The following is a 72,089-nucleotide window of genomic DNA, read 5'->3' on the forward strand; positions in this document are numbered from 1 at the left end:
AAAAAGCATTCTTTTTAAATCAAAATTGTGGAAATTAAAACAAAATTGCAAAAACGTGAGGTGGTGAAATCAATAATGCAAATTTGCTTTTAGTGACACATTTATAACATTTTTTAAATTATTATTTAAAAATTTTCTTGTAGTGTTCCATGCATCTACTTTTTAAAATTGCTTCTTTTGGTTTAATTTTTTGTTATACTGGTTTCATAGCTTCACAATTTTTCGATTTTGCTTTAATCTCCCAATTTCTTTATTATTAAATGTGATTATTAGAAAATTTTTTATTGTCTTAAGTTTGTAATTTTTATCAACAACTCAGAATTATAAATACTACGAATCAAGAAGCCAATTTTTCTTGAATTCCATATGGAATCCAAATCTAATTAAGATTCATTAATTAATTGCTATTTAAGTTTTGAAAACATTAAAATGTTGCATCATCTCCAGAAACACAAAATTTCATAACTTTAATACATTAAGAAAGCAATAAAAATCGATAACAAAATTCTATCATTTTAAATATAAAGCAAAACACATAGAATTAAAGTACGTAATAATAAATTTCATAAAAATTCTTTTATTGGTATACTAATAGCTGGATAGTTTAAAAATTATTTTGATCTTATTTTTTAATTGTAATACATAATTTTAAATATGGTATTCTGAAATCAATTTTTTTCTCAAATTTACAAAAAGATGGCGATCTTATCTTTATAAAAATCAAAATTTAATAAATTAATTTATTAAAGTATAATTAGTTCTGTAGTTTAAAAAGTTTTAGAATAGAATTATTGTCACCAAAATGCAAAAGTTTACAAAATTTTAAACCTCGAGTTCGTAGATAAATGAATGAAATTTTTGATTATGAAATTCCATCTTCACAAAACAAGTTCAAATTTAATAAAAATGTTTAAAAACGACACAGTTCCTTTGATTTCAAATGTACTATCACGCACTCACTCGATAGCTATAAATAGCACGAAATGAGTATTTAGAAATACAAATCAAATACATTTCAATTGGAATTTCCCACCCTTTTCTCACCAACCTTCTAGAACAAAATCCCCACATTAGAATAAGACTTAAAATTAGAATGCATAATTACAGTAGTTGGGACCAATTAACTTCTATCTTTTGCTTGGGATCTACCAAAAATCTATACTAGAATAATTTGACGTTCTTTTTTGGCGAAGTGTTACGCCCATGAAGTAAAACTTTTTCCCACATCTATTAAGAATCTCGCACACCTGATGTGCGAGAAAAAAAAAAAAAAATCATGCGACAGCTTTTTTAGAGTTCTCTAAGAGGAAATTGAGTCCTACTGGACTGGCAGACCGTTTTTTGTCTACTTCGGAATTGCCGCGTGTTGCCACCGAACTTTCCCTGTTGGTTTTTGACCAAGGTCACGACAGTCATATGTCGTAGCACGCATATTCGGAAACCAGAAATTGGAAGGGGGGACATGGAGAGAGGAGGAGGGCTAATTCATTCTTTTCCGATGGCTGAACTCTTCGGCGTCCTTTCAGATGTCAAAACAGCATGGTCAGTGCTGGTAAGTGGCTCTTTGATTTCTTGTTAATTTAAAATTTTATCTTTGGCTGTTGTTTTAAATTTTTTTCATAAAGAATTATTTTTCATCGTTTTTTAATGAAATTATTTCTTATAAAGATGATTAAATTACAGAAATTTTTTTGTATAATGTAAACCTCTTTAAATAATTGTCTATGAAATTTTATTAATTTTGAATATTAATTCATTGCTTTTAGATATTTCAATGGCATTTTAATATTTTAATATGATTTCAGAAATGTATATATTTATTCAGTTTTTTTCCTCATTAAAGTACAAAATTTACTGTTTTATTTGAGATTAAAACAAATCTAATAAACCCCTGAAAATAAGACATTTTATTCAGTTACTGATTTAATCATTTTAATGTACAAGTAATTGGTCAATTTAGTTTCAGATTTTAACTCATTCTTAACTTAATCAGCATGCTCATGGTTTATTTCAGTTCAATATTATATATAAGCAACTTTGCGAAAATATTAGCTTTTTGTAATTTTTCAGAAATGTATTTCATAGAAAACAGGGCTGAAGCAATTAAATTCTAATAAAATTATTCATAATTATCAGTTAGTGATTTCTTTAAAATATAAAAACATCTAATTATTATGATATATTTTAAAGAAATAATGACCCTAAAATAAATGTAACATTAAAAATTACTATTTTACAGGTCTTTTCAAGAGGAATACAATACAACTAGTTAAAGGATTTATTAATATTTCAATATTTTCTAAAATATTATAAATAAGTAATTGATTATTCTCTAATTTATAAAATGATTCAGCTTAAAATCTTAATGTCATTTTAATATTTTATGAAGGAATTATAGAATTTATATTTTTATAAGTTTATCTGCCCACTAGGCTAATAACATTATTTAATCGACCTGTCTCTGGTGTGCCTCTTTTAATTTAGCTAGGTAATAGATTAGTTTACAAATTCAGAAATTCATTAGTGAATTTACCATGCCTTCTATTTTCCTGTCATATTTCATACATATCACAGAAAGTTGCACAATATTCTGCAATATTGGGTGAAGTCATATAAAATTAATCAATATATAACAATATTATACAATATTTCGAATATTGTTGAATATAATATAATATTGTGTAATATATGTGTGCTACTGGGTTTGTAGCGTTAGTTGTATTGTTGAAACTTGCTCATTTGTTTGTTACAATCCTTCAAGAGCTTCTGTTTTAGAGAGTAACTAATTGCCAGTGATCACATAAATTTTCTCTATTTCAATTCAAAACACCACAGAATCGACAAAAGCATTTCGGGACGTTGTCTAGGGACAGGAATTTTTGAATAAAAACCTATAAATAAATTAGATTCGAATGAAATAACGAATTGTTAATATTTTAAAAGAAGCAAGAAATAGAAAAGAAGAACAAATATATTTTTTCTAAAATATATTTTTCTTTTTACTTCAGTATATCCCCGAAATCGGAATCTTTAGAGTTCCTTGTAAGTTGAATGGATATCCGCAAAAATATTTATTGTCAAAAGAAAATACACGATAAGGTTGCATTGCAATACATAATACATCACAGAACAGCTATACAATACAGAGTGTGTTTGGTATGGAACAATGACTTCATTGAATTTGATACAAACTTGAAGCCGCTTAAAAAAAGGCTTGATTGGAAATATCAATGAAGCTTTGCTGTAGTCGAAGAAAAAAAAGTATTCTGAGCTTTGATCTGAAGAAGAAAAAACTTTGCTATGTTGGAGAAATGATATAAGATTTTTTTTCGTTTGATTTGGAACATTTTGTTTTTCCCCAAGCTGTTCTTTCAGATTGGTCCAAGATTAAAATGCAAAATTAGTTGAGTTTTAAGAATGAAATAAAATATAATAATTTTCCTTTCAGCTTTTTCATCTCTATTGTTCAAGTACGGATGAATATTCTATGCAAAATAAAAGAATAATAAGGGACAGGCAGTAGAATTACACAGAAAAGATTACTTGTATAAAATGAAATGTAATTATTTTTTAAAATATGAAATATGCAGTGTCTTTATTCTAATCATAATCCAGTTTCTAAATCATTAGTGATAAGGATATTATTCCAGTTAAGAATAGTTTATATGATGAATGGAATTATGTTTTTAAGTTTTTCAAGTCAATACACGTACCGTTAAAAAAATTCTGAAATATAAATTTTTATACTCTCCTCTAGATCCTCTTAGTTATATTGAATGAAATACTCCAAGCACACAGAAGAGTGGAACTTTAATATTTAAAAAGCTATCGTGCCAAGAATGTTTTTCTCAAAATAATAATAATAATAATAATAATAAGACCGGGAGGAGCTGTATACAAATTTGTAATTTGAATTTTTCAGCAGTACGTTTATCGATTTGAAGAATCTAAAATGCATGATTCCTTATATCACATATCATGTACACTATATATTTGCTGTTTTACTATTAGTGAAAACCGGGTCACTATTTCATATCGGTTCTATCCTCACTTGAGACTTATAACGAAATGCGTTTGATAAATCCAAAAGAACACACTTCACTTCATTTCTGTATCCAGATAATAAAAGTTTTGTTCCATATATTTTAAATTAAGAAATGAGAATTCCCCATTGCTTTACTTTTTGAATAATATGTCGATTGAATTTCCAAAAATTGAATCCAGTTAATCCTTTTTTGAAATGAAGATATTTTTTTAAAAGTAAGATTTGAGATATTCTGAGATAAATGGTCAAAAGTTGGAATTGTCCCGTTTAAACTGGTTATCTAGTCTTATAAATATACATAACTGTAGTTCCAGATGATGAACAAGAAATACGTGTAACGAATATAAAACGTAATACACGTAAGACGTTGTTACACAATACAAGGGAATAACGCTGTAGTGGCAAATTAAATTATACAGAATTCATTGACCTTGTTACAGGATATTTATACACAAGAAAAGTAACTGCAATTGTGTTGCAAGCAACGGAAACTGTTGATTTATCCTTTTTTCACGAACTTAATGTTGTATATTAATTTCTAATGTTTTAACTAATGTGTTATTCATCATTATCTCATGTTAAATTTGTTTTGCAGCTGTTGCCAATCAGCAAGATGTGTTTGTGATAATGTTTGCAAAGGAACTTACTGATGCCATATCATGTACCTGATCTTCTTAATTCTTGCTTTCGGTAGCCTTTCTCGTTCAGGTAAGAACTAAAACTGCAATTATCAAAATGATTTTACGTTCGTGAACTTCAAGTTCTGTGACAGCTTTCGTTCATTATATTTTAAAGAATTTTCGAGCTAAGTGCAGAATTCGTTCTCTAACAATGACCGCCATTTTTTCTCTTTTTTCCATCCAATTGCAAAATGTGGAAGACCGCAGATTTCAAGGTTAAGTATTTATGGCACGCAAAATTCTGTGGTTTGTAAACATCCATACGTAATAAAGATTGGAGGAAATTTATCAGTTGGAAATTTGGCACGTAAATATCGTAGTCGGGGACTAACAAAAGAATAATGGTATAATAACGAGGTTTATTACAAAATGTTTTTGATAATATCAACTACATATATAAAACGCTAATGTATGTGGCACAGAAATCGCGCTTATTGTTTATTGTACAATGGCAACATTCAAATATCAACAGTCATACGAATTTCAGACTGCTTCATTCATTGAATATTTTTACAGATGCCTTAAATACAACGCTTTGCTCAGCTAATTAATGGAGCTGAACAATATTATTAGAAATATTTTGGAGATGTTTCGTCATCTCACCAAAAAGTGCATTCAATCAGAGGAAAGAAGATATAAATGAAATAAAGAAATATTGAAACGAAAAGTTTAATAGAACGCAAAAATAGGCTTAACTATCTCAGACTAATTAACGATTTTCTCGACAAGCACATCAAAATCATGCCAATCGTCCCAAAACTCGCCTAAAAAGTGCTATTCTCGATGGAATCTAGAAATAGTAACAAATGGCTTTTACAGACTGCAAAAAAATTGGTGACAAATTGCATCAATATATTTCAATTTTGGCGCCTTATTCATTAATTTTTAAATCTAGCCGTTTCTTTATGACTTCCCTATGGAAATTGATATTTGTATTTTATAAAACAATTATCTTATAAAAAATGATCTTTGCATTATCTTAAGTCTCAAAAAATTATCTTTTTATTGATACCAATTTATATATTAATGATATATGGCTTGCCAGTCTCAAATTCAAACTTAAATTTTTAAAAATGTTCTCAGAAACAAATAAGGCAATAAAAAAAAGAAAAAGAAAAACGTAAATCTATATTTCTAAGCAATATATTTCTCTAAAATAAGAAAAAGGTTTTTGAAATTAAGTGTGTGCAAATTTACGGTTCTTTAAATGTCTACTTCCGATTTCAAAAGTTGCACTTCCAGTTTATTGTTTATACTGCAATTTTGTTTGTGGCAATCGTAAAACAAAAATAAGGCATTTTTAGATATCTAAATATATGCCCTGCAATGGGAACAATTAAGACAAATTTCGAGAGGTTATAGAAAAATGAGGATTTTAAAAATTTATCATACACGATGTTTAGCATTAAAACTTCGATTCTGTTTTTAATTTTTCATAATCCCATTCCAAAAAAAGCGAAATGAACATCCTCTTTCTTCTCTCAGCGAGTTCCAGTTCTCATCTGACTCGTTGCAAGACATCCACAGGACGATCAGGGTTGTGTGTTGCCAACCGATTCTGTCGCTATCGGTCCGTGAAACTCATCCCCTGTGCTTCGAATGGTCCAGCTCTGGTCTGCTGTCCATTTCCGTCAAATGGCACCTTTGACTGGAGCACTGAAGACAAGGAAGCAGGACCCATCGTTTTTCCTGGGGAAACGGCAGTTCCACCTAAAGTAAGGAATGATCATTTTATTCAAATCAACTTTCTTGATGATGGTTTGGACAGATAAATGACATTGTTATACAGGATGATTCAGAAATTAGTGCATAAACTTTTAGTGGGGTTCGATTACACAAAAGCAAGCTAAAGTCACAAAGGAATGCATGATCGGAAAAGCCAATTGGATATGTTATTAAAGATAAATTATTATCTTTGCCTGTGGTGGGGGAAAACCCTTTATGTGGGTATACCGAATTTATTGTAGATAGAATGGATGCTAATGTATATTATGTAATATGTACTATAGATACAATATCGAAAATGTGGCTTGTTCTCGGGGAAGGACATTGTCCATAAAATTCAATACTTCTTCTTATCTCCAAATGTACAGCACCTTGAGCTGCGCCAGGATATTGTTCCAAAAAGTCCAGTGCTTCTGCTTATCTACAAGGTTACGGAATGTTGTGCTTGTGCCAGAGTATTGTTCCGCAGAGTTCAGTACTTCTTCTTACCTCCAAAGATAAGGCTTCTTGAATTGTTCCAAGGGAATTATTCCCCAGAGTTCAATGCTTCTTCTTACTTTCAAATGTACGATATCTGTGTTTATGGCAGGGCATTGATTCACAGCTTTCAATGCTTCTTCGTACCTACCAGAGGAAGGCATCTTGTCTTATCCAGGAATTATAGATAGGTCTATTCATAGAGTTGAATGCCTCATCTTCCAAAGCGGACATGCTAATTCCTCATGGTCGTTCAGAATCACGCTTTGTAGTCAATTCTATGCTCACAAAATATTCCAAATGCCATTACAAATATGCAAATATTTTGTGACATATCTTTCCTGGTTCTAAATATCGCAAAAAAAAAAAAAATACTTATTTGCTAACTCAGTATTTGAAATCTTTTGCATGTTCTCCGAATGCAGCCGAAACTTTAAATGGTTACCATTAAAATCTAATTGTTACAACATTCTCTAGTTTATCTGGTAATATTAACATACGGGATTTTGGCTTGTTTTTATGTTTCTTATCTTCCTTTTTTTTTTTGAATCGCTCTTTATAAGGTTTATTCTAAAATAAATTAAAAAATTGACGATGTGCAATTGTTTAAAATTATAATAATCATCATTAAAACAATAAATTCACTATTTTGACATCATATTTCGAGGTGGCTTTGCTATTAAGTAAAATAAACTATAAAAAGAAAGCCAACAATAAAAAATATTATCATGCATGAGTTATAAGGGTTTTTTTGTTTTTTTTTTACATAGGAAGGAAAAAATTATTCCGAAATAAAAAGAATTATATACCTTCAGAGAAAATAAAACTTAAAAGAAATCCCCCCCCCCTTCAATTTGGCAACAAATTAACTTTATATCATTAATGCACTTATTAAGTACCTTTTGTAAAAATAGTTTTTTGTATGACTACGCATTCTTTTCGATAACATTTTGAATTTAATTTTGCCGATAGTATCCTTTAAAGAGTTTTTTTTTCAAATATAATAAAACACTAGTGGTATAACAGTGAGAGGAAGAAAGTGATATTACATATACCAGAGTTAATGACACTAAGAAGAAAAAATATTGCTAACAATTTTGTAACCCTTTTTAAAAATAAATATAAAGGTGAAGTGAAAAATTAACATCATTAATTGTAAGCTATTTGTCTTTGCCTCATCAGTAATGCGATAAGAGCGAATAAAATCCCATTATGGCCCGGACGCCATTTCCCTTCCTACGCCATCTTCCATACTTTTGAAAAACAGTGTAATTACAGAATTTGTTCACATTTGCTTTCTTATTACAGACTTACAACACCAGGACCGAAGATGATGTCGACTCCATTGGTGTGGACATTGTATTCCCTGCTGACGGATCCGTCCGAAAAGAATACACTTTCAAACCGATTGGAATAAGCACAAAAGGGCCGCCAACTTCTGGACCTTCCCCAGTGACTCCAACCATGCCCAGGACGGTCTTCCAGAGGCCATGCAAGCCCGCAGAAAACAAACCAAAGAGATTCAACCCAGCTCTAGAGAGAAATCCAGAGGAAAAAGAATTCGAAATCATACCAATACCAAAGATTACGACGACCAAAGTTCCTATTTTCAAAAGCAGTGAGACTCCGATGAATTTTAATACCCCTGAAATACGAACTTCTGTTACAATTCATAGTACAACAACAAAGATAAAAGTGGAACAGCCTGAACTTACAACCGTGCATTCCATAGGCAGAACAACTGATAGTCTATTCGAAATTGCTGTTGCCACTGAGTCTGCTGAAATAAGTAGTAAGATGAATTTGAAATAAGTCTTTTGATATACTTCGTATGTGCAAAAGAAAGTACTTTTTTTAAAGAATGAGATATTAAAATTTAAACAATGGTGTTTTAAGTTTTGCAGTCACAATATTAAACCCATTTATCTTATTTACCAAATTTTTTTTTTTTTTTTTTTTTTTTTTAAATAAGGTAGTTAAATTTAAATGTATTTAGTATATATCAATCTATTATATTGAAAATACACGTGTGCTGTTCAAAAATATTTTCAAAAGAATGAGATGTCAACATTTTAATAACTGCGTTTAGTGTCTAACCAATCAGTCTCCCACATGCTTATTAAACATATTTTCTAAAGAGATTTCAAAATATAAACAATGTATTTAGTTCCCACTCTTAACATACCAAAAATGAAGTGAAACGATCGTTTGTTCCATTTAGGGAGAACATTTTTCATTATGTAAAATTTATAACCACTTTTGACGACTGACTGGTCATCCCATCATGAAAAATATTAATTTATTTAGGATTTTAAATTTTATAAAAATTGTGCTTTATTTAGTTCCCAGAAAGCTCTTGAAAGTATTAATTGCTTTAAAAAGAGCAAGGAAAACGAAAAGTTTTTCTGGAATTATATTAGCATTTGTATTAAATTTTGTTTCATAAACAGAATGAAATTGTATTGAATAGCTTAAATCTAATGAAGTTAAAGATTTTAAAATTTATACCGAACTGTTAGAAACAGTGTATTTAACTTAATTTATTATTAACTTTAACAGTGTACTTAACAGTAACTTTAAAGAATAGCATAGGAAAGTTCTATAAAAACTGGGAGGTTTGCATAGGAAAGTTCTATAAAAACTAGGAGGTTTAATTACAAAAAAATTAACACCACTTTTTGATAGCTTCAGTGCAATATATTGTAAAAAATATATATTTCTTTTATTGAATATCATCTTTAGATGAGACATAATTATTTGAATATTTTTGACAGCAGCTCCAAATTTATTAAGCACTTATAATTAGGTTTAGGTGAAAGACTGAAAAGGAATTAAATGAAAGCATAGAGCCTTTTCCTTTTATTTTTTTTGTATATCCCTCATAGCTGGGGTGGGATAATATAAAGAGAAAGATTGACGCCCTCAAAGGACGTGGCAAGTCTGCAAGTGCATCTTGCAAAACCGAGTCTACACTTTGGCCCCTTTTTTTCTACAATATTAACCATAAGGTCAGGTATATTTTCTAATTTTTATTATCTAAGTCATTGCACTTTTAGACTGTCGCTTGAGAAATATATGAATATAGTGATCAACAAATCTGACAAGCGACCAATGTGGATTCCTCTGACAAATCTAGTTCATAGTTTACTACAAATATAAAATTCTGATGATAAATTTCAGCACCAAATTTCAGCCATATAGATCTTTTCGTATTTGAATTATTATGTTCACAAGCACACGGAAAACAGAAAGACAGGATATCTTTTGTCTTTACTTTGGCATATAAATTTTGATTTTGTCCAAATTTTGATAGAAATGTAAGGTTATATGCCAAATTTCATTACTCTAGTTCGATCCATTTCTGAATTTTGTGTTCACGGGCAGATGGATTTAACTCCAAGAATGTATTTTCGAACTCGAGGGGAGTCTGAAATGTGGATATTTTCAGTCATCTCTATTTATTTGCTTACATATTTTTTTGATTATTTTCAAATCTCAATTTAAAAATTAATATTATAACCATTATTCTACAGTTAATTAACTTGGTAACTTGATATTTTAGTGTTAGTGAAAGAAAAGTTTGAATATTCTTAACTTGATTTGCGAAGTTATATCATAGCAATTTATTAGAAAAAATATCAGAATCTTCTGAGAAAAGCAATATTTATAAGTGCTTATTATTACTGTTATTATTTTGAAGCTTGTGGCAACACCGCTACTTCACCTAACATTGCTGGCGGAACCGAATCGAAGCCTCATCAGTGGCCCTGGATGGTAAGAATCCATTGGTTTATCAATTGTTTTAAAATTTAATACTCATATTTTATATTGATGCATTTTATTTATAATTATTAATATTCCTGAGATTTCTATGAGTTTCTATCTAAATTTATCTCTTGCTAAGCTATTCAATAACTAAAAAGGATAGATTTTTACAATTTGAAGTTTAGAACTTTAAGGGGAGAGTGGATTTTGAAATAAGCAATTATTCTTTTTATTATTTTATCACTAAAACAATGTTTGTATTCAACTAAAATAGCATTGTAAAATGCATGGTACAGTAAAATAAATACTTGGCTCAGAGAAAAAATTACATTTTAATGACTTTTTCAAAATGATTTTCTACTTAGATTTAATTATCTTTGAAATGTTCCTGGTATCTTAGCTTTTGAGCAAATTAAATAAAATGATAATGAACATTTCGACAAAACACTGAGAGAAAATTGTGTATGCATTTTATGTTTCAACTTTCTTTTCGGTAGTTAGAAGTCAATTTTAGTTCAGAAAAGCATAAAATTCTTATGCAAATTCAATGCCCGTACATAAATATCTTTCTATTCATTGGAATTACAAAATTATGCAACGTTTCACTTCAAACGGAATTATACAGCATAATTAGGGGAAAATAATAGAAAAAAATATAAATAATCCTTTGGAATAATAAATACACCTTAAGCATCATAAAATGTTGTAAGTCATTAATAAAAACGACTTAAGTATCATCATTAAGTCGTAAATTTTTTAAACTAATCATTTTATTTTAAGGAGTTTTAAAAGATATTTGACGTATTAATATCTTACTGCATATGCATACAAATTTCATAACTCTAAATGAATAATTTCCAAAAGCGCCCAATGAAGTCTATCGTTCTTTTAAATCAAAGAATATTCATTCCATTATTTGATAATAATTTTGATACAACTATCTTGCAGCTAAATTCAGCGACATTTTTGATAATAGAACGGTAAATAAAAAACACAAATCTTCGTTTTATATTAATTTCTCATGTGTCAAACCACGCTCAACAAACATATATAAAATTTAGATAAATAACCTGAAGCCACCAACGGCATGCAGCAATTTTTAACAACTCATACCATCTTGAAAATGAATGTAACGAACCAATGTAAGTTGTATCAACATATCATTTATTCATTGCATGTAATACATATTTAGCGTCAATAAATTATTTGATAGATTTGACACAAAACATTTTGATACAGCAGTGACTTGCTTCAAATTACAGAAAAGAATGTCTCTTCTTTTTGAATGAAGGTTGACACATTGAACAAATGTAAGCTATTACTTATATCATGTAATGCATCAATCTGCCACTACAAAAGAATCATTGTATTGAAGAATGTTGTCACTAATAAACTTTAATTTCTTACAAAAAATAATACGTTTCATTTTCGTCCAGTCATATCCTTCTTGTTTAATTTCAACTTGTCTTACAGTGCAGAGAGCAATTAAATCAACTTATTTGCATAAACTGCAACTTAATTATTTATATTTTATTTATTTATTTTGTTCTGGCTTTGATTTACAGTATAATGATTGCTACAGTTCTGAATCAAGTTTTATAGTGATGAATGCTGAGATGAAGTTTACCTTAGTTTATTGAAATTAATGAGCCAATACCTTTTGCAACGCTATTTCAGCTACACAACTTTTTTCATGTTTTTGAAATCCCACTGGGAGGCACCTCAGAAGTGAGGATGAGAAGCATCCGGCATGGTAGTTGGTTCTCGCCACCAGAGTGGCGAGAAATCAAATGGCGAGGGGTCGGCTATCGCCTATCAATGACGGGATGTGCTTCCCACGGGAAGGGTTGTACCGTGATCGGTGATGGCTCTTAGGACTCAATCTTAGTTCTCGCCAATGCTATCACGGCGTTCCGGTCATTCAGACTTTTCATGTACCTCAGGGAGGGTAGGAGTTGTCAATTTGTGATTATGTCCTTGAAAATAAAGGTCAAAGATATCTCCGGAAAAATTTTGCCATTAACAAACATTTTGATGAGTGCTAAATATGACAACCAAACTAAAATTCGCTTTGCATCTTAGTTTATTCTCTTGTAGTATCTTTTCTTACTTTCATTCATACTAACAATAATTATTACGGTTTTAACTATAGTTTTGTATCGAAGCAATCTGAGGATAAAGTTTCCCAAATTTTACCGAAATAAATATGCAAACCAATTTTGTATCGGAATTTTAGATACCCTTTTTTGTGCCCTTGAAAATAAAGGTCGGAGATCCTTTCGAAAAAAAAAATTTTTTTTTTCGTTTGTAACCCCTTCATTAGATGTTAATAAGATGACAACAGTTTGTACTGCACACTACACCCATTATTGTGATCAAAACAATGACACTTAAGGGGCCACACCCAAATATTACATTACGGTTGAACATTTTATTTATTGTAAGAGGATTATTTGGCTGATTTTTTTTTTTTTTTACTTGGCAGATAGTTACGATGGCGAATTAAAAATAGCAAAAGTATAATTATGTTACGTCTAATGATGTTACCATTGTTTAGTTAGTAAAAGTCTATTTGCGTTTTGTTTGAAACTAAATGAGGAAATTATTTTAAGTGTTCGTCATTCAAGAGATACTGGTGTTAATAAAAGATTTGCTTTTATGTCCTTGTTACTAGTTTTTAAAATTGAAAACAGGTTTTGTCGATGCTTATATTTCGTACCTTTTTTCCATCTCATTGTTTCAAAGCTACAGATAAAGAAAATTGTAAATTGGTTATAAAATAAATAAAAATAATATCATTTGAAAACGATGTAATTAAATGAAAGGAAAAGGTTAAAATGAAAGTTTTATTCATTAGTATTTTGGTGTTCATAGTAAATCATTCAAATAATTAATACATAAAGATAATTAATATTTAATGATATTTACTTTAAAGTTATTTAAAAATCAGAATTAATAATAATGAGTATTCCGAAATTGTTAACATGTTAAAATGGCCATTAAAATGTTTTTCTCACGTAAATTGTTTTCCTCATAATCAAAAAAAAAAAAAAAATGATGCCTTAGTTTATGAGCTTTTAACAGAGAATGAAGATGGCATCACAATCGACACTCCAAATTTCCGTGTCCCTTTCTGTACAGAGAACATGAGTAACCTTCAAATATTCGGTGGATTTTCGTTCAAATTTCGGTGGATTCAGTTTCAAACTTGCAGTCTTCCAATTCTGAATTCGAAATTCCATTACGTTACTTTACAGAAATTCGTTGATGTGTTCTTCCCTCAATTTTCTAAAAGTTTCCCATATTATTCCGTGTTTAATTTCGTAAAAAAAAAAAAAAAAAAAAATAGAATATTGCAACGGAAAAATTTGTCAAGTGAGTATCTAGAGTGAAAGTCCAACAGGCTCAGTAACGGAAAGAAATACTTTCTATATCAGAAAATGCAGAAAGTATACACACAGCTGAAGCGTACACAAAACAGCATTTTCAGTAAATAGCAACATATAAGCAACAAATAGCTATCAAACAACTATAGCACCACTAAACGCTTGAGAGTGCTACCTAGAAACGAACTTTCAAAAGATTGTCTTCGCTGAACTATTCATTTGAGCTCACCTCAACTGCTTTACTGAATTCTTCTCTCTGATTTTTATAATCTCCTGTGACAGAGCATCGAAACTTCTCGAGCAAAAGCGGAATTCGATTCCAAACGGAGCTATTCCCAAGATTCTCGAGTATTCGGGGTTTGCCATTTAGTTACCGAAATCGCCAAATGATCAAAAAGTTTATCGCCAAAGTGAGAGATCATTTAGAATCCATTAAAGCTATCTGTAAACCCATCTCCTTTATCAGGAGATTTACTGCCCAGGAAAGCAATATTACAAATTCGTAAATTACATATGAAACCTCTTCCCATTGACTGAGTGACTTTGATTATAATACAGATCTATAGGTTGGTGAATTTCTTTCATCTAGTTCATGGATTTTTGAGTTAACATGTTAAATATACAGACCAGGCGACAATAAATCCTGACACGTAGCTTTTATGCATACAATATCTACATCTACGGGAAAAAGTGCAATTATAAACATCCGCTGCCTACATCCTATTTTCTACAGTTGTATCAGGTACCTACAATTTTTGTTCGAAAATCACGTTATAAATTTCAATTGCTTAGATCTTTTAGCTTAGAAGTTGTCATGTTGAAACATAAAAAAATATAATTCCAAAAACTTTTTTTTTCATTTCTAGTCTCAAAATGACCTAAAGGTTCATTAAAATTTCGATATCATATCCTGTGATGATTACAATTTTTTCTATGTATATTTCGTATACGAAAATGTTTTGAAAAAGCCACAATAAAAAATATGACAAGAAAATCAGGAACAAAATGATTGCAATTTCGCATTTATTGAAAGCACGGAACTGTGTGATACGTCATATGTCAGACGATTCTGCCTGATTCCCTCTAGTAATTCTCGTTTGGGAATTTTTAATATTTATCGATCAATAATTGATATGAAAAATTCACCATCTTCTCTTGTTTCAGGCGGCTGTCTTTCAGAGGTTCACGACGGCTCGTCCCAACAAATTTCTGTGCGGGGGCTCTCTTATCAACACCCGATACGTACTGACAGCAGCTCACTGTTGTGTCAGTGGACCATCCACTGTTGCTCTGTAAGTCTTTCTTTATTCAATATTGCTCAGTTTCTTACTTCTTTTAATACTTCTCGATTCTTGTTTCTCATCTCTTTTAATTCTTCTTAATTTTTCCCTCACTTTTTTTAACATTTCAAAATTCTTTTAATACTGGTCTATTTTTTTTTCCTCCATACTTTTTAACAATCCTCAATTTTTCTTTCTGCATTTAACACTGCCCAGTTTTTTTCAGATTCCTTTTAACTCTGATCAATTCTTTTTTAATTTTTTTTTAATTCTTCGCGATTTTTTTCACATTGCTTTTAATTGTGCTAAATTCTTTTTTCTTCAGATTCTTAACTTAGTTAATTCTTTTCTACAATTTTAATAATGCTAAATTATTTTTTTCTCTACGCTTTTAACACAGTTTCTCAATTCTTTTTTCCCCTATTCTGTTAACCCTCCACAATTCTTTGTTAACTCACTTCTTTTAACACTAACTTTCCTTTTGTTAACATTGCTGAATTTTTTTATCTCTACGTTTTTAACAGTACTTAATTTTTTAAAAAAAATACCGCTAAATTCCCCCCCCCGTGCTTTTAACACTGCCCAAATATTTTCACTTATTTTAATATTGTTAATAACTTTTAACAATTCTTATTTTTTTCCCGAATTCATTTAGCACTACTCATTGCTTTTTCACACAGTTGAATTATTTTTTGAAAATATTTTAATACTGCTAAATTCGTTTCTCTTAATACTTTTTTTTAGCTTCTAAAACATTGCCCAATTGTTTTTGCAATACTATTTTTAAAAGCAGAGGTAATGGAGATAAAAACACAGCTCAGTAAATTGAAATTTACTGCTATCTTCTGCAGAACATCAATTTTTTTTCCTTTGGCTTTATGGGTTTGCCATATGTTTTTTTTTTTTTGAAAAGAAAAAAGAAAATATCCTTATTATTTTGCTTTATCAATTAACAATATGAAGCTTTCTTAAGTTTCATATATCAATAATGTCCATATATAATTTGATTCCAATAAAAGTATTCCTAGTGTTTATTTTCGTCGTATCTTTAATAAATGTAAGATGTTTTGTTCACATGTTGAGTATATTTTTCAAAATTAACTTTCAAAGTAATATATGACAATGCTTTTAATACTGTATTGAAATTCATACTAATTTCATCATTTCATAATATATGTCATTTGCGCATTTTCCCACTACTTAAGTCAACGTTAAGAATTTTTAATTTTGTGGGAACTATAGTTCAGAAATAAACAACGAGGAAAATGCCTTAAAACTCATTAAGTTTTAATTTCTATTTTCTATAATATTACCGCATTTAAAAGAAGCAGTCGACTCTTCATAGCCGAATGGTCATCGCACTGGTCTCGTAATGAAGAGATCGTGAGTTCGAATCCCGCTAACGACAAAAAGATATAAAATTTGTGTATATATTTATTTAATAATTCCTTGATATATATTCTCTTTTATTTCGTGTTCCAGAAGATTCTGGCCCTTTCTTTAGTTTGCCATATAAGTGCTCTGGACTTTTCTTACTGTCTCCAGAAAAGCATTCTGGAACTTTCTCTGCTGGTATAAAAGCCGAAGATCTCTCAGTCAGGGTGTTTTGAATTCAGAGTTGTGCAGAGCTTGTATTTGTACTTCGCTCCTTGAGTTGAGTTAATAAATTGGTTTAGCTTTGCTTCCTGTGTGTTATTGAGTTTCACCGAGGCCGTGCGCGAAAAAGATAAACAGAAGTAGCTATGCAGGAGGCCGAAAGGTTGAATTCGTGACGTCACAGTCGAAAGCCTCTGCTTAGCTCTGTTGCTGATGTAGGAAACGCTATTCCTATGCAGAAACTAACTATTTCGTCTTTCTTTTTTTACGGATCCAAACTAACCTCGGAATGAATAGCCGATAAAAACTAAGAATTCATAAAACTTCTTTAATTAAACATTTATTTTCTTGCAGATTAAGAAGACCTTTGAAATGAATAGGGGATTTATATCTTTAAATCCATAAGTTCCCTTTCAAATCAAATCGCATTTACAGAAACACAACAGAAGTACAAAGTTTTTGGCAGTTACTTATTACTGAATAAATTTTTAACATCGACGATCAATTAAAATAAATATTTGAAAAAATAGTACAAGTAAAATAAAAAACTTTTAAAAAGGCTTTGACACAAATTTCAATTGCAAGAAATGAATTTTGATAGTAGATTACCCATTGTTTAGAGAAAAAGTACCAGAAACCAAATAACATTTTTCTTTCATATTCATAAAATAGCATATGCAAAAAACTGATATTTCATTAAAAAATCAGTTTTAAAAAGATTAGTTCAAAGCAGGAAATTCTGAGGATGGATAATCCAGTGTTTTGAGAAAAAATATACAAAAACGATAAATTATTTAATTTTATTTACATAAATTTCTAATTAAATTGTTAGAAACAGCTTTCCACATCACCCTGGAGGTACTGTTTCTAGATGCACTACCCCTTTCCAGAAATATTAAGCGAAGGCGGGTTCCCCGGTAGGTCTATTTTTTTCATTTGCTAAAGGATTAATATCCTAAAGTTTATCCTACTACGAAAAAGTTGACAGTTTTCTTTTCAAATTTTTAGCTCTAAGCTGGTCATTCTTAAGTTTAGTGTAGTTGTTTAAAAATATATTAGCTGAGATAGAAATATAATGTTTTACAATTAGAACAAAATTACTGTTACATTTACATGAAATTTCAGGAATGGAACTTAACAATTCCATTTTTTCAAAAATCAAATGTTCCAATAGCTGCTTATGATTACTGACTTTTAAAAATTTCTCTTCAAATTCTTTACGAATTAATTTATTGAAAATTTGGAAACTTTCCACAAAAATTTCTAAAGCATATTCAGTAGGCCATTTTAAGCCTCCTCGATCTAGAAGTGAAACATATTTTAAAGCAGAGGGGATTTCATATTCCAAATCTTTTTTTGTAATGAATTTTGATATGCAAAGTTCACAATTCAATTTCTGACTAACATGTTTGGCAACATACCCTGAAACATAAATGAATGCAGGCATTTCCTCTGGTGAAATTTCTACATCAGTGGTTGTGTCGAAAACTTCATAGAATTCAACATCAATTTCAAAATTTACTGAAGTTTCTGGAGTGGTCTCAAAAATTTCCAAAGATTTTATATGAAATTCCCCTTTTTTTTCTGAATGAAAATTTATCCAATCTACAATTTTTAGTTTCTTTTCTGATTCAAATATTTGAAGACATGAAACATTATAATTTCCCCCAGACATTTGTCTATACTGCCCAAATCTTGCCTCCAGACTATCTGTTTGGAATTTACCTAATAGTATATATTCTGGGGTATGCTCTTTGAAAATATGATTAACAATATCTATCAAAGATTTTGTGGTAAACTGAAGAGCAAATTGTGTCTCCTTAGACAATTTACCACCTTTACCTGGTAGCCCTACTTCTTTTCTTTCTTTTAATGGTAATGCACATTTTTTGTTCCAGGAAACAAGCCAATCATGAAATTTGTTTAGGAATACCATACTCATTTGATCTGTTTTCTTAATTGGGTCACAAAATGGATTTTTCAACCTCTTACCTTTTTCAGAATTTTTAACATTAACTATATTCCACCATTTTAAAAACTGATCAATGAATTCCTTAGTTCCCATGGTATCTTCATCTATGTGTGCTAATGCAGCACTATTGCTTTCATGAAATATATTTAAGGCCAGTAACACATTTTGTTTTTCAAATGAAGTGGGATACAAGACTTTTTGGGATAGCTTCGGTGCATTCTTAATCAAATTCGATTTTTCTCTTTCATAAATATTTTTCAGATCTTGAAGCTTAGCTAAAGAGATTTTAGATGGATTTTCAGGTGAAGGAAAACATAAAACTTGCCCAAGGGCTTTTTCATTAAACCAATTATTTCTAACAGATTTAATAAGATGAACTGTGTCAAATAAAAAGAACAACTTATTATCAGACTGTACAGGATTTGATATGCAGTTTACAAGGTTTCCTTGGCACATCTGAGTGAACATATTTCTATTAACTCTATTATTGTCAGAAATTAAACATAAAACATTGTATTTACAGTCATTTAAGAGTTTTAGAACATTTAGGGTTTGGCAATAAAGATCATCAGCTGTTTGATTTTTCATGGGAACTAAGGCAACTATTTCTTTATAATTTGAAAATAAAGAAGTTATCATAAATGCTTGGACAGTGTTAGCTTGTTCATTGGCATTTTCTGCTTTCCCTAGAAGTTTTCCTCCTTTATAATGTAAACCGGCATTTACATAAATTTCATCTAAAAGAAGACAGACAAGTTTTTCATGGGGAGATAGCATCTCATTCTTTTTTTGAAGGTATACTATGTGACTATTGTTAGAAACACTACTTGGGCCCTTCAATGCATTGGATAATTTTTTTAAGTAGACAGGATGAGGTAAAATTAAAATTTTTGAACTACGTATGAAACTATAAGCTGCAGGATAGCAAAAATAAAATTTTGCTACAAGAAGAAGAAACTGTGTGGAATAAATGTGCTTAGATGATAATGTTAATTTCAATTGCTCTATTATTACACTGAAAAATAAAATCTTATCACTATCCTCTTGCTGAGAACATGCATCTTTTATTAAATGCATAGCATTTTCTATTTTCCCATTTAGTTTGACATCGTTTAGTTTAAATGCAGCTAACCAACTCAACAAGCTATCAAATTTTGTCCATCGATCACATTTATTATGTTCTCCCAAAATAAAAAGGGAAGATTTTTTCTTCAATAACACAGAATCATGCCAAATTTCTACAGTTAAATCCGTATATATTTTCAAGGAAATAACAATACGAGGACACTGGTTAGTGTCTAATCTGTAACACAAGACGAAATTATCTGTTTTTATGTTTAGCCAGCCATCACTAAGTTTTTTAGCATACATTTCCTGAAAATTTTCAAAAGAATTAATAGTGTCATTTGCACACCATTCAGCAAACTTTTGTTCATCTCTTAATTTCAAGGCATTTATACGTTCAGATGGAGATTTTCTACTAGTAGACGGCTCGTGAGAAAGGTAAGAAGGTTGGTTAGGAAATATTGATGGATATGCATCATGGGATAATTTTGGAATCTGTCTTTGTACAACCAGTTCACTACCATCATCTCTAATTACACGATCTTCTTTAATAATGAATTTTGAGCTAAAATGCTTTATGCAAACTACAGCAGTTGAACTAGGAATAAAATCTGCCCTATTAATGCTTTTAACCCACTGACTTTTCCTCACCTCATCCTTAGGAAAAGTAAATGATGAGACATAATTGTCTGTATTGTTGTAATTAGAATTACAGCCCGGGACGCAACATTTTCTACCTTTACCCATAATTAAACCAGAGTTTCTTAATAATGGGGCACAGGTCCTACAAAAAATGTACAAAAATTTTGTTTAGTTCACAATTGAATTTAAAAAAAATTATGTATATTTTACATAAAGAGAAAAAGTCCGTTAATTTTCAGCCGAACAATTTCGTTTTGCTCGGCCCGCACAAGCGAGTTGATTTTTTCCGTACTTTAGGCTTAGCCGATCTCCGAGAATAACACTAATTTCTAACCATTATGAAATGCTTACATTTAAAAGAAGCTATTGAAATTTTTAAGCTTTAGAAGAAGCTAAGGAATGCTTAAATTACACAATGAAATAAACGATAATGTAGAGATAATATAATGAACAATTAAAGCATCAAATTAGACTTGTCACCACGTTAGTAAATACAAAAACAACTTTATATCTAAAAATATTGCAATCAAAGTTAACTCTAAAATATAACTATATTATATTTTTGTATGGAACTAACATAAATTTAAAAAAACTTACTTTAGAATGAGTTAATCCAAGAATACACCGGAATTTCGATATGTATTTTCTTAAATCACGCGCGCATTCCAATCGCAAGCACTCAAATGAAGGCTTTACGCTGTGACGTCACAGCAGCTAAATTTCTCATGTTTATGGCCTTCTCTAGGTAGCGCACTTGTCTTTTTCGCGCACGGCCTCGGTTTCACACTAAAGTAGCCACGTGACAATATAATCAGCTGCATTCATTGAAATTTTGTAAAGTGTGTACTGTAAAAATTGTTGCACACGGAATACAATATCTGATGTGATTATAGACAGGCTAATCCAGTTAAAAATATTAAGGTGTACGTACACACTTGAAACTTCGAAAATCGTTCAAAATATCGAATATTTTTTATTATGTCAAAATGTTCTGTGATCCTTTAGCTTTAAAACGATACCAAGATGTTGACAATATTCGAAATATTTCTCGAGTTGTAATTATTTTTATTGAGGTACTTTCACTAAAAACTCTAGGTTCGGTTTTGTTAAAACTCATTTTATGAAGAATGATATTTTTCCACTCTGTTGCTTCATTCAAACAATCATAACTCAACAAGAAATGAATCAAATACAATTATTTATATATAAAAATAATCTGTATGAAACAGTGGATATTTTGTGCCTCAACCAAAGTTGTATCTATAGAAATAAATTTTTAATAACTATTTAAATGTGAAAATTACAGAAAAAATCTCACTTTTTCTATTCATCATTGATGAAAAAATTGTTAAAAAAAAACTATATATTTTTATAACTTGGTTGAGGCAGACAACATGAAGACTCATATTAGGCATCATTTCCAACTAGAATTGTGTGTCTGTACTAATTAGAATTTATGATATCATGTTTCAAAAAATAGGCTAATTAAGCGCATTAAATATTAATTAATTAATTAATAATGAGTGTAATATGACTTTTTTTTCACTGAAATGAGTTTAAACATATATTAATGAGCTACTGTGAAAAAATGGTTTTTTTAAAGTTAAAATTTAAAAAAAAATCTTCTAGTGTGTACGTACACCTTAATGTTTGAAATATAAGGTGATATGTTTCATTTCACTTCTGAGTATCTAATCTCTTTCTGTACACTTTTCGAATTATTAATTCATATTGTTGATGGAAAGTATGTAAGAGCACGCTTGGAGTGAGGAATTTTTTATTTTTTTGCTGAACTCACTGTAAATGGTTGTGTTTATATGTAAAGTCCAAACAGAACGCTCACATTTCAGTCATCCAAGTTCACCTGAATTAACTTTCATTTTACCTGTATCACTGTAAAAGATATATGTAGAGTTCCTTTCCTCATTTTCTGATTTCTTAAAAATTAGTTTCTTAGTGATGGGTGGTTTTAATCGAAATTAAAAAAAATAATTGAAAGTTGAAAACAATGGAAATCTAATCTTTCACATTATTAAAAATTTATTGTTATTATTATTTTATCTGAATGGCATTTCAATATGTTTTAAAGTCGTTTTTTTCCCTTTGTTGTTTGCTTTTTTCTGCAAATTATACAAGTATACATGTCATTGCAAATGACTGTATTTTTGAACTAGCTTTTAAAACGAGATTTTTGCATGTATCATAATTTTGGTAAAACATAATTAAAAACAGCTTTCTCTACAGTAAATGAAATGAAATTTATTTCTTATGTACTTTTAATATAAATAATTCTAAATTTGGTTTGTAAATATTCTTTTGAAATTATATTCTGTATAAAAGGAACAGATTTAGTGAGTTCTTTTCCATTAGCACGGCACCAACTCTAATGTGCCAAGTTCTGATGCCAATATTTAGTTACTATTTATACTAAGTTGCTGCGTTGGCACCTACTTCTGGCGACAACGGAGAGCTTGGCTAGAATTGGCTCTAAGATTTTAGCTTGGGGATGACAGTTCCCATTCTTTCAGTGTTAATGCGCCAAGTCTTGAGCCAATGTTTGACGACTATTATACTATTTTGTCTCTAATATTTAACGACAACCTAGGACTATTATACTATTTTGTCTCTAATATTTAACGACAACTTAGTGCTTGGCTATGACTGGTACCATACTAATGAAAGAGTATCTATTAATTTTAATATTTACGACGATGATGAATTGATTTCCACTTTATATATGAGCAAATAAATATATAAAGCAGATAATATATGTGCCTTGGGTTGTTTGCAATTGTGTTTTAATTGATGCTTTATTTATGTAATTACTCTGGCATAGCTTCTAGTTGTCGTTGTTTTATGCAGAATTATAGTTACTAAAATTTGTTGTACATTTCTGATCATGTTCTTGATTTACCTTCTAGTGGTGCTTTTTTTATGTCTTTGGCATTCTTGATTTGCTTTGTATTTTCACCTTGTATTTGTGTCATTCATTTATTATTCACTTTGTATAATGGATTCATTTGGTGTTTTAGATATTGCTACGTTGTTTGTTATTGCTGTACAGTATACTATATCCTCCATCCTTTGGACATTGTGATATTATTTTTGTGCTTACGTGTGTTACTGCTTTCTCGATGTACTTTTCAATTTAGTGTTTTGAATCCAGAATTGGTTTGTTTACTGTTTAATTTAAATATTTTATTTGTGTCAAATGAACAATAATGTATACCCTTAGATACCGCCCTTATTAATGCTATGATTGTAAAGCCTATCAATAAATGAATAAGGGTTCTCTCCCTGGTAATTACAAAGTCTTACACCCTTTCTATAGGGGGGGGGGGGGTCGTCATGGAACAGATCAAGATCAAGCAATAAAATGTAGATATATCACATTTTAGATTTTCACCTCTTAATGGGTTATTTTGTCGTATTACATGAAATCACACAATCACCATGCTATCTACAGCAAATGTTTACAATTTTTTAGACCGGCATCATCTTTCCTGGTGCGCATGGGGTCCACTGCAAAAGATGGCGGTGACGTCTTTTCCATATCGAAGGTGAAAGTCCACTCCAACTTCTCGTTCACCGGTCAGTTCAACGACATAGCTCTCATGAGACTGACCACGGATTTGCCTTCCTACACCAACCGCATAGCTCCTGTGTGTCTTCCCTATCCCACTTTGCTGGAAGACGATCTGGTGGATCGCATGGCCACTGTTGTCGGCTGGGGATCCATGTATTTGGGTTCGTATACAAGTAATTGGTAGTTGGTTTCTGAAATTATTTGAAAACTTGTCGTATTTTATTTATGAAATAAACTTTATTTAGAGGACTTATTTCCTAGATTAGATTAAATGATGTATTATGATACTTTTCATCATATATTATTCTCGTTACTTCTCTGTTTCTTAATATTATCCTGGAATTGATAAAATTGCGATAACCCTTTAATGAATATTTAGCCATAACAGAATGTGTCGAACTCAGTGAAATTAGAGGAAGGCTCATTATGGATAGTAATTTTAACACAATATCACAATTCCCTGGCAATTTAAAAATATTGAAAGAAATGACAGGAAAGATTTCTAGCCTTTTACCAAGAATGTGGAGATTCTTTGAACTTTTGTTGGTCATTGTTCTCTTATGCGAAAACTGAATAGTTAATGAGCAGAACAGCTAGCCACAGAAATCCCTGTTTATACGGCTTAGTTCTATGGTAACGAAGTGACTGACTATAACTAAAAAAAAGAAGAAGAAGAAGAAGAACACGTTGTGTCAACTGATTCCTGCTGTAAGATTAAACCATTTTTAAAAAGTTGGCTTTTTTTCATGAATGTAGAAATAGCAATAAGACGATTTTTATTCATTAAAAATATTTTTATATAAATTCTTAATTTTGCTTTTGGGCCACCTGTTAAGAGCAACTTTACTGTTTAAGTTTCTTTAAATGTTATCATAAAAATTGTATTTCTTGGTGAAATAATTCATTCTTTAGAATTCACTACATTCACACTTTTGGATATGTATATTAATGGTTTATTCATTTGATACAAAAACATGAATGATGATTAATATTTAATAATTGCTTCATAGGTAATAAAAGTAATTAAATGCTCAATGAAATAAATGGGGTGGGGAATATTTCATTAAATATCGAATAAGTTGTATGCACAAATCTGTTTTGTTAACTCGACTTTCGAAATTGCTTGGCGGTTGCAATTCTATATCTTAATGGCGAAATCCTTGATAGAATTGGTTAAACTTTGTGCTTGTCCTCAAAGATTCCGAGTAATCTATTCTTAATTAGTATAACGCAAATTCAGTTGCCCCCCCCCCCGCCCCCAAATTTTTTCATACAATTTTCACAAAATCGGTTTCATTTTGTTGTAGTTAAATGTAAACTGTTCAGAAATTCAAATTTTAAAAACATTTTTCTTGTTCAGAAATTTAAAGTTTTAAATTAAATTTTTTAAGTTACCAGTTTTTTAAAATGCTTTTTCTTATTTCATTTTAAATATTTGCCAACCAAAATTTTTTTTGAAGAATCCTTTTAATAAACTTAATAATTTATTCTATTTAGTATAACTAAATTAGTTTCGGTGCAAAAAATGCTTATTCAAAAAAATTTCTGAGTTTTTTGAAAAATACAAAATTATTTAAACATTTTTAAAAACATTTTTATTAATATTTTCAAAACTGATGCCTAATTATATTAAGTTGATATTTCTGAGACTACAGAAAAAAATTCAAGTAGTTTGAATAAAATGTGTTTTGCTCTTAGCATTTTAAAGTAGACATGATTTCAGAAAAATAAAACTAAGGAAAACGGGCTTTAAGATTCAATACAGTAATATTATTACTAAACCAATTTAATTAAAACCAGATATTTTTCTCAATATTAACCAAACACTTTTAAGCAAGAAAGTGATAATTTTATAAAAAAAATTATTGTTTCCATAGATAATAATTGCTCTAGTTTAATTTAGATATAATTAGAAAAATAATTGAAAAATTCAAAAATTAGGATTATTTATTTTAATATTTTATAATTGCTATATTTAATAAATCATTTCTAACTTTTTCCATTCAAATGTTTATTAATGCTTAGTGATCATTGTAAACTCTTCAAATGAAATATAAATTGAAAAAGTATTTGAAACAAGCATTTTTTTTTTTTTTTTGTCATGGGACTATTTTAAGCCACGTTTTCGCACAGCAGCTTCTGAGTGTAAAGACCCCTGAACATCCGAGGGCAGAAGTCTGATTTCTAGCTCATGAAGAAGAAACACACACACTCTTGCACAACCCCTTTTCACATGGGGGCTCATTCACGCACCTCGCATATAGAACACAGGGTAGAGAACAACCATGCCCAAACCTGGATTCGAACCCGCGACGCCCAAATCACGGAGAAGACGCGATATCCCTAGGCCAGGACGCCGGCAGCAAAGCTTCTTGAGAAGCGAATTAAACAAGACTGGGTTTGAAAGCCTGTATACAAACCTTTATAATTATTATTTATCACGTAAAACAAAATTATAGTCAAAGAAACAGTCATAAATTTGGGCTTGTTGAAATTAAAATGTTTCCGTAACGCACACGCAGTCATTCATTTCGGTGTCACGAATGAATTGAATACTACATGACAAAATCATTTTTGGAACTGTTTAAAAAACGATGCTATTTAAAGCAGAAATGTTTTTCAAATTTTGGATCTTCTGCTCAGTTTGTACTTTGAAAGCATGATAACTCAAAAATGCAATTAATATGAATAATTGAAAATACAGTTGTAGCATCTGTTGTCCGTATTTTTCTATGAAAATTTAAATCAAACACGTCTATGGATTGACCGTTTGTTGGTCTATTCATATCTATGCATATCAACACGATAACACAAAAATCGGAAGAATTTAGATGGATGAAATTTGTCTTAAGATAAGATATTAATAAAGAATCTTGCGTCCGTAACAGTAACGTTTATAAGGCTGATTTATAATTAGCCTCTTGAAATTTAAATGTTAAGAAAGAGTTCTTAATTAGAAAAATAAAAATCTATTATTGTGGTAAAGCATATGCGTAGGTTACAACCATGGCGAACATCGACAACCAAACATCTGTTGCCAACATTCGTTTTCACAAGTTAACATAAGCTAAACGATTACAATTCTTTCATCGATACACAAAGTGAACCTTACATTCGGCCCCGCTCAATATAAAATTTAGACAGACAGAAGAAATTTTAAATTGAAGCGTAAAAATAAAAGAAACAAAGTTTTTGATGAAATCATAGTTCAAGTCTCTGGGGAACACAGACCAGTTAATATCTTTTTGATGATGGCTCAGTGGCTCTCATTCTCTTCGTCTGTGCTGTTTTCCTCGATGGTTGGTGAATTTCGTTTAAAGTAAGGGCGAAGATGTTGTACGTGGACAACCTTGATAAATTTGTTCTGCTGTGTTGTAGACTTGATCTCGTAGCACACGGCCCCGGCTGGACGTATAATCACAAATGGTCCTTTGAAAATAGGAGAAAGTTTGTGATCTCCTTTTTTCGGCCAGTCGTACAATACGAGATCTCCTGCCTTGAAGGAATGGGATCTGCGATGGAGATCAAATCGTTTCTTGTTCTCCAAATGTGTTTCATACACATTATTTGCTGCTTCGGCCCTGGCCAAAGTTAAAAGGTCTAGTTGGTCTTCACGTGGCGTGTCATCTATGAAGCTACCAATGTGAAGTTCCCGTGGAAGGCGTGGCTCATATCCATGAAGTAAATAAAATGGCGATTTCTTAGTAGAATTTTGTTTTGTGGTGTTAATTGCGAGTAAGGCATTTGGAAGTAATTCGTCCCATTTATTCGGGTTTTTGTCAATCATTTTTTTCAAAGAGGACACAATGATGCCGTTGGCTCGTTCAACGATACTATTAGCTTGTGGTGAATAAGGTGGTGTCGTTGATTGTGTGATTCCATATTTTTGAAGAAACCGCTGAGTGTGACGTGCGGTAAATGCTGTTCCTCCATCTGATAAATACATATTTGGCGGTCCATATCTAAGTATTATATTATGATACAAAGCATCAGTCACTGTATGAGCGGCGAGAGATGCAGAAGGTGTTGCAATTACATAGCGTGTGGCGTGGTCAATTTGGACAAGCATATTTGTATTTCCATTTCTTGTTTCTGGCAAACAGATTATATGGTCAGCAGATACAATTTCCCAAGGTATAGATGGAATCGGCAATTGCTGCAAAAGACCATAGGCATTAGCAGTACGTCGGTTGACAATTTGGCATTTATGACAGCTTCGAACATATGCTTTACAGTCCTTGCGCATATTTGGCCACCAATAACGTAATTGCAAATTGTGAAGAGTTTTTTTTGCGTCCATATGTCCAACATCATCGTGACAAGCGATCAGAGTTTTCTCTCTCATTGACTTTGGAATCACTACTACAGATTTCGAATTATTATCTTTAACTCGCACAAGAGTGTTGTTATCGATATTGTAATTGCATATGACTGACATTGTCCTTTTGTTTGGATATTTTTCTCTGAGTAAGCGAAAAATATACTGACAAAAGTCATCTCTTTTCTGTTTCACACAAATGTCTGATTCATAACTTGCAGTAACTGTTAAACAAACAGGTGGTGTTGGGAAACGTGAAAGGTGATCAGCGATGACATTTTGCTTTCCGGGTCTGTGCTCAGTTGTGAAATCAAATTGAGCCAAATCCACTAAATATCGTGCAAATTTTCGATTAATAGCAGATTTTGCAACTACATAAGCGGTTGTATAGTTGTCTGTGATGAGTTGAAACTTGTGACCTAGGAGATAGAGTCGAAATTTTTCAGTTAGGGCCCAATGTACAGCAGTACATTCCAGTTCGTTACTGTGGTAGCGTGTTTCAGCATCTTTTAAGGTACGTGAAGCATATTCAATGACACGACGCTTTCCATTCTGTTCTTGAGATAAAACTGCTCCTAGTCCAGAATAAGATGCATCAGTTTCTACAAAGGTTGGTAATCCTTGTTTGAAATACGCAAGAATTGGAGCAGTAGTAATTGCAGTTTTTAAAGATTCAAATGTACGCTGTTGGTCATCTGTTAAAACTATGGGTGCATTGTTGGTCTTCTTTTCTAAACCTTTTAAAACGCTTGTTAAAGGTTTAGCAATAACAGCATAGTTACGAATATACTTACGAAACTGATTAGCAAATCCAAGGAAACTACGGACTTCATGAATTGATTTGAGAGTTAGATAACGTTCAATTGCTGCTATGCGTTCCGGATCAGGACGAACACCATCTTGAGAAATAATTAGACCAAAAAGAGTTATTTCTGATACTGCAAATTGCGTTTTTTCTCGTGTCAGCTTGAAGCCAGCTTTTTGAGTTGCTTCAAAGATTTTATATATCACTTTGAGATGATAATTGAAGTCATCATGAGAAGTTGATATATCATCAATGTATGTGTTGACATTGTGGTGTGCCAGATGATTGTAGGCTAATTTAATCGCTCTTGTCATTGTAGATGGGCCATTTGTGACACCAAAAGGCATTCGAAGAAATTCATAATGTCCGTCAGGAGTGACAAATCCAGTTTTGTAGGTGTCAATGTCTCTTATGGGAATGCAGTGAAATGCAGATTTTACATCCATTTTAGAATTGTAGCTCTTGCCTGCCATGCGTTGAATAACGTCTTCCATTTGGTCGATTGGATGCGGATCAATATTTGTGATAGGATTAATAGTGCGAGAGAAATCTACCACAACTCGCCTAGGAGTACTTTCATGAAAGGGCTGCTCCACAATGAAAGCTGGTGCTGCGTACGGTGAGTTGGAATGACGGCAAATTCCTTGTTTTAACCATTTTTCAATTTGCGTTTTTAGAAACTGGCGATCAGGCTCTGAAAGTCTATAAGGTCTACATCTAATAGGCTTTTCATGTCGCAATTCGATTTTGAATTCCACATATGGACATAGTCCAATGTTATCATCATTCGAATAAAAAACATCAGTAAATTTTCCAATTACTGCATCAAGTTGAGCTTGTTGAGTTGCAGAGAGTCCTGCGGATTTAGGGATAAGGTTTGTTTCGGATGAAATTATATTGGGTGTTGCTTCTGGCAAAGTAACATCATCTAATGATGGTAGTGAGGGTGGATGAAGAGAGACACAGTTGATGCTGGGTTTCGATGCATGAATACATTCGTACAAATGAAATGAAGTTGGAGTAGAAATACATAATGAGCCATTAGGGTCGTAAGTGCATCTAGCTTGAACTTGTTGTTGCCAATCGAATCCTAAAATAAGCTTAAATGGAAGTTGGGTGCACACTCCAATTTTAGGCATCATATATTCCAAATTACCAACAATTATGTTTAAAGAAATCCAACCTATTGGCTTTATTTCATGGTCAACAACTTGGAACTGTCCATCAGTCCACGGGTTAATAACAATATCATTTGGAACACAAGATTGTTGAATGATTGTGATATCTGCACATGGATCACAGAGGGCTTGAATTTCTGTATCATTGTTGATAATAACAGGTATTAAGGCAAGTCTGTTAGTTTCAGTTCTAATACAATTTATGGAATTATTATTTGCACTATTTGCGGTTGTAGATCTCCCAGATGTCGAGTTGCGATTGTTGTTGTTGTGCCGGGAATTTGAAGAGTTCAAACTTATAGTTTTGACTGCTGTGTTATTATCAGAACTAGTTGAACTGCTAGAAGATGGTATTTGGACATTAGTTTGACTGTTGGTATATTGATTTTGTCGTGACGTGTTTCTTGGTTGAGCTATGGTTGAACCACGTGGAGGAGGTGGTAAACTGCACATAAAAGATGCATGGCCTTTGTTTCCACATCTCCAACAAGTAATATCACGAACATCGTCAGTTACTGGATTGTATTTACGACGTTGTTCATCATGTGTATAAGAAGATCGAATTTGAGATTTCGGAGAATGTTTCTTATGCTCTTGTTTTGCACTGCGAATAGCATCAAGTGCAGTTGCCCTGTCAATTAATTCTTCAACAGTATTCGTATTTTGAGTAGCTAATGCAATTTGCCATTTTTCCTCGGTAATATCACCTATGATCATAGAAATACGGTCAGGTTGGGGAATGGTGAAGGGAGCTTTTTCCAAAAGAGCGTCTTTTGAATAAATATAATCTACTAAACTTTCATTATGCCTCAACTTTCGTTCACTTTGGTGAGCCAAAAATTCTTGCATTGTAATACGCCTTTTAAATCTTGAGGCGAGAGCATTTTTCCAAGTAATCCAATCATTAAAATTTTTTCCTGTTGTTAATTGCCAATTTTTTGCAGATCCTGAGAGACGAGAAATAGCATTAGTTAATTTTAATTCGTCGGACCAGTTAGCTAAAGTTGAAATTCTTTCAACTTCCTTTAACCATTCAAGTGCATTTTCAATTATATCACCTTTAAATATTTGAATTGAATTTGCAGTGTCATTTGTAGATGTGATTTGAATCACATTTGGATTTACTTGTCTTTCTAAAAATTGTTTTTGCGTTTCCATTAATGTAGAAAGAATAGCTGCGATATTCGGATCTATTTGAGAAGGCGGAGGCATAGGAAGTGGTGATTGTGTAGAAGAATTACTTAAAAGTTCTACTTGTTTTCGCAGAGATTCAATCTCTGTCAATAAATGTGCATTATCAGAAATTGCCTCCTCAACGTTATTAAGATTCTGCGCTCGAAGAACATTTAATTCTTCCAAAGTTCCTTCACTATTTCTTTTAGTATTATCCTCTACAATACGCAAAATTAGTTCATTCTTATTTCCAGTTAGCGAAAGATTTCTGAAACATAATTCTTTTTTCAGTTGAACTATCGTTAAAGTTTGTAGCGGTTGCGAGTCTAAAGAATTAAAAATGATGTCATCTTTTGTTGACATTTTTTTTTTTATTTCTGTTCACTGTTCTTGACGAACGAAATAAATTAGCGAAGATTGCTTGGCGACGTTCTTGTTTAAAAAGCGAAGATTGCTTGGCGATGTTCTTGTTAATAAAGCGAAGATTGCTTGGCGATGTTCTTGTTTAAAAAGCAAGCAATAAATTTTGCAAACAGAATAATTTTTTTGAAGGTAATGCGAAATCAATATTCAACATTCGTTAGAATACTCGCACTGATTTGTACAAAGTTTTATCACAAGTAAAACGTAAGTATATAAAGTATCTCATAAACTTCACTTACTATGCGTGGGCGATTTTTGGAATACGTTCAGGCAGAAACAATCTTGGCGAGATTATCATTCCTTGGCGAGGATTCTGAAAGTTCCAAAGAAGGCTTAACGAGTGCGATGGTTTTTTTTATAAAATATTATTTGAAATTCCTTTTGCAAGTCCATTAGATTCCGGCTGCGCCATATAAGGCTGATTTATAATTAGCCTCTTGAAATTTAAATGTTAAGAAAGAGTTCTTAATTAGAAAAATAAAAATCTATTATTGTGGTAAAGCATATGCGTAGGTTACAACCATGGCGAACATCGACAACCAAACATCTGTTGCCAACATTCGTTTTCACAAGTTAACATAAGCTAAACGATTACAATTCTTTCATCGATACACAAAGTGAACCTTACACGTTGTATTAAACTTTGGCTTCAAATGGTCTGAAATTTCGGTTTCCTTTACTATACTACATAGCACAAAGTGCTCATATGCGGGACTACGAAAATAAAAATCTGAGCATTCTTGGCATTCACAGCTTTTTCCAAAGTTTTGTGAGGGAGGAGGGGAAAATAATACCTTTTATTTGGAGCATACGAAGAAGTCTCGGGGAAACTTTTTATGGATTTTTTTTCCTCCTTCGAACAGAGTAATCTCTTCATAAAAGCTTTATAAATTTATAAGCAGAATATAAGTTTTTATTGACTTATCTGTCATCAAATATTTAAGCCAGGTTCAATATTTAAAATTTATTCTTTCAAATTTGATGCTGTCTTTTCTAAATGGCTTTTATATATTTTTTTCAGAGTGCAATAGAACAAAAAAGATATATTTTTTTTTCAAATAATTAAACATTTTGAAAAATAGATCAAACATTTTTTTGTAGACATAAGTAATCTTCTCATATGTAAAATCAAACATTATAAAAATAAATGCAAAATGAAATAAAAAATGACTAAAAGCAATGAAAAGTGCTTAATACATTTTTGCAACAGAAAACATTTAAAATTTAGTATACATTCGCAAGATAATTTTTTTTCTTATTTATTACAATCAATGATAGCAGAAATTCTTAATAAATACAATAAATGCACAAGAAAAAGGATCGGAAAACAGTGGTTAATGAAATGTATGCAGTTGCTAGAGTATCTGCGTGTATCTGGAAACTGAAAATCAAAATAAATTATGACTGATTATTTGGAAATCTTAAAAAGAACAACAGGAAGGAAAAAGAATTTTAAACAGGCAATCAATAGCAAAAAAAAAGTGCGATTTAACATACGTACAGTGTTTTAGAAGGCAAAAGAAATGTTTAAATATTTGTTACGTAAAAAATAGTGTCTTTCCGTGTTCATGTGTATTGAAATAGCATTTTATTCAATTGCATTCCCTCCCCCCCCCCCCTCCATAGCACACCACAATTATCCATTTATATTTGTTCGATGAAGCATTGACTGTTCTGCCTCTTGGAGCCGTGAAACACCGTCATTTAACTTTTCCCATTGTTTTCGGTTGTTTGAAAGGGAACTAGTGAATTTAAAACCTAAGTTTTTAATAAAAATTTTTTTAACGAATTTCGGCTAAAAAATTAACTGCAACGAAGAGTAAAAGTTTTAACTGTATATGCAAATTACCACTTTTTTGTATATTGGTATAAAGTAATTCTTTCTCGATTGTTATGTCAGCAAAAAATAATAGAGTGAATATAATTTCACAGACCTTTCAGAGAATTTTAAGGAATCTCTTCCTTATTAAAGTGTAAATTATTATGTAACATAATTTTTTGAACTCTCAATCGAAATTGTAATTTTCCCAAAGTGTTTTACTTTTAAAATCTGATGGAGAGGTTCCTTAAAAATTTCCTTCCATATTCTCTAATAAAGAGATTATTCCCTGCTCTCCCCTTATCTAAGATCTTGGACTGGATCATTGACGAGAAAGTGCTCAGATTTTTATTTTCAGAGTCCCACATGAGAGAATTTTGTACTTCGTAGTAAAGAATTTAATTTATGTGTTTCTTTCAATCGATTAAAATCAAAATTTGACACAATATTGTAATTTTGGTAACAGGACTTGCCAAATTTTGTTTATCTAAATCATTTTATTTCTTAATTTTGGGGTTTACGTGCATGTGGGAATACAAACCGATAGACGGTCAACTTTTCCAATAATTTAATTTAAAACTTCAAACGAATCTATACTTTAGATAGTAACACTGTGCGCTAAATCTTATCTATTTAACTCTTTAAGTTTTGGATTCATGTTAACTTGTATTCGGACAACAAGACAGACAGACTTACTGTGAACATGCTTCGTTCAAAATTTTAAAGGAATCTACGAATTTTATATTAAGTCCTTATACCAAAGAGGTTTTACCGTCTAGCTGAAATGGGTTTTGAGTTATTGTTTTTCCGCAGATATCACTTTATGCACTTGTTATTACAATCTTTCGATTATTTAAACAATACGAAAGCAATACTCCAACCTAACCAGAGGGTATGCGGTAAACTTGAGGGGGCTTTCGAAGAACAATCCTAAATAGCACGAAGGAACAAACGACACTTGATGACATTGGACACTTGCAAACAAAGGACCCTCTACAGAAAACACAGAATGTCCAGTAAATAACATTACATTTTACATTACATATTAAACAGTGAAACATTAAAAATACATACAATTCATTAAATGTACGTTAACTTTTTACGTTAGGAGAGAACTAAAGACAAGAGCTTTGACAAAATGTCCTTAATAGAAGATTTAATGACTGGAATTTTTTAGGATTCTTCGACGCACAGAGACATCCAATTTCTTGCCCATCTGAGTTATTTTTTTAAACAGTATAGTGGGCATAAAGTAAAAGATCATTAGCAGACATAGTTCCAACCATCTACGAGCTACTAAATTTATAATTCATCTCACTGTTCTTTCAATTATCTATGAGCTAATAAAGATAGAATTTTTTAAATTTTGCTTTTAACCTACAACAAGCTACTAAATTTAGTATTTAATTTGTTGCTTTTTCAACCATCTTTAAGTTACTATTAGAATTTATTTCGATTCGTGTACATTGAACACTTACATAGAAAAAAATTTTCATCTATGAGATAATAAAGAGGGAATTTATTTTGTCTGATTTGATTCTAACTTAATTCTAATCGCCAGTAAAATATCACGCCATTTACCTGTTTCTTTGTTTTGTTTTTTGATAGGTGGGGAGCACCAAGACCAACTCCACGAAGTGTCGATTCCTATTGTTTCGACCGACGATTGTGCCCTGGCTTATTCTCGGATCAAAAGCGCCGCCTTTCTTGCAAGAGGCTCCACTCATGTCCTCTGCGCTGGTTTGAAAGAAGGCGGGAAAGATTCCTGCAAAGTAAGGATCCAAGCTTTTTAATACGTTTTACTCAGTTTAATACCTTTTTCATCGATGATAAAGCTAGTTTTTTTCCTAAAAAAAGCTTACAGTCTTCAACAATTATCAAAGGCATTTCTATTTTCGTTTTCCTAAACGAATTGAAATGGCCGCGATAGCCCGACGGCAATGTCTCCAGGTATAAACCTGAGTTTTCATATTCGAATCCTGATTCTACTAAAGATAAATCGTAAGTAGAAGACTGGGGCAAATGAAATCTATTGAAGATCAAATTCCACTTGCTATTCTGGTGTAAAAATATGGAGAGCAGGTGCAGCTTAGTTTCTTTCGCATCATATGATAGAAGCTCATTATTTTGCAAGTTTCATTATTTTTTTATATTAATATCAAAAGTAATCCGGATTGTAAAACAAAAAATTAATATAACAGGAGCAAAAGTGGTGATTTTTAGCAATAATATTTAGAGTTCTTCCTAAATTCTCGTATATTAGCATTTTTGTTCATGATTCGTTACATTTTCGTTCAGAATTGTTCTTATGCGTATTTATACACTCAGTGGCCAAATAATTATGGCCACCTGGCAGTTTTATGAAAAATCAAGTATTGCGTCACAGTGTTGCCGCTAAAAGGCGAGATAGCTACAAAAAGGTAAAGCAAGGCAAGTAAATCATCAATTGCACTGTGTTACGCGCGGAGATATGGACAAAAAAAAGGGTGACTTAACTGAGTTTGAATGCGGGATGATTGTAGGCACTCGAAGCGTCGGAACCAGTATCAGCAAACTGGCTGATCTTGTGAAGTCTTCGAGAGCAGCAGTTATTAATGTGTACAAAGAGTGGACTACCAAGCGGAAAACCGGGTTTCAACGTCAGGCTTGTGGTCGTCACAGGCTACTGAATGCTCGAGTTGAAAGGAAACTTGTCAGCGTTGTCCACTCGAATAGAAGAGCAACAGCACGTTAAATAGCGGAGAATCTTAATGAAAAAGCAACTGCGAACGTCTCTGAATGAACTGTGCGACGCACATTACATCGTATAGGCTGTGGGAGCTAACGACCTGTTCGAAAGCCTCAGTGTCAGCCTTGAACAAGAGAAGACGTCTCCAGTTTGCAAAGGCGCATAAGGATTGGACAGTAGTTGACTGGAAAAGGGTCCTGTGGCCTGATGAATCGCGTTTTCAATTGCATCATGCAGATGGAAGGGTTCGGATATGGCGAAAGCATCACGAAAGCATGGTCCCCAATTGCATTACCACAACACTTCAAGCTGGTGCAGACAATATTATGGCTTGGGGGATGCTTTCTTGGCATTGCATGGATCTTTTGATTACTGTAGAACAGCGTCTGAATGCCCAAGGGTATTTAAGTGTTCTCTCAGATCAAGTACATCCTGTTATATTAATGGTGTACCCGGCAAGGGATGGATATTTTCAGCAAGACAATGTTCCTTGTCATACAGTTGGTATTTCGTCAGATGGTTCGAAGAACATGACGCTGATTTTACCTGCTTTCATTGGCCCGCACAATCACCAGACCTTAATCCAATTGAGAATTTGTGGGATGAGATCGAACGGGACATCAGGCAGCTGGATCCAGTGCCATCCAATCTGAAGGAACTGGAAAGCGCAGTTCTTCGGATATGGGATCAAATTCCTCCTACCACCTAACAACATCTCGCAGAATCTATGCCAAGAAGAATGAGAGCAGTATTACGAGCTAAAGGTGATCCAACACTGTATTGAGGGGGTGGTCATAATAATTTGGCCAATCACCGTATATTTGTTCGTATTGACTCGTAAAATCAAGGTGAAAATAAATGTGATATCTTACTAATAAGTGTTCTTAATCATTCATGCTTAGTTTTGTTGTAAATATTATTCACCATAGTTATATTGGTGACTTAGAACTTCTCCTGAAATGCAAATTTTTAATTAAATCTACTTTGGTTAATAGAAGTTTGAGCAAACCTTTGTTGGTGTTCGTTATTTTTTTGGTTCAATGGTTTTCGTATGTCTACTTTAACATCACTGTTTTCTTAAATAATGGGATTTAATTTGTTGGTTTCCTATTAATAACTGGTACTATGTAATAGCTTTGTGCAATTAAAATAAACTCCAGTAAGTATGTTTTTAAAGAAATTATTTCATTAAACATTAAAGGAAAATAGGAACACTTCTGTGTCACAAAGAAAATGGCTGAATTATAAATAGTCTGTTGTAAGAATTAGTTAAATTTTGTGTAGGAAACGAATTACTTCTAGACACAGTTTTAAACTGTGAACTCGAAATTCACGAAACATTTGTTCATACCTGAAAACATAACTGTTCCTATATATTTAAATTATTTGGAATTTCTTTGAAAAATTATGCTAAAGAATCAGGGCCGTGTAGAGAGTGGCAAGATTAAGAAATCATAAAACAATGGCAAGATTAAGAAATCATAAAGCAATGGCAAGATGAAGAGACCATAAAGCAATGGCAAGATGAAGAGACCATAAAGCAATGGCAAGACGAAGAGACCATAAAGCAATGGCAAGAGGAAGAGACCATAAAGCAATGGCAAGATGAAGAGACTACAAAGCAATGGCAAGAGGAAGAGACCATAAAGCAATGGCAAGATGAAGAGACCATAAAGCAATGGCAAGACGAAGAGACCATAAAGCAATGGCAAGATGAAGAGACCATAAAGCAATGGCAAGACGAAGAGACCATAAAGAAATGGCAAGAGGAAGAGACCATAAAGCAATGGCAAGAGGAAGAGACCATAAAGCAATGGCAAGAGGAAGAGACCATAAAGCAATGGCAAGAGGAAGAGACCATAAAGCAATGGCAAGACGAAGAGACCATAAAGCAATGGCAAGACGAAGAGACCATAAAGCAATGGCAAGACGAAGAGACCATAAAGCAATGGCAAGATGAAGAGACCATAAAGCAATGGCAAGATGAAGAGACCATAAAGCAATGGCAAGACGAAGAGACCATAAAGCAATGGCAAGATGAAGAGAACATAAAGCAATGGCAAGACGAAGAGACCATAAAGCAATGGCAAGATGAAGAAACCATAAAGCAATGTCAAGATGAAGAGACCATAAAGCAATGGCAAGATGAAGAACCCATAAAGCAATGTCAAGAGGAAGAGACTATAAAGCAATGTCAAGAGGAAGAGACTATAAAGCAATGGCAAGAGGAAGAGACCATAAAGCAATGTCAAGACGAAGAGACCATAAAGCAATGGCAAGATGAAGAAACCATAAAGCAATGGCAAGAGGAAGAGACTATAAAGCAATGTCAAGAGGAAGAGACCATAAAGCAATGGCAAGACGAAGAGACTATAAAGCAATGTCAAGAGGAAGAGACCATAAAGCAATGGCAAGATGAAGAGACCATAAAGAAATGGCAAGATGAAGAGACCATAAAGCAATGGCAAGATGAAGAGACCATAAAGCAATGGCAAGATGAAGAGACCATAAAGCAATGGCAAGATGAAGAGACCATAAAGCAATGGCAAGACGAAGAGACCATAAAGCAATGGCAAGATGAAGAAACCATAAAGCAATGGCAAGAGGAAGAGACCATAAAGCAATGTCAAGATGAAGAGACCATAAAGCAATGGCAAGATGAAGAACCCATAAAGCAATGTCAAGAGGAAGAGACTATAAAGCAATGTCAAGAGGAAGAGACCATAAAGCAATGGCAAAAGGAAGAGACTATAAAGCAATGTCAAGACGAAGAGACCATAAAGCAATGGCAAGATGAAGAAACCATAAAGCAATGGCAAGAGGAAGAGACTATAAAGCAATGTCAAGAGGAAGAGACCATAAAGCAATGGCAAGAGGAAGAGACTATAAAGCAATGTCAAGAGGAAGAGACCATAAAGCAATGGCAAGATGAAGAGACTATAAAGAAATGGCAAGATGAAGAGACCATAAAGCAATGGCAAGACGAAGAGACCATAAAGCAATGGCAAGATGAAGAAACCATAAAGCAATGGCAAGAGGAAGAGACCATAAAGCAATGGCAAGAGGAAGAGACCATAAAGCAATAGCAAGAGGAAGAGACTATAAAGCAAAGGCAAGATTAAGAGACTATAAAGCAAAGGCAAGATGAAGAGACCATAAAGCAATGGCAAGACGAAGAGACCATAAAGAAATGGCAAGAGGAAGAGACCATAAAGCAATGGCAAGAGGAAGAGACCATAAAGCAATGGCAAGATGAAGAAACCATAAAGCAATGGCAAGAGGAAGAGACCATAAAGCAATGTCAAGATGAAGAGACCATAAAGCAATGGCAAGATGAAGAACCCATAAAGCAATGTCAAGAGGAAGAGACTATAAAGCAATGTCAAGAGGAAGAGACCATAAAGCAATGGCAAAAGGAAGAGACCATAAAGCAATGTCAAGACGAAGAGACCATAAAGCAATGGCAAGATGAAGAAACCATAAAGCAATGGCAAGAGGAAGAGACTATAAAGCAATGTCAAGAGGAAGAGACCATAAAGCAATGGCAAGAGGAAGAGACTATAAAGCAATGTCAAGAGGAAGAGACCATAAAGCAATGGCAAGATGAAGAGACTATAAAGAAATGGCAAGATGAAGAGACCATAAAGCAATGGCAAGACGAAGAGACCATAAAGCAATGGCAAGATGAAGAAACCATAAAGCAATGGCAAGAGGAAGAGACCATAAAGCAATGTCAAGATGAAGAGACCATAAAGCAATGGCAAGATGAAGAACCCATAAAGCAATGTCAAGAGGAAGAGACTATAAAGCAATGTCAAGAGGAAGAGACCATAAAGCAATGGCAAAAGGAAGAGACCATAAAGCAATGTCAAGACGAAGAGACCATAAAGCAATGGCAAGATGAAGAAACCATAAAGCAATGGCAAGAGGAAGAGACTATAAAGCAATGTCAAGAGGAAGAGACCATAAAGCAATGGCAAGAGGAAGAGACTATAAAGCAATGTCAAGAGGAAGAGACCATAAAGCAATGGCAAGATGAAGAGACTATAAAGAAATGGCAAGATGAAGAGACCATAAAGCAATGGCAAGACGAAGAGACCATAAAGCAATGGCAAGATGAAGAAACCATAAAGCAATGGCAAGAGGAAGAGACCATAAAGCAATGTCAAGATGAAGAGACCATAAAGCAATGGCAAGATGAAGAACCCATAAAGCAATGTCAAGAGGAAGAGACTATAAAGCAATGTCAAGAGGAAGAGACCATAAAGCAATGGCAAGAGGAAGAGACCATAAAGCAATAGCAAGAGGAAGAGACTATAAAGCAAAGGCAAGATTAAGAGACTATAAAGCAAAGGCAAGATGAAGAGACCATAAAGCAATGGCAAGATGAAGAACCCATAAAGCAATGGCAAGAGGAAGATACCATAAAGCAATGGCAAGATGAAGAGACCATAAAGCAATGGCAAGACGAAGAGACCATAAAGCAATGGCAAGACGAAGAGACCATAAAGCAATGGCAAGACGAAGAGACCATAAAGAAATGGCAAGAGGAAGAGACCATAAAGCAATGGCAAGAGGAAGAGACCATAAAGCAATGGCAAGAGGAAGAGACCATAAAGCAATGGCAAGAGGAAGAGACCATAAAGCAATGGCAAGACGAAGAGACCATAAAGCAATGGCAAGACGAAGAGACCATAAAGCAATGGCAAGACGAAGAGACCATAAAGCAATGGCAAGATGAAGAGACCATAAAGCAATGGCAAGATGAAGAGACCATAAAGCAATGGCAAGACGAAGAGACCATAAAGCAATGGCAAGACGAAGAGACCATAAAGCAATGGCAAGATGAAGAGACTATAAAGCAATGGCAAGACGAAGAGACCATAAAGCAATGGCAAGAGGAAGAGACCATAAAGCAATGGCAAGATGAAGAGACCATAAAGAAATGGCAAAATAAAGAGACCATAAAGAAATGGCAAGATGAAGAGACCATAAAGCAATGGCAAGATGAAGAGACCATAAAGCAATGGCAAGACGAAGAGACCATAAAGCAATGGCAAGATGAAGAAACCATAAAGCAATGGCAAGAGGAAGAGACCATAAAGCAATGTCAAGATGAAGAGACCATAAAGCAATGGCAAGATGAAGAACCCATAAAGCAATGTCAAGAGGAAGAGACTATAAAGCAATGTCAAGAGGAAGAGACCATAAAGCAATGTCAAGACGAAGAGACCATAAAGCAATGGCAAGATGAAGAAACCATAAAGCAATGGCAAGAGGAAGAGACTATAAAGCAATGTCAAGAGGAAGAGACCATAAAGCAATGGCAAGAGGAAGAGACTATAAAGCAATGTCAAGAGGAAGAGACCATAAAGCAATGGCAAGATGAAGAGACTATAAAGAAATGGCAAGACGAAGAGACCATAAAGCAATGGCAAGACGAAGAGACCATAAAGCAATGGCAAGATGAAGAAACCATAAAGCAATGGCAAGAGGAAGAGACCATAAAGCAATGTCAAGATGAAGAGACCATAAAGCAATGGCAAGATGAAGAACCCATAAAGCAATGTCAAGAGGAAGAGACTATAAAGCAATGTCAAGAGGAAGAGACCATAAAGCAATGGCAAGAGGAAGAGACCATAAAGCAATAGCAAGAGGAAGAGACTATAAAGCAAAGGCAAGATTAAGAGACTATAAAGCAAAGGCAAGATGAAGAGACCATAAAGCAATGGCAAGATGAAGAACCCATAAAGCAATGGCAAGAGGAAGAGACCATAAAGCAATGGCAAGATGAAGAGACTATAAAGCAATGGCAAGATGAAGAGACCATAAAGCAATGGCAAGATGAAGAACCCATAAAGCAATGTCAAGAGGAAGAGACCATAAAGCAATGGCAAGATGAAGAGACTATAAAGCAATGGCAAGAGGAAGAGACCATAAAGCAATGGCAAGACGAAGAGACCATAAAGCAATGGCAAGATGAAGAGACTATAAAGCAAAGGCAAGATTAAGAGACCATAAAATTCGCAATAGTGCAGAAGGGCTAGGTGTAAGAGTTATAGTTATAAAAGTAATCCAAAGTTGAGAAATCAGTTTATCAATCTACGTGTAAATAAAAAAATCACAATTCATGAATAAGTGTTTTGTTTAAAATTTAAATATAAATTTTTAAAAAAAGGCAATTTTAAAAACATTATCGAAACGCTTAACTTTTATTACTACTGTGAGATCACGTATGTCAATTTCATTAAGCAATCTTCTCCTTTGTTTGAACATCAAATTATACATAAAACATCTAATGTAAATTAAACACAGAAAACAGTTACAACAGACCAGCTGGTCGTGTAAAGCGGCTAGTGAGTGATATATACTGCATAAATTATAATTTTATGGTATTAAAAAAGTACTTGATTTTATCGAAAAGTACGTGTGGTTGAAATTTTGTGCACTTATAAAGATTGAGGTATAAAAAAATTATAGTATTTAAACTTTTAGATAAGTAACTTTCTTTTAAAATTATGCTTTTATCATACTTTATAAAATTATTATAAAAAATTAAATCGTTTCAAAACTACTTATTCCAGAGTGATTCCGGTGGCCCACTGATGATTCAGCTAAGCAACGATACTTGGACAGTAATCGGAATCGTCTCATTCGGCTACAGGTGTGCGGAACCCGGTTTTCCAGGAGTGTACACAAGGGTCACCCACTACCTGGAATGGATCTATACCAACACTCAGGACTGATGAGTCAACACTCAACATCGTAACTATGAGCTAGTTTGATTTTTTTTGATAAACATAAAATCTTGAACTTTGAATGCAACTCGAATGTGAATCCACGAACAAGCGCAGTTATGCAATCGAGTATCAATCTGTATTCTGTACATTGCAAATTCATTGTTAATTAAATGTTTTCCTATAAAATGATGATTCAAAATGCTGAGGAAACTTCAAAACTCACTACACAGACAAATAAAGATAAAATCTCATAAGAATTACCTTTTCTTTCCCACACACACACACTACCGAAAAATCTCGAAGCTGAATGACTTTCGTCGCGATAGGATTTAAGCAAAAATTTTCAGTCCTAATGATTGTCATCGGCCATAGTACCACTGCTTTCGTTGGAGGTTACTCCGTTATGGAAGTGGTGGTAGCTCAACCCTCCCCCCCCCCGGTGTGAGCAAATAAAGATGAGAAATGACGGTTGCGCGAAAAAAATGAAATTCAAATTCAAATTTTTTTTTCGGTCATGGTGTCAGAATTTATTGGTAATGAGTTTTACAATTTAAATTACTTTGTTATTCTGTTGTTTGATGGGTAGATAAAGAATGAGTTGAATAATGGTTTTCATTTCAACTTCCAGACCAGGGGGGAGAGGGGGGCACAATTTTTTGTTACAAAAAATTCTTATCATATTCCTTTTCTTATCGTACGACTGACAGAAAATGATTAAAAGAAATGTGGCTCTGCTGTTTAAAAAATTTGTTTTCTCATATTTCAGCTGTGTTTCCTAAAGCAGAGTTTGTATTAAGCGCTGTAGTGTCAAACCAGTAAGATCGCGCATGCTCAGAAATTATTTAATAGCATGTAGTTGCCCTTTATGAATAACTTGCCATAGTTTGCTATTTCTGTGCAGGTGTAATTTTATTAAATAGATTGTACTAACTTAATTATAACCCCTGATTGATCCAAGTATGATAAGTTTGAACATTTTAAAGCCCTAATTCCACCCTTTGTATTTTTTTTAGTTCCTTTGTATTTTCCTGTATCACACATTGTTCTGATAGAATCACCTGGTGGTTTAAAATGTAAACCATACTATCAAAAAATACCAGTTACACTAAAACAGTTTCATTTCTATCCTTTCTGTGCGAATGGCAACATTCTATTGTTGGTCTCCTCTATATATTTCTGTTTTGATTTGTTCATGAATTTATTGCATTAAAAATGACAGCAATCTTCTAAATTATCGTAAAATCTATTTGAAAATTGAATGATTTCTAAATCATTTCGCAACAAACGATTTATAATGTATATTTTTTAAAAAGAACATAGCATTATTAGTAGTCCTATTTATTTCGCAGCAAACGATTTATGGTGTAGATTTATGCTAAAAAAAATAACATTATTATTTATCATGATAAACTCAGAGAATATTTTTTAGCATTTTACGAATAACAGCTGTTCAAGAGCTGAAAAATGTTTATTTTAGAATTGTTCTTTTTTGCATAGCTGCGTCTAAATATGAATCCACATTACATCTGCACATCACACAAAAATGTTAAACTTTATTTACTACTAGCCGCCTTTGGCGACCAGCCGGTTCGCCAATCTTAATGTCCGTTTAAATTTTAATAATTAAATATTTTACGCAATTCCTACTTTAATAGATTCTTCATCAAAATATTTTAAAACTTCAAATTTTGATAGTCATATAATTCACTCATAATATTATAAAGGCCTTCAGTCATAACATAATATGTATCTCTCTAATTTTCTGTTAGCTCTCGTAGAATTTATGCTTTAAATTAAAGTGGAAAGAATTAATCTGCAATTAATATAATAATATTTTTACTGAAACAAAGCATTTTTTTTATAATATGATTACTGATAACACTTCTGGGCACTAAAGAATATCTTTCTTAATTTATGTAATATCTCAAGAATTTGTCAACAAAATTTTCTGAAATTAATCATGAACAGATCGATTAATTAACAATGTTTAATTTTAAATGCATCAAACACTAAGAAAATAAAATGAACCGTTTAAAATAAACGGTCGAAAACAGGTTTAAAAAAACTACTTAAAAAACGATGTACTTAAAACTATAAGCATATACAAAAAAATATATAACTAACATAAATACAATTTAATTACAAAAGCATGCAACTAACCTAAAAATAATTTAAATCATTGAAAACAGGTTTAAAAAAACTACTTAAAAAACGATGTCCTTAAAACTATAAGCATATGCAAAAAATATATAACTAACATAAATACAATTTACTTACAAAAGCATGCAACTAACCTAAAAATAATTTAAATCATCCGTTGATAGTGGTTGTCATGACAACAATCAGAACAATGCGCATGCGTGAATTTTCTTCGCCAGTTAGGTAACGCAAATGCGTGAATTTTTCTACGCCAGTTGGGGTAACGCTATGCAGATTATACATTTTTAATTTCCTATATTCTGTGTTATTTTAATTCAAAAGTACTTCAAAATGAATCTGAAACATGGATTAATTAACAATGTTTAATTTTAAATGCATCAAACATTAAGAAAATAAACAGAATCGTTTGAAATAATCCGCCGAAAAATTTAACCCTAGCCTCACTACTGTTGGGAGAAAAAAAAATTGAAGCCTTACTCATTTGGCGGTGGGAAAAATGGAAGATTATTTTGGCGGAAAAGTTGGCAGTGGGAAAAATGGAAGATTTTTTTGGCTAGAAAGTTAGTTTTTAATTAATAATTAGAATTCTAATTAAAATTTCAAAAAAGGGACCCCAGGTGCACATTCCCGACCTCTAAGGTATACATGTACCAAATTTGGTAGCTGTATGTCAAATGACCTGGCCTGTAGAGCGCCAACACACACACACACACACACACATTGAGCTTTATTATAAGTATAGATTTGTTTGTAATCTATAGTATGTTACATAAGTACTGAAAAATGTATAATAAATTAAAAAAAGAAGAATAGTAAATAGTTTATCAAGCTTATATGTACCATTTTATGTTTACAAAGGTTTTTGAGATGATTCTGTTGTGTATAACTTTTGCAATCAATTTCTGATTAGTTAATATGATATATGTATTCTTAAATATATCAACTTATACATATTTCAAATCACAATGTATTTTAATTATTTTTTTACATATAAATATAACTATTTTAGATGATAGAAAATTCTTTCAAAGTATATAAAAGAATCCAAGAAACGGTTCATAAGATGTTTGGAAATATAATTTAAAATGTATTATAATTTATTTTATCACTCAAATTTTTATTTTTTATAGAAAAATATTAAATAAACATTGTTGTAAGAAGTAAGAAAAGTAAAATTTAAAAAATTATTATATTGAAAAAAAACTCAAAATATGTAATAAATATACTCAAAGTTATACATGCAGACATTGTTTTGGCTTTGACACACTTTATTAAAGGGTTTTTAACGCACTTATTTTCAAACTATTTTTATTCAAAAGAAAGCAAATATTTTTACTATATAAATTCAAACTTCCTTTTATTTGGAGTCTTCTGATCAGTCAATATGTTAAGAAATGCCATTTATAACTTATAATAGCTATAAATAAATAATGATATCACGATATATCTAAAAATATCGATATGTGTTGTACGATATATCGCGATGATGAAGTTCGGTCATCACCCAGTCCTATTATATAACTCACCTGCTGGAAAATATATATTGAATCAGTAAATAGCCAATTCTTTTAAAATTTTAAAGAAGCATAAAACATTTTCAGCATTTTTATTCAGTAAGAAAGTTATTGGGTAGCTAGTTAGTTTGAAAGTTAGAAATAGTTATTGAAAACAAATATTAAGGAATGATAACTGAAAGCTCATCGTTTCCCGTTTAATTTAAGGTTTAAATTGTCAATTAGATGACATATATGAAAAATGCTGCAGGTGCATAATTGCACAATGAATGGAACAGGTGTAAGGTTTCTTAAATAGATAGTGTCAGTTAACATATATCAAAATCTCAAATAAAAAAAATGTTTGAGGAATCATTAAAACCAATTTACAAATTAATGACTTCACTGAAATTTTTCTCACTCTATAATCTTAATCAACCAGCTAGCCAATAAAGATGGCTAGTTTATTTCAAAACATCTGAAATTCAGGCACAATATTTGATGAAAAAAAAATGATAATTTATAAATAATGTTTTAAATCATTTATTTCTTACTTTAATAATTATACTTTAAAATTTTGGCTATTGTGAAATTAATAATAAATAATGGAAATATAATGTATTTTATTTAAGCACTTTAAGCAAAATAGAAATAAAGCCATTATAAGAAGAAAAAAAAATAAGTTGTAGGACAGCTAGTTTAAGGTTGTAAATATGTATTGGACTTGGATAAATTATTTTATACTTTTCAGTCCGTTTTGAAAATGTGGGTGAATTAATTTCATTTTATTTTCATTTCATTTATTTTCATTCATTTTTCTTTTTATTTTCGTTTTTTTAGTCTTATCTGTGTGAAATTTTGTAGTCGATTTTAAGCTGACTTCCCTGTGATTTATTCCCGATAAAAAATTTAGTTACTGACAAGAAAGTGAGGTAATATAGCATTGTTACCCTGTTATGAGCTATGTGTAAAGTTTTAAGAATCTGTCTCATAGGGAAGTTAGTTTAAAATCGATTGCAGACATTGCGTCGAATAGACAGACAAGAAAACACGTTAAAAAATTGCCGGTCCCTATTCTAAGAAGTGTTGTAATCATGCGCTTCTGACGCCGACATAACATTTTCCTTAAAAATATGAACGCAAAAAGACAGATATAAAAAAAGTGAAATCCCAACTTTGTTGTTTCATATCTATATATCCTTTCGCTTTTTAAAATCTTTTAAAATAATACATATTCCATTATACTGCTTTCTGATTTTCTTTTTCTATGAAATGGCCACACAAAGCTCCATCTAAGTAGTCTAATTAAATTCCACAAAATTTGAAATCCTCTCCAAATTTTTTGAAAATTCTCTAATATTTTCCATTTTTGCTGATTGTTATACGTATTCGTTAAAATAAGTTAGAAAAAAAGTATATTTTGCTTTAAATAAAAAATTAAAAACTTTTGAACTCATTTGAGTTTACAGCAGTTTTGTTTTACGTCTTCACTGACATTAAGTCACTTTCTTACTTTCTTGTATACGTAGTAAGTCAAGTCAACAATCTAACTCTCCGACCCGCCACGAAGGCACACGGATTTAAACCATAAAACTGAATGACCGGACCGCCGCAACAGCAACATTGGCGGGAACTGTGGTTGAGTCCTAAGGGCCATCACAGGCCACGGTACAACCCTCCCCGAAGAAAGTACGTCCCGTCATCGATGGCAGGAGTCAGATCCCCCACCTATTAGTGTACCCTCCAGGGTGGCGAGATCCAACCACCATGCCGGAAGCATTTCATCCTCATTTCGAGGTGCCCCCGGGGGGTTTCGTATACGTAGTAAAGATAAGGTATAGTAATCGTCAAAAAATTCGCAATCGAGATTTTGACGAATCTCCTCCTCTTAGACCTTAATGTGTTCCAAACACACATTTTTGAAAAACGTCCATCTGTCTGTATGTGACAAAAAAAAACAACCCTCAAAAACGCTTCTAGCTAGACAGATGGATATTGATATACGGTTTTTACACTAAATTTGTAAATTTCTATCAAATTTTCAACAAAATCCATGCAGAGGAAATCTGTCTGTCCTGCTATTCGAATATAAATTAACACGATAATTACAGAAAGAAGAAAGCTAGATAGGTAAAATTCGATTCACGGATTTAACATCTATAGTATAGACATTTGCAAAATTTTCAGCCAGATGCATCAAGGGGTTAACTGTCTATCGGCCTGTATTTTCAGAAACATGTAAACTCGATAGATAAAAAACGCAGTGACTTAGCTATATCACATCTGGTAAGTGATTTTGTGACTAAAGTGTTGATTTTGTTAAATTTGAATTTAAATTTTTTTCGATAAACACATCGATAACCTAAATTCGATTTTCGAGTACCACGATATCTCATGCCATGGATTAATCGCCAAAAATTTCGCCAAGTATCACACGATAGATACAGTGAAAATGCTAAATTCACACCAAAGGTTCATATTTCGTAGTTATTGTAAGCCAATGCCATGGAAGTTATTCTCTGGGATAACACCTTTATTATAAAGTATGCGAGAAAGTTTAGGGGAGACCTCTCCAACTGGTTTCTTGTATTGGCTGTATTTGGTAACCAGCTGGTTTATAAGAAATGTTGGTTACGTTTAGCTCCCATTAAATTTCATGCTGTGATATTTTAATATTTTTACACTTGTTTTTATTTATTTTTTAAATGATCTTTCTCAAAGGAGTTAACATGATATCATTAATTAATTATTGATATGATCATGATATCATAATATCTTCTCATGATATTTTAAATTTTCATGATATCATAGGCTGATTAAAAACGAAATTGTCAAACTAATCCATACTGTAACCGTACCTCATCTTTCATGGTTCTATTTCTTATTTTTTAAAGAACTTCATTTTCCTATTCCTCATACAAATTGCGCAGACGATAAACAACATGTTTTCCAAAAATAGAAAAAATCACGTGATTAAATATTTCATAAAACGTTTAAAACGGTTTTAAATTTCACTGGAATAATGAAATATATAAATTTAAATTATTCAAAAAATATTTTAAAAACATTTTCAAAATTTACCACAAATGAATTAGCACCATTAAATAGAAACTTTTAAAATTCTAAGACCACTTAAAATTATTCTTGTGAAGTAATAATTTTTTGCGAGCCAAACGCCATAACGTCACCTAATTTTCAATGAAATTTCAAATACGTGCACATCCTTATCTTAACTTAACATCCTTATTATTAACTTAATAGCTTTAGGACACATATAACTCAGGTTTGGGCTGAAAGCATCTGCAGATTCGCGCTCCCACCTAAACGCACATACACATTCTTTTTTATTATAAGTAGAGACAGAGAAAATCACAATGATATTATGAGTAAGACTTCTATAGCGTTTTCAGTCGTATAAATTATTTTCATGAAACAACAAACATTACCGAATGACTACGCACACTAAGGAGTTGCTTCTTAACTAAACTTAAATTCAGACATCATTTTGAGAAAAGAGATATTTACTTTGGCAAGCAAAGCATCAGAAGTTTCAAAATGACCATTTCTATTTTGTTTGTCTCCTCCGTTGCTTCACGTTTCAAAAGAAACCACCTGTCAAAATATTGTGGTTAGAGGTCAAAGGGCGGAAAGAGATTTAGACTGTTGGTTCTGTAAACATACAAAAGTTTTACGAGATTTTGGGTTTTACCCATCCGTCAAATAAGCTTATTTCAGAAGAGGAATACATATTCTGATGTTCTGTTAGGTGCGGGTTCTTTAAAATGTAATTTAAATGTAATAATGGAAATTTATTTATAATTCCGGGTCGTTAGAATAATTAGAGAACTTTTAAAAAGGAAAATGATGGTTATACGAATGTCGAATCTTGGCATTTCCCTATTATAAATCAAAAGTCTTTGTATAGTTACAGCAATGAAAGTTTGAAAAAAGGAACTCTAAATTTGTCGTTTTGGAAACTTGTATGTGTGTATCTGAAGGTTCCTTATTTCCATGTTGTTATCGTCGATTAAAAATGGATGTAATAGAAGAAAATGCGAATGACGTTATTGTTAATCAGGCTTTTATTTTGTGCAACCGCTCTCAACGGGTTACAGCATTCGAATGTCCAAGATCACATTTGTTGTAGGTGGCGCTCTTGCATGCCATGACGTAACACATGTGTACCAGTTTTACTATTAGGTGTGATATACTATGAAGGTCTAAATATGTTCAAAACTGCAGAAGATGGAAAGGAACCTCTCTTCATCATCTTGGATTTTAGGTTCATTTTCCCCATTTTTAAGAAATAAATTAAAGCACAGTCGAAATAATTCACCTTGTATAACATTAATCAGAGGGAGTGGTCTTCAAAAAGTTTTCTCACATGATTTCTAATAAATTTGTCATGGCAGAAAACGCCTGACAAGACCCGATTGAAACAAAGATTTGGCGCTGCACTTGTTTAAAGAATGAAATTGCACTTGAGTCACAAAATCTACCAAATTTGATATATTTAAGTCATTGCATTTTTGAGTTATCGAGTTTACATGCTTCTTTAAGTACAGTCCGACAGACGGTCAACCCCTTGTATGATTTGGCTCAAAACTTCATATGGGTCTATATTATAGATGTTAAATCTGTGAACCGAGTTTTATCTATCTATCTCTATTCATTTTGTAATTTCCGTATTAACTATACAGGGTGTCCCAAAAAAATGTATACACACTTTAAATAATTGTAAATTTGGGGTTTATTATAATTCGAATAATTTTCATCATATAAAAGATTCTACAAATATCATTCTATTGTCTTGTTATCGCCTGTTCTTAAACTGATGTCCGTTCTGCTCCAGACACTGCTGACAACGCGAAGCGATGGAATAGCACACATGATGGAACAATTCCCTTGGGATATTCGTACATTCATGTTCAATGGTGCCCTCAATTGAACAACTGTTGCAGGTTTATGGATGTCCTGAACAGTTCCATCAGCTTCAAACTTATCTCTAATTCGAGTGATGATAACTCGTGTAGGTGGTTCTTTGTTAAACTCCCTCTTAAATTGTCTTTGCACTTCTACTGCATTTTCATACTTCCAGTATCATTTTAGAATAAATTTCCTTTCTTCAAATTCAAGTCCGTCTGCCATCACTCGGTTCAATGGGTTCAGTTTGTAAAGAAAGAAGAAATAACTTAGTTATCAGCTGCTAAAATGTGTATACATTTTTTGGGGACACCCTTTATTCGAACAGCTGGACAGGCGAACTCCCTCTGAACGTATTTTACTCAACATTTGATAAAAATCTGCCATTTTGGAATACCAAATTTCAAGTCTAACATAAGGAATTTTTTAGTTATCTTTGACATAAGCAAACAGACAGACGGACATTATCCAAAAATGTGTTTTTCGAACTGATGGAGGTTTAAAATGTGGAAATTCATCAAAATCTCGAGTTCGAAATTTTGTTTATATTTGCTTGGACTTTATTAGTTTTCAATTCCAAAACGCTCCTTGATAATGCAGTCAGTAAGCCAACTGTTGGCTGCTTTCCAAATTCAGTTTAATTTCGTACGCATTGCTCTTAACAAAATAAAGGTAAATGGATTTAAAATTTATTAGGTGCAATACTTTTTGAGAGATTTTCTCTTTCTCCTTTTCATAGAGTATTTTGATGGTGACTTTACAACAGTAGAATTGATAATCCAAGCATTAGAAAACTTTTAATGAAAATGGAACAACTATATGACTATTTTTATATAATATTATGTTCTAAAAAATGACATTTTTGTTGAGCGATATGACAACAGGAATAGTCATTTAAAAGTACATGATTCACTACCGTTATCTGAACGATCTATAAGTCAAATCACATTTATCTTCCAACATTTCCTGTGTAACAAATTTTTAAGTGCGCAGTTAATCCTTGGTGCTAAGGAACAGGTGTGTCAAAATTTGTTCAGCCCTATCATGGGATTGGAATTGTGTAAGTGTTGGCGCATGCGCTCTCCCGCCGGTCATGTGATCACAAATGTAGAACAAAGATACCTCGGGAGACGCTGTGAGAATTTCTGCAACTACTGATGTGGTAATCACATTATGATTCGAAACCCACTATAACTACAATTCTTATAATCTGGATTAAGGTTTTTGTTGTATTATGTTAATAAAAAATTGGAGAAAGACAACATTGGTGTGTCATTTAATTTACCAAATGGATATTGGATTTTACGTTAGACCAATAAGGTCACTATTCACTTATATTCCTCTATTATTGACATTTAAGGAAGTAAGTTATGTATATTATCTGCATAAAGTATGAACTGAAAAAGAAAATGAAATTCCACCACCGCGAAGGACAGCATACAATCAGAAGATGAGTTACCTGAACAGTTGCATTTTTAATATTATGATTATACATTCATCAAGAATGTTCATGTACACCGCAAACAGAACGGGTGTAAGGCTATTGAAAGAAAGCCTTAATATCTATTATATATTGATGCTTAAAAATATTTTATTGGATTAATAATTGTTATGGGTATCAAATTATGTATAAGAAGTTTGAAATTAAATTCCATCAATTTTCCCATCAAAACAGATGGGCGCCAGAGGCGGCAAATTATTTATAAAATATTTATTCAAATTGTGCATATGTTTTTAGGGGACATCCTTTTACTAAATCTATCATGCGAATATGTATTTTGGGTGCCTTTTTGGCGTCCATTTGAAAAAAAAAAAAAAAATGGTACGGAAATTGTGACTCAGTGTAGTCACAAGATCATTTATCAAATTTCATTGATTTAAGCCATTGCGTTTATGATTATTGCATTTGCACGCATGCAAAAGTACAACCGACAGACGGTTAATCCTTTGTCAGATTTGGTTCAAAATTTCGCAAGAATCTTTACTTTAGATGCTAAGCCTACATACCAAATTTTATCTACTTCGGTCGCATCTTATAATTATCGAATTAATTCACTTGTACTAGAACAGTAAGATAGACAGACTTTCGCTGAATACATTTCGTTTACAATTTAATAGAAATCTACAAATTTGTTCTAACGCTCATATACTAAATTTCACCTATCTAGCTCTAAACGTGTTTGAGTTATCGTGTTCATATATATATATATATAGAGAGAGAGAGAGAGACATAAAAAAAACTCCCAAGAATTCTAATTCGAGTTTTTTGATAATTGCAATATTTCGTGTACGAGAAAATAAAAACAATCCTCACATTTAACGCCGACTTGGAAAATGGATAAAATAATTATTTTTGTTCTTAGTTTTTTTCATTATTAATAAGCAGTTATAACATTAAAAAAATCACTATGCTTCAAACCGAATTCAAGCACAAACCACCTGTCACAACATTACGCCTGGAGTTCAAAGGGCAAAAAAAAAAAAAAAAAAAAGGTTTGTAAAGATGTTATGTCTGCAAACACCAAATTTGTAAGGTATTATGGGTTTTTCCATCGTCCAAATATACTTATTGCTGATAGAAACATCTATTCTGATGTTTTGTTAGCTGCATTTTCTTTCAAAAGGAATTATAATTATTGTAAATCTTTTTATAATAAGTAGTTAGAGCTGAATTCGGAATAGTTAAGCTTAAAGAATAAATAATTTGAACCTTGCCCGAGACAAGTCTCTAATAACCTTAGTATTTTTTGTTGGAAATAAGAAAAAGAGTACGCAGTTATACATTTCCCGTGTGGAACTATTCAGATATGACACGGATACGAATTTGCCGTTTCTCTCTTGGCGTTTAGATATAAACTTTGAAAAATAAAAACAGGCCGCGCCTATCGTATAATAGCACATCATCATTACAATCAACCTTTCTTTAACCAGAAGGTTGCAAAGAAGTTACAAATTACAGATGTATCGCTCTTCAAAAATCAAAAATTTAAATGGTCTTTCTTGTTCTTAAGTTGGGTGAACTTTCTTTCCATGTCAATAAAATCATATTCAAAAGTAAGTATCGCAGATTTGTTTTATGCTTCTTTAAATCTTTCGTTTTGAATTGTGTTTGTCTAAAAATGTAATGTTAACCAATTAATTGGGACTAAAGTATGTTACAGAATATGATAGATATTTTCGAAATGGCATATTTCTATTCTACACATGTTCCATTTTAAATTTTTTCATTGATAAATTATTTTATTATTTAAAATTAATTTAACATATTTTTTAATTATTATTTTTTTTTCTTTTTTATCTCTTTTACAAGTAATATCCCATGTTTCGTATCCATATTTTAGAGAATCTTATATTGAAGTAAAAAAAACTGCTCATTTGGCCTTTCATGAAAGTTTATTAGAAAATAGAATACGAAAACTTGTATTATTTGAAGATTAATCAAAATGAACTAACTTTTGATTTTTGAACTTTAAAACATTAATTGAATGAAATTCAGGCCTTAAAGAATGAATGCTACTTGTGGAATCGTTGCACCTTAATTGGCAGACGATTATTGAAGGTTGTGCGAATACGCTGACAGATTATTTATCAGTGGCTCACAAAGTAATGTTATTTCTTTACTTATCATTCTCATCAATAACTTATACGCATCAAAATTACTTCAAAAAAAGTTGAAATATGAAAAATAGTGCTTATCTTGAATCATCAAATCTAATTTTGTTGCACTATTGATTCATATGTTTCTTACCGTATTTCTTAAGCAGAGAGTCGCCGTCGATTGCTTCATTTAGAAATCAGTATCACAATTCACATATTTCTCAAAAATGATCCCAGGGCTTAAAAAAATTCTAACTTTCTTCAATATCAAAAACGAATTACGACCGAAGTTTTACATCATTTACATTGTATCTCATCATTATAATGATTGCCAAATATGTCAAGATTCTGATGAAATAACTTGTACATGTAAACGAACGATACATAAATGAGAAACTTATAAATGGCGCTTTTCTGTTCCATATAATAGTTTAAATATATCAATAGTTTTTATTTTTATAATTATTGATTCTTTTTATTAATAATTTTAAAATTCATTATTAATTATATGGCATTTAATAAAATCTATCAATAGCATTTATTATTATTTTCATTCATTAAATATACAGCATTTATTAAAACTTTAAAATGTTAATAATAAATACTTATTGCCATTTTTTTTGTTGTTGTTAAAAAAAATTGTTATCTGCTCTTGCAGTATACATTTTTAGACTTATCTTTTCTTAATTTGAATTATTCGAATCGGAATATAAGTCGAATTATTTTCGTTGAATAATTCGAATACAATAAGGATTCTCAACGAAGTCGAATAATTCAAATACAATAAGAATTCTCTACGAATTCGAATAATTAAAACAGAATAAGGATTCTCTACGAATTCGAATAATTAAAATACAATAAGGATTCTCTACGAATTCGAATAATTCAATAACGTTTCTCTTCGAATTCACATAACTCAAATAAGGCTTCTCTACGAATTCTAATAATTCAAATACAAAAAGGATTCTTTCCGAATTCGAAATATACAGCATTTATTAAAACTTTAAAATGTTAATAATAAATACTTATTGCCATTTTTTTTGTTGTTGTTAAAAAAATTGTTATCTGCTCTTGCAGTATACATTTTTAGACTCATCTTTTCTTAATTTGAATTATTCGAATCGGAATATAAGTCGAATTATTTTCGCTGAATAATTCGAATACAATAAGGATTCTCAACGAAGTCGAATAATTCAAATACAATAAGAATTTTCTACGAATTCGAATAATTAAAACACAATAAGGATTCTCTACTAATTCGAATAATTAAAATACAATAAGGATTCTCTACGAATTCGAATAATTCAATAACGTTTCTCTTCGAATTCACATAATTCAAATAAGGCTTCTCTACGAATTCTAATAATTCAAATACAATAAGGATTCTTTCCAAATTCGAATATCTCAAATACAGAAAGAGCGGGAACACCCCCGACCGGCCAACAACTAGGTCTTTGTACAGTATAACCGAAGGGCCCGTATCTCAAATACAATAAGGATTCTTTTCGAATTCGAATAATTCAAATACAAAAAGAATTTTTGAATTGATTCAAGAATTTTATTACGGGATTTCATCAACTTTCAACTAGCCCAAGTTTCTCAATGTTTCTAACACCTTCGCTCTTTTAAGCCATTTCTAAAAACGATGCAACATAATAGAAGATTTTTCACTTTTGGATGCAACAAAAATCTTAAGGTAATTAGAACTTCTGAAACGCGAGTGACATGATAATAATAGGAGAGTATATACCCACAACATTACTCATCAAATCATTCAGAAGGCGTTTTTTACACAAATCTAGCAAGCTCCGTCAACCAAGTGACTTCAGATTTCTGAAACTCTAGCCGAAACAGAAAAATACCGCCAACATTAAACTCCTGCGTTGCTGTCACAGACTCCAAGATTTCCAAAACATTGGCCAATCTCTCGGAAATGCCTTGGGGGTGTCAACACGTCCGAGACCTTGTTGGTAACCCTCGAGGCCGATTAAATTCTCGACTTTCTCTTTTTGTTTGTTTTTTATTCTTTTTTTCCCCTTTTCTTTCTGTTTCTCCTCCCCTTACAACTATAGTTCTCACCTGCGTTCATTTTTCATCTTAATTTCCCCCTTCGCCTACTGAATTATTTGGCATTCATCTCATCGAACATTGCGGTTTTAAGGTTACATCTTGGCAAGTTTTCTAATATCGCCAAATCGGAGTTTTAAATTTTTTTTATTTTGTCGCCAAACTGGAAGCCAAAGGTCATTATTGCTGAAGGGGAAATTTTCTTTCTTGTCAAATGATTGTGATGAGCAAGAATCGTTTTTACGCCAATGATTACATTTAGGTATATTAATGATAACACAATTCATGCCTTTTGTCACGTGCTTATGCAAATGAACACGTGATACACCACGCTGTATGGTATAAATAATTTTGATGCTCGTATTTTATTCATTATTTCGTTTATTTCACGATAAAAGGGCCTTGAAAGTTAATTTACTTTTTTATCCAGTTGCATCCGGATTCGCTGTGCATTAGAAGCAGTTGAAATCCCCAAAATTATTCCTACTTTCGAAGATTAAAATTCTTATTGCTACCTTCAGATGTCAACCAATATCTTCCCAAACAGGCCTATACGGATAAATAGAGGTTTTTCAATCACTTTGAGAGTCGAAGGACCTGTTGTTATTAGCGATAGGCGAGGATCGAACTCGCAACCTTTGGGTCCGTAGCCGAGTAACAAGACCACTAGACAAAAGAAATTTCTCAAGTCTCGTAGCTGTTATCTGGCTTATAAAGCGTCACCACATTACTCCACTGGTCGGAGGTGAGACGAACGATTTTTTGTCCTGTTTTTGCTGTTATTAGTGGTGATATATTGGCTGTAGCGTCTTATCCATTTTTTTGGCTGATTATTTATCAGCTTTATTTATTTATTGGCTGATTATTTATCAGCTGCATTTTTTTTGTCTCTTATTGGCCGATTATTTATCAGCTTCATTTTATTTACTGGCCGATTGTTTATCAGCTTCATTTTTTTTTTCATTGGCTGATTATTTATCAGCTTGGATTTTATTTATTTCTGGTAGAGGGCACTACAACAGTTGTATAAAGGTTTTTTTTTTTTTTTTTTTTTTTGCGTATCATGTTATCGGGTCACCAATGTTGTTATTGGCAATAGGCGGGGATTGAACTCGCAACCTTTGGGTTCGTAGCCGAGTAACAAGACCACTAGACAAAAGAAATTTCTCATGTCTTGTAGCTGTTATCTGGCTTATAAAGCGTCACCACAGACCAAATAAACCCTTTGCATATGTCGAAGTTTTCAAAGTAAAATAATTGTGGACGTTGCATTTGAAAAAGCAGGAAGATCCTCATAGTTTTAAAGTCATAAATTATTAACGTTTTAAATAACAACAAAAATTAGCGGGACTGGTTTCCCCCAAACTTTCTCGCATACTCTCTAATAAAGGTGTTATCTCAAAGAATACTTTGCATGACATTGCCATACAAGAGTTGCGAAATATTAAACTTTGGCGTGAATTTAAAATTTTTATTGAACCCATCGTGTCATCCTTGGCGACTTATTTGGCGATTAATCCCTGGCATGCGGTTAATAGTATCCGAAAATCGAATTTGGCTTTAGATGCGTTTCTTCCAATCAATTAAAACAAAAATTTGACCTATGACTACATATGCAGCCCCAAACTCCCATACTAAATTTCATATATTTAAACTATTGCATTTTTGAGTTTCGCTTTTACATGTTTTTAAAAGACCGACAGACAATCAATCCTTTGTTGGATTTGACACAAAATTTGATGGTTATCTATATTATAAATATTAATTCTGGGTACCAAACTTTATCTATCTGATTCTCCTCAGTTTGTAGATTTTGCACTAATTAGATTCGAACAGCCGGATAGACATATTTTCTCTCAGCGGATTTTGCTGAAAATTTGAACCTCCTAGATTCGGTGCAAAGGCCGTATAACCAAATTTCAATCCGCTAGCTCAAAATAGTTTTGAGTTACCTTTGTCACAGACAGATAGGCGGATATTATTCCAAAAAATGCGTTTTCGAACTGAAGGAGATCTAAAACGTGGAGATTCGTCAAAATCTCGAGTTTGAATTTCTTGGCTATCACAATACTTTTTCTATACGAGAAAGTAAAAAAATCATTATAAATTCAAATCCTCTCAAATGATCAAAAAGTTTTTGAAACGAATGAAAAGAGAAAAAAAAAATATGTATGGACTCAAAAAGCAGTTTAAATCTCGGATTGACAATTTCAGAAAAAGAAATGAATTGAATTGTTATTTATAAGAATTCATTTGCATTTTGAATAATCGTTTGTATTCGGACAAAAGAAATTACTTTTTTTTTATAAATGTCTGAGTTGTTGCGTAATGTCTGAATCGCGCACCCGACAAAGAGTATTAAACTTGTATTTATTATTATTATTGGATTGCTATGTCTCTTCAGATTGCCACGCAGTGTAAAGTTAAACAAAAAATAGAAACAGAAATTCATGGTGGAATTATCATTAAATTTAAATATGGAACTAAATATTTTATTGCAGGAAAATAAAACTAAGACTAAATACTAAAAAATATAAAAGAATTTATTTTAACAATATAAATAGGTTAAAGCAAAAATCGAAAAATGGCAGGTAAATTATAAGATTGTTTAACAATATTCATAGAATTATATATTTATTTTTTATAAATATTTCGGAATTTTTTCTTATGTTTTTTCTAACTTTTGTATCCTGTTGCTTTCAGCGCCTCAAGCTTCTATTATTTCTTTTATCTGACTTTCAAATCTATGATTAAAAAAATTCTATTTTACGGCCTATAATACATGGTGTTCCAAAAGTCATTGACACGTTATAAAATTAAATATAAAATGAATTAACTGATGCCGGAAAATGACATCTGAACTAATGTTCTTATGGCATAAAATTTTTTCCCCACAAATTAGAAAAAAATTAGTTTGGAATCATTCACATAGATGGCGCTGTATTTTCTAAACATCATAAGAACTCGAGATAAGCAGCTATAGCTGATTACATTTAATTTGTAAAATCTACTACTAAATTTCAATGTGTTCACCTTTTATAGTAAGAAACACATTCAAGCAATTCTAAAATTCAATCTATCTTTTCGCAGGCACTGTTACTGGAAAAGATCGAAGAGCATGTGAAATTCATGCAGTTTGTAAAAACTCTGTTTGTCCGACTGTTCGAATACAACTGAAGCAATAACTACAAAACAAAAAGAGCTAAATGGATGGAAATGAGTGCATAGATTCATCACTGCATATCGATATCAAATTTAGAACCAAATCTGTTAAAGAGTTGACTGTCTGTTAGTCTGTAATGTCACATTCATGTAAAATATGAACCAAAATATATATTTTGTTTTCTGGAAAGTGTACATTAATGGTATCAGCGATCAATCATCAAAAAAAAAAAAAATCACCAAAGATCACAAATTAATAAGTATTGCTTGCCATTGGTTCTTGTTAATAATACCTTCACATGTTTTCTTTAATATACTGTAGCGGATTGTGATCAGTGACTGATTGCTGTTGCTGCGTCAAGTGAGTCTGACGGCTTTGGTTGCGGGTAGATGGCGCCACAACAGCTGTACGAAGGTTGAAAGTTCATCGTCCGAGGTCACCAATGTGGAAGATTGTGATGAGCGAGTATAGAACCTGAAACCTTGTGGTTTGCCGTCCAGTAACATGACCATGATACAAAAGCAATTGCTCGTGCATCGTAGTTGTTAACTGGTTTATATGCTATTCACTACAATACTACAAAACGCACAACTCTCATATACAAGTAAATATCTGAGCACTCATGGTGTTCGCGGTCTTATCCAAAGTTCAAAAGTTTATACCTGAGTTGAGAGAAGGATAATAGCTTTATTAGAAAACTTCGGGGAGACCATTCCAGCTGGTTTAACTTCAAAATAGGACGCTTTAGACTTTAGTTCAATTACTTTAACGTCACGCTTGAAGACAACAATAGGGCTATTTTGGGATGGATCTTGTCATTTTGAATCTCGGTAGAAGACGACACTTGCCTTGCTTCTCCTTCTGCTAATTTCCACACCATACTAGTTGGAGGACGGATTTAACGTATAACAGACCCGTTTACATGGCACGGTTTGGGGGGGGGGAATCGGGCACCGAACTTAGAAACATCCGGTTTTGAAGCCTAATCCTTACCACCTGGCCACAGCGGTCCTTGGATGCTCTAGATTATAGGAGTGAAATATGGGATGAAATTTGGAGAGACAGAAATACGATGCAAAGTGATAAATAAATAAATTAATTAGAAGATCAATCAGCAATAAAAATGCAATAAATTATCAATTAAAAGAAATAAAAAATGAATTTGAAAGTGGAAAATAGAATATATGCAATAGAACAGAAATTCGAAAATATCTATCGTACCATATCTATAACGATTGAAATTTAGAAACATATTTTAGCTCCAATCATAATTTTAGAAAACTATTAAAAAAAGAACAAAGATAATAGAGTATAATAAAAACACATGAAAATATCTTTTATGTACACATCTATTCATAATGTTATTTGCGTCGTAGTACTACTATTCAAGACCAGTTTAAACAAAGGAAAGAAGATTTAAATTTTTGCATTCTAAGAGCAGCTGAAAATAACAACTTCTTTTTTGCAGTCTCTAAGTTAAAATAGGATCATGGCAATAAGAATGTTCTATCAAGGCATTTCCTGTTTTTCCTTTTCAAAAATTATCTTTGAATGGCATACCAAAAACCGCAATTGAAATTATCTTCATGACTTAATAGATACGTACAGGAAAATTATAACCGTGCAAACTGTTTTATTTTTTTAACTGCAGGCACTCGGGTTATTCGAGTTCAATTATGAAATATAGTGGAATTCTTCTGAGGCTTTAATTACTTATTGCTGATCCTTAATTATTCTGAAGTCAATTCTAATGACTACTATTTTTAAATAAATTTTTCGATAATTATTGTTCAACTCCTTTTGAAAAAAAACAGGCATTTGTAAAAACATCATAATACTTGCTTCCTTCCTCAAATAAATGTAATTAATAGAAAGGGAAAACCGCAATCTCCTAAAAATATTGAGTGTTTGCAGACAAAACATCTTTAGAAAGCTTTTCCTCCCTTTGAACTCCAACTGGAATGCTCTGACAGGTAATTTGTGTTGGAATTCGGGGTGTCGCACTGTGACATTTTAACCCTTTGCACTCAAATATTTCTTTTAATACAATGTATCATTTTGATTATTTTTTTTATTTATTTTTATTTTTAAAAATGCGATAGAGAGAGAGAGAGAGAGAGAGAATCAACACCTTCTACAGAATGGTAAGAAGGTTTAGATAAACTTTTAGGGAAGATTCAACTTATAACAATTATATGTATATGCACTTTTCAGAACAATAAAAAGTTTTGCATTAGATGAATAATTATGCATCGAATCACTTTTCCAAGTGCAAAAGATTAATCTATGTATAATATAGAGATTGCGATATGCAGTAGAAAAATAACTGCTTGTAACATCTTCAAAGTAGCCCTTAATTTAAATGATTATTGTTATTATTATTGTGTTATTTTTGCCTTTTCGTATACGAAATAAATAAAGAGAAACCATTACAACTTTAAAGATTTTTGTATCATATTATTGTATTTTGTATTATATTATTACTATTGTTATTGTATTACATTACTGTATTTTATTGTATTTCATTAATTATATCATATTATTGTATTGCATTCTATTATTGTATTTCATTGCATTTCCTTATTGTATTATATTATATTATTGTATTTTGTATTATACTATTTGTAATTTTATAAGAATAGATTTTCATTAGATGATTAATTATGCATCGAATCACTTTTCCAAGTGCAAAAGATTAATCTATGTATAATATAGAGATTGCGATATGCAGTAGAAAAATAACTGCTTGTAACATCTTCAAAGTAGCCCTTAATTTAAATTATTATTATTATTGTTATATTAGTTTTGCTTTTTCGTATACAAAATAAATAATGAGAAAATATTGAAACCTTTAAAAAAATTCGACTTCCAAATTTTGACATATCTCTATATTTCAGACAATTATGATTCCAAAGAGCGATTTTCCAAATAGACTATGGAGCAGGTCACTATGACGGGGTTTCTCTAGTTGTATTAAATGTATGGAGTACTGTTTCGAACACAGTCGGTAAAGTAAAATCTTAAAAATGATGGAATGTGAGATTTCCTATTCATGATAATTGTGAAATATTGATTTCAATGAATTATACCCAAATTTATCTGTGAATCTATCTGCTGCATTCTGTAAAGTATTTGATCGTTTATATATATTTCTCTTACTCACGTAATAAGCGTCTTTATTTTAATGGAACAAAAATAGTATAAGGATCTGAGGATTCCATATTATTTGTACCACATCCTGTTCGAAATCCTAGTTGTATTGGAACAAACAATGTAGGAAGTTCATGTATAATATATTCAAAAATAATGATAGGTATTCTGACTTTAGCCACCATTTTTAGTAAGTGGCGCAGAGAAAATCTTGGCTTTATATTTACGGTTTTGAATTCCACTTGTGAATTGCACTCAGTGAACTACACTGAACTACAGGCAAAATAAATTGTGAACCTCACGACTTCATCCTGCTGCTAGATATATCATGTTTTTCTTTTACTCAAACAGTTAGAGTCCATGTTTTGACAAAAACCATCTTATAATGCTCTGATGTTTCCATATTATTGGTATTGTAGAGCTGGTTGTGTGTATTTAAGCCAAGGAAAGATGCCTTCTTGTCTCTTTTCTTATTTATTTTGCACACACACACATATAACAACACATGGACGATGACTTCACATATATAAGGTAACACATAATACTATAAACAATTAAAGTAGAAATTGCCGCTAACAAAGAGCGAACGAATAGTTCTTTTTGCCGCTAACAAAAGAGCGAGCGGTGCCTACTTGCACCAGTTTCACACCAACTCTCAGGGAGAAGTGTTTTCAAAAAACAGCTTAAGTGCGCCTTCCCCACATTCCAAACATACATATGGGTTAGCGCATACTGCGCCATCTATGTTCAGTATTAATCTTTACTGTATGAATACATATACAAAGAAACAAAAATACAAATAAAGTAATTAAATAAAAACAAAATATTATAAATAATAAAATCACATAAACATACTCCCACCCATCAAGAAGTCATTCTTGATGCACAGGTAAGATACACAGTTTAACTACAGGCCCTTTAAAAAGCCCTTTCAAAGTTTTTAATGTAACTACTCTTATGGCCCCATCCTTACCAGGATGTATAGCTACAACCTTACCAAGAGGCCATGTTGCTGGGGGAATATTGTCTTCTTTAATAATTGCAATATCACCGATTTTAATGTTTGGATAACAATTTTTTCCATTTTCTCCTGTTTTGTTTTGACATATTACTTCAAAATCTACAACATACAACACAACTTAATGCACATTTTTTAACTATTCCTTTAACATTTAATTTCTAAAATGTTTGGCGTAAAATACCCATTAACAAATTACCACATGCATGCAAATTTAAAATATGAAAATATTGTACAATCAGAATACTTAATTTATGCTGTTAGGTAATATGATAGGATGTTTTGCATTATACTGCAAAGATGCATTTTGAAGACGCCCTCCCACTCTGAGCAACCAGTCCTTATCAATGAATGGACAAAGTGCTAATAGTGGGCTTTTCTTTGGCATTGGTTGGTTTGACCTTATACAATTGATTTCAGCATCAAAAAATACAGTTTGAACATATTTTACAATAATATTACGAGCAAAAATTCTTTCCTTTGAAGTTATAGGTTCAATTATACCTGTAGAATTATTAACTTTACCAGTTTTACAATTATTTATAAATCTAATACAAAAACATAATACATTAATTAACTTAGTATATGACGAGTATTTTTCAATTAATGAATCTATTAAGTCATTTTTCAAAATTGCAGCAAATAGACATGCAGTTTTTTTCTTTTCCTTAAGGACAGAGTCATTGGTTTTGAATATTGGTTGCTTTGGCCAGTCAGCCTCTGATGATGATAGGAAAGTAGGGCCCTCCCACCATAGGCGACAGTCTGGCAGATCCTTTGGAGACAAACCTCTGGATCCTATATCTCCTTGATTTTCCTTTGACGGCACATACCTCCATCTATTTTGAGGGATGAGGTCCAAGATCTCTGACGTCCTGTTGGCAACAAAGGGCTTCCAATTTCGAGGAGGTGAAGACAACCAGGAAAGAACAACTTGAGAATCTGTCCAAGCATATATATTAATATCATAATCATGAAAAGTATTAATTAGAACAGATAATAATCGGGCTAACAGGAGAGCTCCATTTAACTCCAGCCGTGGAATGGATACAGGCTTTAGCGGAGCTACCTTGCTTTTAGCTGCTAAAATAGTGACTTTCGTAACACCATTATCAGTTCTTTGAACCGCATAAATTACACAGGCATATGCTGATTCCAATGCATCCGAAAATCCATGAAGAGTAATTTCCTTTTCTGTAGTTAGAAGCCATCTCGGAATAGAAATGTGACATATTTGCTGAAATTCCCTTTTGAATTTACGCCACTTAACTGCAAAATGTTCCGGTAAGGCACTGTCCCAATCAAGTTTCAGCAACCATAACTGCTGATAAAAGATTTTTATTAATATTGTGCAGGGTGAAAGAAAACCCAAAGGATCAAATAGCCTTGCTGATTGTGACAGAAAAGATCTTTTGGTGATTTCATTCTCAAAATTAAAGTCAATTTTAAAAACAAAGCAATCAGTAGAAGAGTTCCAAATAAGTCCCAGAGTTTTAGAACAGTATTCGGGATGAATTTCCACATTAGATTCATTAGCACTCAGGCATTCAGCTATATTATTTAAGACATGTGGAGAATTAGAACGCCACTTTCTTAAGTGAAATCCTCGGACATCTAGAATTTCCGACAATTTTTGAATTAACGCGATTGCTTCTTCATTAGATTTTGCTCCAGCCTTCAAGTCATCCATATAAAAGGAATTTTGAATTATTTTAGATATTTCAGGATTTATAATTTGAGAATCCAAGCCTATTTGATGTAAACATCTAGTAGCTAAAAATGGAGCGGATGAAGTTCCATAAGTTACAGTAGAAAGTTTGTATTCCTTAATAGTGGAATCAGGTGAATTTCTCCACACTATTTTTTGCAAATTTTGATCTTCTGAATCAATTAAAATTTGTCTATACATTTGCTTTATATCGGAAGTGAAAGCAACTTTATTTAGTCTGAATCTGACAAGAATAGTAAATATATCTGGTTGCAATAATTTTCCTACCCCCAAAACTGAATTCAACGAATTAAAGTTAGGCGGTTTGCAGGATCCATCAAACACAACTCGAAATTTGGTTGTAATGCTGTCTTTCATTTGCACAGCATGATGAGGAAGAAAGTAATCCGGTTTAGAAGAATCAAAATCTTTATTAGGTGACATATGCCCCAATTCTTCATATTCTCTCATAAAACTCTTGTATTCCATTTGAAATTCTGAGTTAAACTTAAATTTCCTTTCCATAGCTAGAAGCCTAGAAATAGCCATTCCCTTTGTATCTCCTAACTGATTAATGTCCTTATAAACAGGTAATCTTACAACAAATCGACCCTGATCATTTATCCTGCAAGTCGATTTAAAATGATTTTCACAAAATTCTTCTTCATCTGACATAAGAAACTTTTTATCCGTTAACTCTTCCATTTGCCAAAATTTTTGCAAAACAGAATCAATGTTACAATCATTTTCAAAGGAAATCAGATGCGATTGTGTGTACGATGATGAAATAGAATCTCTTCGAATCTGACCTGCGACAACCCAACCAAATATTGTGCTTTGCGCAATTGGTTGTCCTTCAGACCCACTAATTTTTCCATTACGAAGGATTGAGAAAAAGCAACCAGAGCCTAAAATTATATCACATGCTAATGGTCTTGAAAAATCTTCATCTGATAGAGGGATCCCCTTCAAATAATCTAACTCTTTAATGTTAATATTCTCAAGTGGGATTTGAGAAGTAACCTTATTTAAAATAAAAGCATTAACTGTCACACATTCTTCACTAAATCTTGACCCAATTTTTAAATTAACTGAGCCACGTGTGGTTCCTGCTTGAACCCCACTTATCCCACTTAGAGACACTCTAGCATTCTTTCTTTTTAGTCCTAAAATATTTATTACATTTTCACTGACAAAACTGGACTCCGAACCACTATCTAGTAAAGCTCTGAATAAGAAAGAATCACCCCCACTATTATACAGTAAAACCTTTGCCGTTATAAATTTGGAGTTGTTTAGACATGTGCTAGAACTATACTCTGTTCCACCCTAACTTGGCAGTAGTGTATATTCTAGGCATGCCGAATCGCAGTCGTCGTCAGGGGAACAGGGTTACTTTAAAGTACAAAGTTACTAGAAATGCAGATCGCTGGCGAAACTTTATCTCTCAAATTTTTCGCCAAATAGTAAATATTTATTTACTTTATCATATTATCACTTTATCGGAGAATTAGTTGTTTCCTTATTTTCATTATTTTTTCAATATTATTGACACATTATTTTAATAAATCATTAAAGTTATTTCCTTTCGTTTCACCGTTTCTCAAAAGAAAACAATATATCTTTCAATATTCTGTAAAGTGTAGTTCGGCTAATGTTTTTCGAAAAGATATCTGTATCATCGTTCACATCTTTTAAAACTTTATCTAATGTTGAGATCTCATTTCTGCGAAAAAAAATGCATGGATTTTTCGTCAAATACAGAATAATGTAAAATCATCATATTTTACAAGACCTGAATGTTTATCTACTGAGCCTGGTCGCTTCTTTCCAGGGTACTTAAAGGATGCCTTTATTTCTTTTTTCAAAAGGAAAACTGTTCATTGCGAAACATCTGTAAGATGCGAAACTTTATCGACGATTTTATTGATAGAATCTTAAGGGTTTTCTCGGAGTCGAGAATAAACATTTAATATGTTTCTGCGTGCTACACTTTTTGTTGGTTTCACTCGTCTTGAAGGTGTGCACAGCGTAGTCGATGATAACACTTTCTCTTTTTCAAACATTTTAGAAGTTAATAGAAATGACGAATCGAATAAATATTCACCAAACAAAACTAATAACTACTAATGCGATTAATAGTATCAAAAATATCAGCTGCTAAAAAAGCGAGAATAAAAAAGTACGAAAGATGATAAGGGTTGCGAACTGAATGAAGTTGAGTTGGCGGAGACGTAAAAGAAAAGCGCGCCAAATATTTGACCTTGAAGACCGGTTCTAGCCAAAATGGAATTCATTATGTCAATCTTTTAGTTTTATTCGTTCGCTTTATTTACAAAATACTTAACATATAAGCACTTCTAACTTGAGAATAATTTTAAATACATATTGATAGAAAAAGGATTTCTGTAATTTATGATATTATTTGATAAATTTCTACGCATTTTAACTATTTTAAAGTCGGAATTGATGGGGAACTCTTTCCCAACGCGGAGCGTCACATTTTCTACCTTTTACAATACTGCCAAGTTAGGGTGAAACAGAGTTTAACAGGCCTTTGAGGTTCCACTGATTTATTGCGTTGCGTTTCTCCCCCTGGGCGGATGTCGTCTTCGGAGGGGTGTTTTGGGGTTTGATCGTTAGGTTCGGGTTCGGATTCTGAAACACGTGCACTATTTACTACCCTTTTAACATCTTCATGCAAGAGTGAATTATGGTTTCCTTTACATATGGTACACTTTAAATGGCTATTAGTGCAATCCTTAATTTTATGAGAATTCAAACATAAAAAGCAAAGATAGTTTCGCTTTACAAAATTCTTCCGAGCATTCAAATCCATATTTCTAAATTTAATACACTTAAACAATTTATGCATTCCCGAACATTTCAAACAATTTTTATCACTTTTTTTTCTTTGAATATTTTCACATGCAACAAAATTAGACTTAGTAGGAATTTTAGCATCAGATTCATTATAAACCATTAATTCAAGAGATGAGCATCTGGTATTTAAAAATTTCAAGAATTCTTCCCACGTAGGAAATTCTATTTCTGAAGTTTTCACGGACCAAAGTCTTCTTGTTTCAGGATCTAATTTTTGCAATAACAAATGAATTAGCCATGGATCTCTGCTAGATGCCTCTTCTCCTAAAGATTTTAACCCTCTCAAGACCTCATCACTCGTGTCGACTATATTTCGCAAATTCGTTGAATTGGCTTGAGAGATGCCTTTTTGTTCCAAAAATGTTTTGATTAATGCATTAATAATTTTCTTCTTCTTATCATACCTGTCCATTAATTTTCCCCATGCTTCTTCATAGGAATCATTGGACAACGGTATGTGCTTAATTAAAGAAGCGGGTTCATCAGACAACAAACCCTTTAAATATTGAAATTTTTGGCTATTGCTTAGTGAAAGCTGCGAATGAACTGTGGATACAAATAAATCTTTAAAGTTCATCCAATCTTCGAATTTACCAGAAAACACTGGAATAGTAAGTTTTGGCAAACGAAAATTCGAATTAGATTGAACTGAAGAATTTTGTTTTACAGCAGAAGTAAATTGTGATGTATTAAAAACATCAATTTTATTCTGAAACTTTAATTTCAAGGAAAAATATCTATTTTCGAATTCCTCTATTTCAGAATCCTCAATAGTTAATTCTGAATCTAATTTTTCGAATTCTTTCAAAAGTTCTTCTAACCTCTGCAAACGAATCACTACTTCATTTTTTGATTCTAATTCATCTGCAGAATGTTCTAATCTAGTTAAGGAGGCCTTAACCTTGCCTCTTGCGACTTTAATTTGCGTTATGTGTTTCTTATATCTTTTCGGATCGTCCATGTTGAAAAGAAATTATAGAACAAATCGTTTGCGAACCGACACCAAAACTAAAGAAAATTACGTTCGCTCGCAATTGAAAACTTCTTAAACTCTTCAGATGTTCTTCTCTTTAAAAACATCAAACTAATAATCAATAATAATAAGATAAAAATGAAAGAAACTTATCTGTTTCTCATGCTGACATCTCGTCGGTGCCTCCAATTTTATATGTAGAGCTGGTTGTGTGTATTTAAGCCAAGGAAAGATGCCTTCTTGTCTCTTTTCTTATTTATTTTGCACACACACACATATAACAACACATGGACGATGACTTCACATATATAAGGTAACACATAATACTATAAACAATTAAAGTAGAAATTGCCGCTAACAAAGAGCGAACGAATAGTTCTTTTTGCCGCTAACAAAAGAGCGAGCGGTGCCTACTTGCACCAGTTTCACACCAACTCTCAGGGAGAAGTGTTTTCAAAAAACAGCTTAAGTGCGCCTTCCCCACATTCCAAACATACATATGGGTTAGCGCATACTGCGCCATCTATGTTCAGTATTAATCTTTACTGTATGAATACATATAGAAAGAAACAAAAATACAAATAAAGTAATTAAATAAAAACAAAATATTATAAATAATAAAATCACATAAACAGGTATCATATTGTCATTTAGGTACTCTAGTGTGGAACTCAATGACACACACAAGAAGTAGAGCTAAACCAATTTATTAACTGCACTCTGAACTGAGAACACAGTGACTGACAAATCTTCTGCTTTTATAATATCAGGGAAAGTTCCAGAATACTTTTCTGGAGACAGTAAGAAAAGTCCAGGACACTTGTCTGGTAAACTAAAGAAATGTCCAGAATCTTCTGGAACATGAAATAAAGGGAAACATAAAAAAAATGAATTAAATATTTACACACACTGTGAATCGCATTGTCTCTAGTGGGATTCGAACATACGATCTCTTGATTATTAGATCAGTGTCATGACCATTCGGCCATGGAGAGTCGACTGCCTCTTTTCAATGCGGCAATATCATGTTCAATATCTTCACTATATTCAAATTAGCAATACGAGAATATTCTATATATGTTACCGTTAAAATGCAGAAATCAGTTAATCTGCACGCTCGCTAGCTAATCTGCACATTAACTAGGATGATCCGTTAAAGTGCAGAAAATTATATTATTTCTTAAATTATCTAGGTAATCTGCGAATTACCTAGATAATCTGCACATTACCTATCAGACACTTGATAAAATGTAAATAAGATATTTACTGGGACAACAACAATGCTTAAATTAAATGCTGTTCATTTATTTTTTGATATCTAAAGGATAAAGTTATTACAATCGAACATTCAATAAATTAGTTTATAGAATCAATCATCAATCAATTGAAAAGCTATAATACCAGAAACAAATGGTTTAACAGCGCACTGACAGCCGATTCAAATTATGAGTAGTAAGAGCAACAAACGACTACCAAACACACAAAAAAACCAAACTAGAAGTGGAGAGAGAGGTGGAGGAATAGGGTTTAGTTTAGTTTAGTTATATTAAC

The 72,089-nt window shown here is 32.1% G+C and overlaps 1 protein-coding gene across 2 annotated transcripts; it reads left to right on the forward strand.

Annotated features, from left to right (window-relative positions):
* Nucleotides 1–1,456: 1,456 nt before the first annotated feature.
* On the forward strand, nucleotides 1,457–43,660 carry LOC129972772 (clotting factor B-like). Of its 2 annotated transcripts, none has more exons than XM_056087023.1 (9): nucleotides 1,457–1,552; nucleotides 4,641–4,753; nucleotides 6,211–6,440; nucleotides 8,236–8,719; nucleotides 10,628–10,701; nucleotides 15,243–15,370; nucleotides 24,121–24,392; nucleotides 35,544–35,707; nucleotides 43,248–43,660. In XM_056087023.1, the coding sequence occupies exons 2-9, from the start codon at nucleotides 4,705–4,707 to the stop codon at nucleotides 43,407–43,409; spliced, it is 1,563 nt and encodes a 520-aa protein (XP_055942998.1). In that variant the 5' UTR covers nucleotides 1,457–1,552; nucleotides 4,641–4,704; the 3' UTR covers nucleotides 43,410–43,660. The 2 variants fall into 2 exon arrangements, with proteins under 2 accessions (XP_055942998.1, XP_055942999.1); XM_056087024.1 differs by having other exon boundaries at nucleotides 24,121–24,380.
* Nucleotides 43,661–72,089: the final 28,429 nt, after the last annotated feature.

Source organism: Argiope bruennichi, chromosome 6, assembly GCF_947563725.1.
Source record: "Argiope bruennichi chromosome 6, qqArgBrue1.1, whole genome shotgun sequence".
Classification (NCBI taxonomy): Eukaryota; Metazoa; Arthropoda; class Arachnida; order Araneae; family Araneidae; genus Argiope; species Argiope bruennichi.

Coding starts and splice junctions, on each gene's coding strand:
- LOC129972772 (XM_056087023.1), top strand. CDS start 4,705: ATGTACCTGATCTTCTTAATTCTTGCTTTCGGTAGCCTTTCTCGTTCA. Junction 6,441..8,235: donor AAACGGCAGTTCCACCTAAA/GTAAGGAATGAT, acceptor TTCTTATTACAG/ACTTACAACACCAGGACCGA. Junction 10,702..15,242: donor CTCATCAGTGGCCCTGGATG/GTAAGAATCCAT, acceptor CTCTTGTTTCAG/GCGGCTGTCTTTCAGAGGTT.